The sequence below is a fragment of the Malus sylvestris genome, chromosome 14, assembly GCF_916048215.2.
Source record: "Malus sylvestris chromosome 14, drMalSylv7.2, whole genome shotgun sequence".
Taxonomy (NCBI): Eukaryota; Viridiplantae; Streptophyta; class Magnoliopsida; order Rosales; family Rosaceae; genus Malus; species Malus sylvestris.
This window is the reverse complement of record NC_062273.1, coordinates 19,960,725-20,032,813: the sequence shown is the minus strand read 5'-3', so window position 1 is coordinate 20,032,813 and position 72,089 is coordinate 19,960,725. Positions and strand designations below refer to the sequence as shown.

General features: G+C 36.3%; 2 protein-coding genes and 1 long non-coding RNA gene across 3 annotated transcripts; 2 read left to right on the top strand and 1 right to left on the bottom strand.

Moving 5' to 3' along the window:
• The first annotated feature begins 31,308 nt into the window (after positions 1-31,308).
• On the top strand, positions 31,309-34,084 carry LOC126600648 (uncharacterized). The gene is made up of 2 exons (XR_007615495.1): positions 31,309-31,497; positions 33,625-34,084. It is a non-coding gene; the product is annotated as an uncharacterized LOC126600648 (long non-coding RNA).
• A 5,331-nt stretch (positions 34,085-39,415) lies between these two features.
• Positions 39,416-41,719, bottom strand: LOC126600657 (mediator of RNA polymerase II transcription subunit 10b-like). The gene is made up of 6 exons (XM_050267262.1): positions 41,580-41,719; positions 40,676-40,936; positions 40,490-40,570; positions 40,299-40,401; positions 40,121-40,210; positions 39,416-39,700 (listed from the first exon to the last, which is right to left on the bottom strand). The coding sequence occupies exons 2-6, from the start codon at positions 40,900-40,902 to the stop codon at positions 39,629-39,631; spliced, it is 573 nt and encodes a 190-aa protein (XP_050123219.1). The 5' UTR covers positions 40,903-40,936; positions 41,580-41,719; the 3' UTR covers positions 39,416-39,628.
• Positions 41,720-65,441: 23,722 nt separating this feature from the next.
• LOC126600655 (cytochrome P450 78A9-like) lies at positions 65,442-67,890 on the top strand. The gene is made up of 2 exons (XM_050267261.1): positions 65,442-66,496; positions 66,984-67,890. The coding sequence occupies exons 1-2, from the start codon at positions 65,504-65,506 to the stop codon at positions 67,608-67,610; spliced, it is 1,620 nt and encodes a 539-aa protein (XP_050123218.1). The 5' UTR covers positions 65,442-65,503; the 3' UTR covers positions 67,611-67,890.
• The last annotated feature ends 4,199 nt before the right edge of the window (positions 67,891-72,089 follow it).

The following is a 72,089-nucleotide window of genomic DNA, read 5'->3' as shown; positions in this document are numbered from 1 at the left end:
GATAATCCATTGGTGACTCATCAGATGCTTGAGCCATCCTCACCAATAAGGAAACTGACATTTCCATCCCTGGCCGATAAAATTACTCGTGAAATTTCTCGACCAACTCCTCCCAGCTTTAGATAGAATTAGGTGGGAGGTTGATATACCAGGCAAATGCTGAGCCTGTTAACAAAAAATTGAACAGCTGCAGCTTGTGAAAATCATTGTTAACATCTCCGCATTACACGGTGAAACGAGCCACATGTTCTAACAAGGATAAGGACAATTCTTTAGCGAAAAGGCTAAAATCTGGAACTTTGAAACCTTTAGGATATTTGAACCTTTCCACATAAGCTGGATACGAATGGATAAATTTAGGGAACTATGGCCCCTTTTTCATGGCCGAATCGATCATCCGCTGGACCTTGGTCATATCGACGGGTGTTTCTTCCACTCTCTGGTCGGATCCATCTAACCTACTACTCGATCCTTCCCTTTTCTCTAAGTCAATTATCTTAAGCTGAATAGACACCACTTCGGCCTGTAAGGAATTACTTTTAAGCGGAAGCTACCGAGTCTGATCAACAGGTTTCTCTTCGAATACTTTACTAACTATTAGTTCGAGCAATCGGGTTTGGGTCTCTTCAGTGCTTTGTATTGCTTCAAGCAAACGGTTCATTTTATGGCCCACTGTCTGTTCCACTTGTCAGGATTGCTCATCAAGTCGTCTTCAAAGAAACGACTTAGTCGGATGATCAGAGCCTCCACCACCATCTTCATCGCAGTCCTTTACTATTCCTTCAATGAAAATGCCTGCAGTTTGGTTGAGTACTTCTGTATTTCGAGGTTGGCCACCGAGGCACATTTCCTTTTCTCAGTGCGTTGCACTTGTAGCCTCAGGGGTCACGGCGGCGATAGGATTTCACGCATGTGATACCTCTTAGCCATGACTTTGAACCGGCAGATCGGTCGCTGATTTTCCCATAGTTGGTTTCTTTTTTACTGATCGTGTCTCGATGGTCATGAACTTCATAGTCTTAGCATTGGGTCCCACTGGACGTGCCAAAATGTTCACCCTAAAAACTACCAAGCCTACGTGGCACACAGACCGAGTAATTAGTAAGCTAACTACGTTATTCGGTTGTATGCGGGGCGTGTCAACTCGTCGGTCGAGGAGTAAAATGTTTTGATGTTGCGTTGAGCATGAAGGATTTATTTTGAAAAACATGTTCATTTGAGCAACATCATATGGCATGCAATTAACAATTAAAGGCGGAATCATGCTTGCATGTACTCAAAAACAAAACATTACCATGAAATTCAAAGCCTAGTAGATTGGTGAACCAATAATCAACTCAAAACAAAGTGAGTTGAAATTAATACCTTTGTAGATTCCTCTTTGCATAAGCAAAGGCTAATCACCCACAGAGATAGGGACCTTCATTCCTTGCTTCTTAGATCCATGGATTTGGATGGAAGAATAGGTTTCTCCAAGTTCCCAAAATAGGGAACCTCTAAGTCTCTTCACCAAGGTTTGATTGTAGAAGAAAATGAGTGACCTTGGAGTAGTAGGATTGCTAGATGTACCCTCCAAGGTGTTAGCTTCTTTAGAGAGAAAATGGAGAGACAATTCTCACCAATTTTCCCCCAAAATAAACCCTCAATCACTTAATGAATATTTTGTTATAAAGTCATTTATATAGTCACTTCTTTAAGTGACCTAAATAACCAAAACCCTAATTCATCACACTATGGCTTGCCATTTAGGGGATTTTGGGCTTTAATGAATCTTCATTCATTAAATTGTCATACAACTTAAGTTAATGGGCTTGACGTTCGAAGCCCATTGGGCCTTAAGGTCCAAAACTATCCCGAAGTCTTTAACGAACTTATTCGTTTGATTAATTAACATATTAATTAATCCTTGCCATAAATAAATGATTAAACCATTTAATCATTCTTACTCATTTCCGTTTAATCTTCAATCTCCACCTTTTATGGTGTGCGATCCATTAGGTTCCTTTTAGCGAGGTAGTGGGTGATTAAAACCATTTTACATCGATTGTGAATTGAAACTATTTTCAATTCTCCCTTTAGTGATTACACACGTTTAGGGCTTCCACAAACCATGAGTGACACCTAGCAGCATATCATGGTTACCCAAGCTAATCAGAAGAGGATAGAGAAGCTATTCAGTTTGGGATTACAAATGCAATACGGTCCTTCTCTAATCTAATACTCTTGTCCACATTGTTTGGTATGATAGTTTATTTATTCATGTCTACTATCCAATGTGATTCGTGTGCTTATATGATTTCCTTGAATGTGATTTGGAACGCATTCCCTAATCTCATTCATACTCTGGCCAGAGATTTCAAATCATATCATAGAGTATTCTCCCTCAACTGTTTGAAGGTTAGAGATCCCTTGTTGCGCATTCACTTGTCTCCATAGCTAAGTGGCTTAACCCCAACGATGCCGTGGACACCCTGAGGGGGTGACTTTGACATAATCAAAGATCAATGACTTAACCACAAGACAACTGTGATGCCTCAGGTCAAAGGACTATTTTGCATTATCCCAACCATGAGTTCTCATGTGACATGGAATATAAGAACTCTTCGTTGATCACGTTCAGTGAACTCATTCTCTATTGAGCACCTACGTACTTGTCTTGATGTCACACACACCAATGACTCGAGACTAATCACTCTCCCTGAGAGAAGACATAGTACGTACTGATCTTAACGGACTGTCAACGTCCAATTGGCAATCCTATGATCAGGAACATTTAGGATGTGTCTACGAAAGAATGGTCTCATGAATCTAACTTCATTAGATTACATTCTCCCAATCACATATTCCTTGGACTTTATCGTTTAAGCATATAACATTTATATGAGACGGCTCAAACAATAATTTATGCCCTTTATATGTAAAACTAGATTAGTTTAACATGTGAAATGTCCGTAAAGTATCATCACATGATTGGCTTTAGGGCACATTTCCAACAATCTCCCACTTGCACTAGAGCCAATCAGCTTGGTCATCTTGATGATACCTCTTATGTAGTCATTTCATAAATGGCTGAATAGTAGGCCTAGACAGTGGACATCTATATGTGTTATCCATAGAAGCAACCTTGAGAATAACGACGTCACCATTATACATGATTCTCAATCATGTGGTTCAGTCTCTCATTTGAGTTCGGATCTTGATGAGACCTTGATTTCCAGGCTTGAGCTATCGCCCCATTAGTGTCATACACTTTCTGGTTGGAACCGAATTGAGAGTTCATAAATGAACTTTCCCATCCAAACAACATTGTTGTAAACTTCTATATGGCAATATATCTTGCATTCATAATGGAACACACTAAAGTCATACTTTAATGTTTCCATCCAAATATCTCTTTAGTCATAATAAAGAGATATCTGTTTATCTCTTCATTCATAATGAAGAAACATCCAATGATGGATTAGATTCATAATCTAATACATTTACGCTTCCATTACGTCACTTTGATTCTTCCTCGATCTTTGAGGAATTTATCCTTTAGTATTTCTCAAATACTTAAGGACTCACTTGACAGTTGCCATGGTTCTGATCCTGGGCTTGCATTGATATCATCTTGTACCGTTCTAGGTACAACTCATATCAATGTTTTTCATACAATATGAAATACATAAATCACCTTTCTGCGTATGCATAAAGGATTCAATTTACGCATTATTTCTTTGGGAGTCAAAGGGTACGTTCCCTTTGAGAAGGGCAACTTGCTAGTCTCACTAGAATCGTCCTTCTTATTGAAGTTTATCATCATATGAGAAACTTCCTAGCATCCATTGTCTATTATTAGGGATTGATATAATCCAATTATATCATGAAATATATCATTATAGATTTCCATCCCATGTATATAGACTATATCTCCCATATACATTCTATCGTTTATAGAATGCTTAAAGTCATAACTTTAACGAAGAAGCTTTCTTTTCATTTCCAAAATTAATATATCATATATACTTAAATTTTAGGAACATGATTAACTCCCACTAATCTTTTGTAAAACTAGTAAACAAAAGATTCATTTACATCTTTATGAGAAATCAAACGATTTGATCCTTTTCTCATAAAATGCAAATAGCTCCCACTAACTTGCTAAGATCCATGATGGATGGATCTCTACAACTTACATGTCTTGTGATTTATAGTTTTAGACATATATTATCAAGACTATCTTAATAATGGTTTCGGAAACCCATATTATGTCAAAACATTGAATCACCATTTAGTTGTAGCTAGCAATCTTCGAATTAATTGAAACCAAGACTATCTCAAAGATGGTTTCTTCAAAGTCAACCATTCTCTTTGATTGTAGTCACCTTAAGCTACCAATTAGCTTGAAGGTTTCATTATTTCGAGTCAAATGGTACTTTACCATTTTCTTGAGTATATATCGTATATGCACTCAATGTAGTCATAAGGATTTTCATTCTTATTGACTACCTTGAAGCTTGTGGTATAGGAACTAGGTTGTTATATTTGTTGATTACTTTCTTGTCTCTCAAAGAACCCATTCTTTGAGTTCTATCTCTCGTTCATTTGCATCTTAGGCAAATCACATTGTAGGATTACAATGAACTACCTAACAAAACAACCTTTGTTAGTTGGTTTATAGAAGCGATATCCAAAAGTTATTTTAAGGATATCCTACAAGATTGTTATCAAACAAATATTGCTAGTTAGCACACAACCCCAAATCTTTAACATGCTTAAGATTTGTCTTTCTTTTCCAACTACATCTTATGGAGTTATGAAAATTTTGGAAGATCTTCTAATTGACAATCATATTGTTTTAGAAGTATATATCCTATATATGGGTAATAGATAACATCTAACGAACTAAATCTTATTTGAGTTCGTTCTTCTACTAATGGAGAAATACATTATCTTATGATGCTATTTTCCTTGATATCTTTCAAGGAAACTCATCTAAAGTGTTACCTTTCCTTGGATCAAATCTAAGGAGGTAAATACTTTAGATATCTTACTCATCTATTTACATTTCTTGAATTCTTTGAAACCTTTTGCAAAGTATTCGGACTTGTGTTTATTCAAAATAAACTATAGTCCAACCGAGAGTGATCTTCGGTGAATGTCATATAACATGAGTAGTATTATGTTGTGGACAAGTGCCACTAACATCTAAGTGAATTAACCTCAACAACTTTGTGATTCTTTCTTCTTTCCAAAAGAATAAAGATTCGAACATTTCGTCTCTATACAATTTTAACAAGAAGGTATTGGATCCGGATCTAACGATCCAAAGCATCCTTGTTTCACCAACTCGTAACTTATGTTTTTAGAGGTATCACAATTTAGTTGGGATTAGTCACTACCTTGCAACCTTTTGGGTTTTAAGCATCATTATATTCTAAACAGTTAACACTACCATATCATCTCTACTATAGAGACAATCAATTAGATTACTATAATCCAATTTCTTTGGTAGTTCATATGAGGAAGTAAGTACTATCTGCTTTCGCAGAGATCTATATCTTATTCACGTTCCGTATGTGAAGCACCTTTTCTTCTCTCATATATCTTCTACTTCTTATTAGTCACACTTTTACAACGATTTGTAAAACATAGTTACTAATACGGAATCATACATTCAAGTAGAAGAACCAACTGTTTTGAACTATTCAAGAACAATTTACAACACCTTCGAAAGGTGTGTTCTTGACACTTGCAAGACATTTCTTGCAAATACCCCTTCCAATGTCCATCATTTCATAAAGAAAGTTTGTTCCCTTGGAGTTATTTATCTTCTTTATTTGACTTTCACCTTTGACTACATTAGTCATGGTCCCTAAACTCCCACTATCTCTCTTGAAACCTTTTTCAATTGTGTTATACACATCAAACAATTTGGAGAGTATGTGGTTATTGTTCACTACATAGTTTACCATAAACTTAGTGAACCATTAGGATAGGGAAACAAAGGTGAAGTCCTTGCCTAGTTTCCGTCTCGTTAAGTGGTTTAACACTTCAACACTCAATGATTCAAAATCATCATAAGTCCATGTTAATGGACTATTTTTGTCAACCAACCATTATGTTCTAAACATAATTACAAACTTTCAAGAGTTGTACAAGGCAACTCTCATTTCTTCATACAACAATTTGTAAGTGAAGAATCATGGCACATAAAGTGTCCATGCCCTTGTGCTTACTTCTCAAGTTCTTTGTTCAATTAACAAAGAAATAAGCACTAAGTGTTTGTATTGACTAAGGGTTGTTCAAAGCAACTCTTATTTCTTCATACAACAATTTGTAATTGAAGAATTATGACATTAAAAGTGTTGTCCTCTCTATGATAGACCTTTTCTAACATATTCTTCTAATGATACATTATCAATAGGAAGATTGTGAGGATGAGACTACTTAGGTACATTTACAAGCCATTAAAGACAATCTATGGTTTTGTAGTACCAAGTCCGTAAACTAAACGTTCGGCTTTTATTTGTCAAGTGTTGGATAGCGTTTGCAAATATATTGGTAAACAAATACATAACGTATATAAATTGATTGATTTTAAGCCATTTGATTCGGGTCTTTAAATCAAATAGCATCACCCACTATTTTTGGCAAATTCCATATCCCTCATTGGAATTCGAGAGTTTTGGATGAAACTCTTAGTAGGTTATGGGAGACTCACTACTACCAAGCCCACCTCAGAATTATATCATGTTGGCTAGCGTTAATAATAATGAGAGAGTACGCTTACTCATTTGCAACAACCTCTTGCAAGGACCCATCTAGTTTGGCCTCTAGAAAATGATGCCTCAGAATTATATCATGTTGGCGTCATTGTACTTAGTTAAGTCATTCCCACCATGCCTAGTTCGTGTAGGTGTTCAAGCATAGCCTCAAAATTATATCATGTTGGCTAAACTCGTTGCCTACCTCACTTCATCATGTATGTATATAGAACTCCTCCTGAGTGTAAGCACGCACTTTGTACTCCCCCATTATAGGGTGAAGCCGGTGTACGAGTCACAAACAATCGGAGCCTACCACGGTGGAAGGCCACGAAAGAGTGTTCTAAGCACTCTCCGCTTATCAACTTAATATTGGTTTGGTTGAGGGTTTTAGGTCTCATCACAAATCAATATACATTTTAATCTCTATTAAAACAATTTTGGTCCTATTACAACTATTGGTCCATATGATTGTTTTAGTTGTACATAATACTCCCACTATGCTTTTAAAACGGTTTTTAAAGCAAGAGTATATGTTACTACTAACATAAGGTTTGCATTCATTTGATGGACTATATAGTTGCCTTAGGGCCTTAGGATGACTATGAACCTTTGTTTAGATTCAACACGAGCCTTGTGTTGAATCTCGGTCTAGGGATGGAGATTGATTTTAGTTACGCGTTTAATCACATTAAGGCGTGTTGTCTTAGGGGCGTTGGACCCAATTACTTCATTTTCATGCATATCATATAAAGCAAGAAAGAAATACTTCAAAGTAAAGGATGAGCTTATGCTCATTACAACATTTGCATAAAACAAATTACCTTAAAGTAAAGAAGGACTTATGCCCTTTTACAACATTTGATCAAATCAAATTACAACCAAAATCTAATCTACACATTCCCATGGTTCAAACAAATTTGAAACGCCTTTCACATAGCTCAATTATATTAGGCTTAGGTTCATAATCATCCTTTAATTAATTAACGCTTTAACTAATTAATTGAATGCAACATTTTCATTTGGTTTTTGTATCCATAAAATTGATTTAAGTGGAGCTAAACAAAATGAAAATCCAATTCTCATTTAAAGAGACAAAACAATTTTGTTATCATCCTATTTGGGCCATCATGCAATAACCACAACTTTTTGGGCCATATTGCGAAAACATAAACTTTTGGGGTCACTTTGTAAAAACACAAAAGTCACTACTTCATGTAAATACAACTAGAACCCAAAATTTAAATAAATTCAAAACTTCATTAAAGGAGCAAAACAATTTGTCCTTTAGCGTTTTTAGGCCTTAACGTCAAAACGTAAACTTTCGGGTCAAAGTACAAATACACAAAAGTATCAAAACTTTATGTAATTGCATAAAAGCCCCAAAAATACCCTATTTTATTAGGGTGGCCGGTTTTTAGGGATAAAAAGGAGTGGTGGATGTTTTGATTTATTAGTTTTGTCAAAAACAATCAAGTAGTGCTTTCACCTTTCATAAAAATAATATATGTTTTGATGATTGATATTTCTTTCATCATTTATACAAATATTTAACACTTTAAATACTTTCATAAAAATAATATATGTTTTGATGATTGATGTTTCCATCATCATTTATACAAATATTTAACACTTTAAATACATGATAAATCATTTGAAAAACATATATCATAAACTTTATGAAACAAATCAAAACTTTGAATCAAAACACCAAACCTTTTTGTTCTTGGCAAGAACATCAAGAACAATGAAGAACATCCATGAAAAACCCAAATTTTTCCATGAACTTTTTTTCACCCAAAAACATTCCAAAACCATTCTTACTTAAGGGAAATAACATCTAACCAAACTAGGGTACTTAGGGATTCCAAAGAACACATTAAAACACTTTTAACAAGTCAAACAAGAACCCAAAATTCCACCCTTTGGATTTGGCCGAATTTTCCCAAAAGCATGGCACCAAATTTTAGCTCCAATATTCATGCTCATATGAACAACATCTACAACATTTGAGATAGCAAATTTTCCAACAAAATTTACTTTCAAAGAAGCAAGAATAAAGCTTGTAACAATTACAACTTTTAAATCACAAACTTATGAACTACAAAACCCAAAAGGATTCACCAACTACTAGACCTAGGCTCTGATACCACTTGAAGGATTTATTTTGAAAAACATGTTCATTTGAGCAACATCATATGGCATGCAATTAACAATTAAAGGCGGAATCATGCTTGCATGTACTAAAAAACAAAACATTACCATGAAATTCAAAGCCTAGTAGATTGGTGAACCAATAATCAACTCAAAACAAAGTGAGTTGAAATTAATACCTTTGTAGATTCCTCTTTGCATAAGCAAAGGCTAATCACCCACAGAGATAGGGGCCTTCATTCCTTGCTTCTTAGATCCATGGATTTGGATGGAAGAATAGGTTTCTCCAAGTTCCCAAAATAGGGAACCTCTAAGTCTCTTCACCAAGGTTTGATTGTAGAAGAAAATGAGTGACCTTGGAGTAGTAGGATTGCTAGATGTACCCTCCAAGGTGTTAGCTTCTTTAGAGAGAAAATGGAGAGACAATTCTCACCAATTTTCCCCCAAAATAAACCCTCAATCACTTAATGAATATTTTGTTATAAAGTCATTTATATAGTCACTTCTTTAAGTGACCTAAATAACCAAAACCCTAATTCATCACACTATGGCTTGCCATTTAGGGGATTTTGGGCTTTAATGAATCTTCATTCATTAAATTGTCATACAACTTAAGTTAATGGGCTTGACGTTCGAAGCCCATTGGGCCTTAAGGTTCAAAACTATCCCGAAGTCTTTAACGAACTTATTCGTTTGATTAATTAACATATTAATTAATCCTTGCCATAAATAAATGATTAAACCATTTAATCATTCTTACTCATTTCCGTTTAATCTTCAATCTCCACCTTTTATGGTGTGCGATCCATTAGGTTCCTTTTAGCGAGGTAGTGGGTGATTAAAACCATTTTACATCGATTGTGAATTGAAACTATTTTCAATTCTCCCTTTAGTGATTACACACGTTTAGGGCTTCCACAAACCATGAGTGACACCTAGCAGCATATCATGGTTACCCAAGCTAATCAGAAGAGGATAGAGAACCTATTCAGTTTGGGATTACAAATGCAATACGGTCCTTCTCTAATCTAATACTCTTGTCCACATTGTTTGGTATGATAGTTTATTTATTCATGTCTACTATCCAATGTGATTCGTGTGCTTATATGATTTCCTTGAATGTGATTTGGAACGCATTCCCTAATCTCATTCATACTCTGGCCAGAGATTTCAAATCATATCATAGAGTATTCTCCCTCAACTGTTTGAAGGTTAGAGATCCCTTGTTGCGCATTCACTTGTCTCCATAGCTAAGTGGCTTAACCCCAACGATGCCGTGGACACCCCGAGGGGGTGACTTTGACATAATCAAAGATCAATGACTTAACCACAAGACAACTGTGATGCCTCAGGTCAAAGGACTATTTTGCATTATCCCAACCATGAGTTCTCATGTGACATGGAATATAAGACCTCTTCGTTGATCACGTTCAGTGAACTCATTCTCTATTGAGCACCTACGTACTTGTCTTGATGTCACACACACCAATGACTCGAGACTAATCACTCTCCCTGAGAGAAGACATAGTACGTACTGATCTTAACGGACTGTCAACGTCCAATTGGCAATCCTATGATCAGGAACATTTAGGATGTGTCTACGAAAGAATGGTCTCATGAATCTAACTTCATTAGATTACATTCTCCCAATCACATATTCCTTGGACTTTATCGTTTAAGCATATAACATTTATATGAGACGGCTCAAACAATAATTTATGCCCTTTATATGTAAAACTAGATTAGTTTAACATGTGAAATGTCCGTAAAGTATCATCACATGATTGGCTTTAGGGCACATTTCCAACAGAGCACGCGGTCTGACTTCTTGATCTCGTGACTGCAGCCGAGGAAGGAACATGTCTCAGCCTTCAGGTTTTAGAGCTTGAAGACAAAGCTACTAGTTCTGCAAAGTTCACAAATCGTCGACGCCGGATTCGGTCACGGTGATTATATTCGTGAGAGTATAAGCACGCCGAATCGACACCAAAGTATAGGGACATAAATACTCAAAACAAATGTATGTCTTGATTGTGAAAGTGGTTCGGCCATCATAATGCCGAACTCTAAAACCTACTTGCGAATAACCAATCATAAATGACTCGGTGTTCAATGTACCGAGTATAGTAACTTGCAACACCTCGTTTCGCTGAGAAGGCTAACGAGATGACCTCTGCCGATAAGGATTCGAAAATCCTCCTCGACCGAGACTTGGATAGATAACCAATCAGCCTTGTCGCAGTGTTGTTTATCCAAACTGAAGATGTTCCACGGTCGGTTGATTCTACGACAACAGTGCTATTTATCCAAACTGAAGATGTTTGCCGGTTGCCTTCACAGTGCTATTTATCCAAACTGAAGATGTGTTGGCGAAAAAGGAAAATAAAAAATCTCAAGATGTTTGAGAGGTTTCGCGTAGAGCGAGGGTTTGTGTAGGGCAGTTTATGTATTGAATTGGATGAGCTTGTTTCGATCTCTTCCCTCCCTATTTATAGCAGCCAACCTGTATTGAATCCCAATCACTCCCGGATTAAAACTCATTCTCATAATCCAACTTTATCTCGGCCAATCCTATTCCTACCAGGACTTTGAACGTAACTCGTTATCAGACCATATTCAATCCCACCATCCTGATCTCGTTGAAACTCCTTCTCTTAACAGGATTCGTCCACATTCCCAATTTCCAATAGGATATGGCCAACTTCGACTGCGTGGCCCATGGGTTGAATATCTCCCAATGACACCTGCACATGAGATAGACGGTTAGAGAAGCAGTGTGGGGGAGGAGGAAAAAGATAAAAGAGTAAATGAGAGAGAAAGAAGAAGGCATAGACCTAATTCATGAATTAGTGTTTGCCTTATAGAATGGTTCGCAGGGCAACCACTAAGACACCGTCGAGTAAAGGCTCTACCACTAAATTTTTAACACGTCATCGTCGTCCATGCTCAACAAACTGGAATTGTAAGTCGACAAATCTTTACTGAAAACCTTTGCGTGCCATTTTTTTTTTCTCTTAGTGCCAAAATCTTGCTCGACGGATAATTTTTTGCCCTATGATATTGTTCGTCTCGTAAAGATTTTCAGTAACCCCAAATTGTTGACCAAATTTACCCTATGAACTGGAGATTTCGTCGGGTAAAGGTTGTTTAACCAAAGAAATCATGTTCATTGTACAAGTTTTCATAGGGCAAGCCCTATTTTTTGGTAGTGATTAATTGTTCAAATCTTCATTTATACTAAGCTAATATTTTGCTGGAAAATTTCATTTTCTTTAGATGACGAAGATTAAACGCATATTATCGATACTTTGTAGTTGATAATAAAAATTGTGAGAACATGATTTTCTAGACTTGGCATTTGTGTCGTGTTTTTCATGTTCGTATCATTTTTGTGTCATACCCAATATCTTAATGGGTCATGTCGTGTAACACCTATTAAAATAAATGGGTAAAATGACCCGACCCGATAATATTAACATATAATATGACCCAACCCGTTACCCGTTAAGGAAAATATATTTTAAACCAATAAATAATCAAATGAAAAACAAATGTTGTCTTCAGGGGGTGAATTCAAAGTTGGATGTACTTAGGGGAAAACAAGTGCCATGGTTCTATCCTTTGAAATCAAAGTCGGATGTACTCTCTACATTTGTTGTCTTCAGGGGGTGAATTCACTAGTAATTCTTTTGCATCATATCTCAGTAAACATGGCATTCTCCATCATTTCAGTTGTCCTCATACTCCTGAACAAAACGGTTGTGCAGAGAGAAAGCATAGGCATCTTGTTGAGACAACTCAAACTTTGCTAATTGCCTCCCATGTCCCTCATATCTTTTGGGTAAAAGCATTCTCCTGCCATATACCTTATCAATCAACTTCCCATCTCCGGAATTTCACAATCACCTTGGGAATTTCCATTTCATCGTCATCCTGACTACTCTAAACTTAAATTGTTTGGCTGCCAATGTTTTCCTTGGCTCAAACCTTATATTCATAGCAAATTGGATCCCAAAAGTAAAAGTTGTGTCTTTTTAGGATATAGTCTTCAACACAAAGGCTATAGGTGTCTTGATCCTACTACCAATCGAATTTACATTTTCCGCCATGTTGTATTTGATGAAAGTACTTATCCATTTCAATCCTTCCTTCTTCAGAAACCACCATGTTCAGATAGTCATTCATCTTCATCACCACCATGTTCATCCTCTCTGGATCTCCAATTTAGTAAACATATTTCCACTACTTCCAATATTTCATCTTCATTACCTTCTTGTGCTTCTATGCCTGTTCCCATTACTCAACCTTCCTCCTCCACTGAAACCATTTCAGTAGATAATTCTTCCAGTTCTGTTCATAATTAAGAACATTCCTCTTTGTTATCAACTCAACCAAGTCATCCTCCTATTCCAGTTAATTCCCATCATATGATTACAAGATCTACGGCTGCGATATTCAAATCAAGAGCATATGTAGCAACAAATCACCCACTTCCAGTTAATATTAACTATGTTCCTACTACATATTTGCAAGCTTCCAAGCATGTTCACTGGAGAAAGGCCATGCAAGATGAATATAATGCTTTGCTGTTCACTGGTACTTGGTTCCTAGTTCCCTCTTATCCTTCTCAAAACATAGTAGGCTGCAAGTGGGTTTTCAGGATTAAGAAAAAGCCCGATGGCATTGTTGATCGATACAAAGCCTGACTTGTAGCAAAGGGCTTCCATCAACAGAAAGGTGTTGATTTTCAAGAAACTTTTAGTCTGGTTACCAAACCGGTTACAATTTGGATACTTCTTACCCTAGTTGTTCAATATAATTGGTTTCTTAACTAATTGGACATTAGTAATGCCTTCCTTCATGGAGATTTAAAAGAAGATGTCTACTTGCAACAACCCCTAGTTTTGTTGATCCTCTATATCCTAATTATGTCTGTAAGTTGAGAAAATCTTTGTATAGCCTCAAACAGGCTCCTCAAGCTTGGTTTGATAAGTTGTATCAAGCTCTTCAATCTCTTGGGTTCAAACAATCCTCCTCCGATGCTTCTTTGTTTGTTCTCAATGGTCCCAGTTGGTAATTGTTCTTGTCTATGTTGACGATATTATTATCACTGGACCCAATTCTCAACTTTGTCAACAATTTATTTAGCAACTCAATGCCAAATTTCCAGTGAAAGACCTTGGTCCTCTACACTATTTCTTAGGATTAGAGGTACACAGATCTTCACAGGGCATATTTCTCCACCAAACCAAGTACGTACTAGATCTTCTCAAGAAAACAAACATAGAGGGTGCAAAACCTTGTTGCACTCCCCTTAGATCCATGAAATTAGATCACAGTGGGCCTCTCTTGTCCAATCCTACCGAATATTGTTCAATTGTTGGTGGTTTACAATATCTAACTTGGACTAAGCCGGATCTTGCTTTTACTGTGAATCAGATCTGCCAATTCATGCATGTTCCCAGGGAACAACATCTTCACACAGCTAAAAGAGTTCTTAGGTTTCTTTAGGGCTCTATTTCTCATGGTTTGTGGTTCACAAAAGGTCATGTTCATCTTTTAGCATATTCTGATGCTGATTGGGCTGGCTGCATATTTGATCGGCGTTCTACCAGTGGCTATTACGTGTTCCTAGGCTCTAATCTAATTAGCTGGAGTGGCAAGAAACAAAGCACAGTTGCTCGGTCATCTACACAAGTTGAATATCGCTTCTTAGCTCACACAGTTGTAGAAATGACTTGGGTTTGCAAGATTCTCAAAGATCTTCACTTCCCTCTATCTACATTGCCTACACTTTGGTGTGACAACATCTCACCTATATCCTTAGCATCCAATCCAGTTTTTCATGCTAGAACAAAGCATCTTGAGATTGACTATCACTACATTCAAGAATTGGTTCTGGCAAATCTTCTCAAAGTGCAGTTTATTTGTAGTGAAGACCAATTAGCTGACCTTCACACCAAGGCCCTATCTAAAAACAGATTTAACTATCTATGTTCCAAGCTTCCAATTGGAATCATGTCTGATTCCTGTTCTTGCTTGAGGGGGTGTATTAGGGAGAATGACAAGTCATCCATTCCAGTTATTGTTACAACTAAATGTAATTAGTTGTGGTTACTATTGTAATTAGTTAGGGGAGTTAGGGGTATCTATGTAAATAGTCAAAAAGTCAAAAGGCTATATATACCAACACACTATGCAATTCATCATTTAGTTAATGCAATAAGAAAACTTACAGAGGAAGTTTTCTGTTTCTTTATCAGGGACTGGAATGAGCTTGTTTTCACACTTTAGGTGGCATATGGGTTGAGATTTGACTTGGGTTTTGAAATTTCAAGCTTTGCCTTCCATCGATCCCTTAAATCTTCAATCTGTAAGTCAATTTCCATAACCCAACATATCGTTTTAAAGTATTCAACAACCAAACCTGAATTGCAGCCGATAAACTTGAACAATTTTATGAGTAACCCAAATCTAGAATTTGCTTAGATTCTATTTGTGTTCTCCAATTGATTTGCAATATGTTTATTAATCTTAATACGTGTTTTGGGGCATTTTAGAAAGTATAATATGGGGGATAGTTTTGATTGTGGTTCTTAAATTTAGGATTTTTTATTTTTGTTATGTTTTGAAAAAGTAAAAAAAATTAAAAAAAAATAAAAAAGCAGTCGTGGACTCGTAGAAACCCACCCGTTTAAAATGGGTCGGGTTAGGTCCGGTTCATTTCTACAAAACTCCCAATCCGTCCTGCCCCGATAAATTTATAAACCAGTCTGGTCTGATCCCTCCAATTTTGTGCCCGGCTCTGCCCGTGGCCACCCTTAGCTACAATGTTCTTATTTTTATCAAATTTTTCCAGAAGGCATAACCGTCTCAAATCTGACACGCAAAATCGATAACAGCAAACCAGCCCAGCCAGTCACAACAACATTACCAAATTGACAAGCTAAATTGTGCCTCCTCCAAGTGAGTTAACTTTTTGCCATACACTATCGCGAAGATAGAGATGTCAGACTTTTGTAGAGTTTTACGAAACTTAGTTTCGAGCCACGTGGAAGACGTTATCATCGTTTTACCACTCATCGCGCTTGCTAGATTTCTCTGCGGTATTCCTCAAGTTCTTCCTCCAACCCATATCAAACACGTACAACGCGCCACCACAACCTATGAGTTTAGGATACACACAATAACGATCAAGTCAACGGTTAACCTAAAGGCTCCAACCAACTCAAGTTTGCCTTGATAAGATAAAAACAAAAGTCATTTGCAAACCACTACGTGACAACTCCACACTTGTCCTCCTCAACTGCTAGCTTGCAATGGAAAAACACAAGGGGCATACTAAACGGAGAAAGAAGAAAATTTTCATGAATCCAAATGACGCCTATCCTATATGGCCGTTATGAACCAGATTCCCACACATGAGGAAGTCCGAATGGAAAATTACTCCGACTTACTCGAAAACTATTCAGAGCAAAATGGAAGTCAGTTACCTTTGTAGTTCGATCATGGATTAAAATTCCACCATCATCCTGTTTTGGAGCCTCACTAAGATTGACTGTGCTTGTTCCCACAAGATACAGAAACCTACTCCAGCAAAGAATCATAGAGTTTCCTATAATCTTATAGTCCTTACTATTTAAGGATTGGCGTTCGCCGTAAGTAGTCACACTCCTAAGAGAATGCAATATCTATTCCTAGATATGTTCTGGGATTCCAAAGGCATCATCAAAGATAAGTGAGGAAAACAACTCAAAGGCCCATCCAACAGGTGAATAACCTTGGTCCAAACCAAGGTGGTGCTCCAAGAGATAAGTACTTTTATTTATTTGATTATATACATGATTAAATGCATATCCATGATAGATGACCCAAAGCAGGAAATTATCTTTTCAAATCTTCGCCATTGTTTGTTCTTTCTTACACTATTCATTGCAGTACATGAAATAACCTAAATTCCAGAATAATTATTCACAGTTATAATGTCAAAGGAGTCTCATTTAGCCCAGTCCGTAGAATTTGGTTAGCAGCTAGGTGTTAATAGTATCAAGAAACTAAGAAGAAGAAGAAGAAGAAACTATGCAATAGTATCGAAGAAGAAGAAACAAAAAGAAAGAGAGAAAGCAAACTAATTCTGAACTGTTTTTCATTAACTACGCCATATGCTCACATACCGGTACATATAGTGAATTTCTAACTAACCAACTTGACTTATCCAATACACCTGACTTATCCAATACAACCATACCTATTGTATCTATCATTATCTCTTCATTCCACCCAATAGCCTTCTGACATATGTTATTACTCCCCCTTAATCTCAGCCGGGATTTCCTATCCTGAGGTTATGACAATGCTTGATGAATAAAGGACTATGCAATCCCTTTGTAAGTATATCAGCAACTTGAGACTCTGTTGGTACATAATGCACTGTTATATCTCGATTTTGAACTCTTTCTCGGACAAAATGATAATCAGTGTCAAGGTGTTTGATGCGGGAGTGAAACACAGGATTGGATGAAAGTGCCAAAGTTGACAAATTATCACAATGTAGAGCTGGAGGACAACTCAGAACCTGATGCAAGTCTCTTAGTACTGATATGATCCAACACACATCAGCAGTACAGTTAGCTAAAGCCTTATACTCAGCTTCAGTTGAACTTCTCAAAACTGATGCTTGTTTCTTTGACTGCCATGAAATGGGATTGTCACCAACATACACTACATATCCTGATATCGACCTCCGTGTGTTGACATCTGTAGCTCAATCAGCATCAGAGAATGCTGAGATATTAATGTCTTTGGATGGTATATAAGTAATGCCACAGTCTAATGTACCTTGCAGATACCTTAGGATTCGTTTTACCAGGAAAAAATGTGCATCAGTTGGTTGAGTCATGTATTGACACAGTACATTCACAACATGTGATATATCTGGCCTGGTGAATGTCAAGTATTGCAGTGCTCCAACTACACTCTTGTATAATGTTAGATCTTCCATAGGTGTACCTTCTGAGACAAGCAACTGTGTATGTGGCTTTGAAGGTGTTGGAGCAGGTTTACATGAAGTTATCCTTACCTTACTGAGCAGCTCCTTTGCATATTTTGATTGGTTGATGAACAAACTGCCATCTGGTTTGTATTGCATATGTAGTCCCAGAAAGTATGTCAGTCTTCCCATATCTTTTAAATCAAATAATTCTGCAAGATGAGTAATGATAGAATTTGAACCAGTTAGAATAATATCATCTACATAAAGTAGTAAGATGATAATATCTAGACCATCATGTTTAATGAACAGACTTGTATCAGATTGAGACATAGTAAACCCAAGAGATGGCAAGACTCTAGTGAACTTGGCATTCCAGGCTCTTGGAGCTTGTTTAAGCCCATACAAGGATTTAACTAACTTGCATACATGATTGGGATATTTTAGATCCGAAAACCCATGTGGTTGCTTCATATAAATTTCTTCTTGAAGCTCTCCATATAGAAAAGCATTCTTTATATCTAGTTGCCTTAGTTCCCATTTGTAACAGGTAGCCAAAGCCAATATCAGTCTCACTGTGGTATGACGAACCACTGGACTAAACGTTTCTGAGTAATCAACACCTTGCTCTTGAGTGAACCCCTGAGCGACCAACCGTGCCTTATATCGTGCTATACTCCTATCAGGATTTCTTTTGATCTTATAAACCCACTTGCTGCCAATGATTGATCGATTGGATGGTTTGGGAACAAGATTCCAAGTCCCTTGAGTTTTCAGTGCATCGAATTCTTCCTGCATTGCTTGCGGCCATTTAGGATTAGATGCAGCAGCTCGAAACGTTTTTGGTTCATCACCATCATTAACATCAGCAATAAAGGAATATCCACCAGATATGGTATCACAAGTATCATCAAGTTGTAGGGACTTAATTTCTGGAATTGAAGCAAGATAAGCAGCATAGTTTTTCCTTTCAATAGCTCTTGTCTTTATCCTTGTTTGCATAGGGTGTGAGTTGTGTGATACTAATTCTTGAATGGGAACAGAACTCGAAGACACATTAGAAAGAAATGAGAGAACTACCTATAATTGTGCCGGATTGAGGACAGGCAACAAAGGTTGAAGTTGACCTTGACCTTGAGAATGAGCCTGTGAATTTGTAGTTTCAGATCCCCGTGAAGAGGCTTGCATGATATCAGTTGTTGTGGGAACACCATCATTCTCAGAAAAATTATAAACTGGGACTTGTGAGACCTGTCTACAATGAGAAGTAGAATCTGAATCATTATGTGATCCTTGCAATGACAGGTGACTGATATTTACAGATTGTGTTTCAATTGACCTCTGTGAATGTGTTCTGAGAGAATCACTATTAAGCAGAATTGGACAATTAGAAACTGTTGACATTTGTCTCACCACTTCTATGACTTTAGGTTTCTCAACCTTGGCTGGAAAAATTGACTCATCATGTAAAACATGCTTGGACAGGATTAACCGTCTTAACTCCAAATTATAGCAGATAACACTTTTATACCTAGGAGCATACCCTAGAAAGATACTCACAGAAGTTCTAGGTTGAAGTTTGAAATCATTATAATGTCTTAAATATGGATACACAACTGATCCAAATATCTTCAAATCATGTAACTGTGGTGATTTATTAAACAGAGTGTAATAAAAATATCTTCAAATCATGTAACTGTGGTGATTTATTAAACAGATTGTAATAAGGAGATGCCATCTGCAAGGTTTTACTTGATTCTATTAATCAAATACACTACATGAGCACTACCAAAAATCTTGAGGTAATCCAGCAACATTCATCAATGTTATAGCAGTTTCAATTATATGTCTATGTTTCCTCTCAACTAAACCATTTTGTTGAGGTGTGTAAGGACAAGAAATTCTGTGAATCATTCCCTTGGAGGCAACAAAATCCTTGAAAGCTTTGTTGACAAACTCACCCCCTCCATCAGATTGCATACTTTTGATCTTTATACCAAATTGAACTTCAACAAAATTGTAGAACTGAACAAACAATGAGAAAACTTCATATTTATTGAATAATGGAAAAATCCATACATGTCTAGTACAATCATCCACAAAGGTAACATAAAATCTATAGCATTCAATTAACTTAACAGATGATGGCCCCCAAACATCCATATGAATTCTTTCAAAAGGAAAAAGACATCTCACAGATTCAGAAGCAAAAGGTTTCTTAGCTATCTTTCCATGAATACAACCAGTACACATCTATGCACATCATCTATAGCATGAGATATTTGAGACTTAGCTAACATGACAGACAATACTTCATTTGTTGGATGTCCCAATCTCTGATGCCACACTGAAGACTTCACCAATTGTCCAATAAATGCTGCTGAAGATGAAAACGTTGAGGCAAGGATCTGAAACAATTCTCCAGGCTTAATCCTTCCTTGGAACAAGATTTGCTTTGTTGCCTTGTCCTGCACAAAGAACAATGTGTCATCACAAATAAACCAACATTTATTGTCTTTGCACAGTTAAGTCACAGATAAAAGATTAACTACTATTGAATGAACATGTAACACTTAATTCAGTTTTAGATAGCTGAAAGGTGTTTTTATCATAGTACTTCCAATATTACGAATTGATAATCCCTGACCATTCCTAATCTTTATTGTTTCTGCACCTTTAAAAGGAGTTATATTGTTCAAACTTGCAATGTCAGAGGTCATATGATGGGATGCTCCAGTATCCAGAATCCATGTCGAATTCTGTGCAGAAATCTCAAGTGCAGCATTCTGAACAGCCATAGCATGGCCTTGATATGATGCTTGATTCGGATCAGAGACAGTTGGACAAAACCCTGGAGTTTGATAGGAATAATGTACCATGAAAGGAGCTAATAGACCAGAAGTGCCTTGTTGTTGAGAAAATACTGAAGTAGATGGAATTGGAGACACAGATGAAGAAGTAGTGAATGTTGGTGTCTGAGAAATAGGTGGCCTTGAAGGTTGATATGCATAGTTTCCCCTGTGGTAACACTCCATTGCAGTGTGGCCACGCATTCCACAAATCTGGCACTCAGTTGAATAACCAGTAATAGGTGATTGAGACCCCCTGAAGAAACAGTTTAGAGCAGTGTGACCTCTTCGTTGACATATTTGACATTCAGGATGCAAAATTGTTCGGGACTCAGTATTTCCAGACCATGTATTGTTATGTCTGTACCCATTCGACCTTTTTCCTTTGTAATTTGACCTATATCCTCCATTATTCCTCTGTTGACTACCATTGTATAGCCTTAGTTGTTGTTGTTGTTGTTATTGTTATTGCTGCCCACCATGATATTGAGTTGCACCAGACCATTGCCCAGAACCTGAATCAGGATGACTACTACCAACAAAACCAGTTCCATACTCAAAGGTGTGACCAGGAAAATAAGAAGCACCTCCAGGTAACTGAGAAGTAAACCCTGGTGGCACAGAACTATACGGAACCTGAGTGATTCTTCCTCCAGTAGTTAACTCAACATTAGACGAATTAGAACTCGAAGCACCACTATGAAGTTGTGAAGTACCAGACAAGCTAGATGATGCACTATTCATATACAAAGCTGACATGCTATTAGACAATGAATTAAGCACTGTTTCATTTTCCCTTTCAGCACCAAGCAATAAAGCTCTGAATTCTTTCATTGAGATAGTAGTATCTCGAGCCAAAATTACAGTTCTAATAGTTGCATACTCCTTTGGCAATCCAACTAAAGCAGCAATAATGACATCACTATCTGAAACAAACTCTCATACTGCAGTTAATTGATCCCTAATAGATTTAAGCCGAAGCAAATACTTATCCACCGAGTCTCCACCTTTTTGAATGGTATGTAACTCGTCTTCAAATGATTAACACCAGTTTTGGACACAGAAGCAAATCTCTCCTCAAGACTCAACCAAGTATCTCTAGCAGTTCTACAACCAATAACATGTTCCATCGCATCATCAGACAATGTAGCAATTAACAGACTCAACAAAGCCAAATCCAATGATTCCCATTCTTGATAATCTTCTGACATATCTTTACTCACTCCAGTTTCAGGAATGACAGTAAATTTGGGTGGACAATTCACAGACCCATCGAAATGACCAAACAATTTGTAGCCTTTCAAAACTGACTGAAACTGAAAAGCCCACTTAGTATAATTGTGCTCACTGAGTTTTATGGTTAACATACTCAACAAACCTTCAATCTTCACAATAGACGAAACCATGATATCAATTTTCAACAAGAAACTAAATGATCAAATCTTTCACAAGAATCACACACTGTAATCTTCAGAATTCAACTAACTACAACAGAAATTAATATTATCGAATTTTTTAAACTCTCAATCTTGAGTAAGCAAATTCAATAGACATCAGTCTTCTTGAGAACAATCAAATTTAGACACTAAAACTTCATCGATGAACAACAAATTTTCTTTCAGAGACATTCTATCAAATAGTTTATCTGCGAGTGTTCAAGATAAGAAACTATACACCTGAGATCGCTTGGAAATTTCCACCATTGAATCTTGCATACTATAACCAAAGAACTCTTCTCGATCACTACAGAACTTTTAGAACGCACCTCGAAGAACCACAGATACAACAGAAGATTTACCACGGATCGAAGACAGTGGAAGATTCACCATGGATCGCACCTTGGTTCTGATACCATGTTAACAGTATCAAGAAACTAAGAAGAAGAAGAAGAAGAAACTATGCAATAGTATCGAAGAAGAAGAAACAAAAGGAAAGAGAGAAAGCAAACTAATTTTGAACTGTTTTTTCATAAACTGCACCCTGTGCTCACATACCGGTACATATAGAGAATTTCTAACTAACCAACTTGACTTATCCAATACACCTGACTTATCCAATACAACCATACCTATTGTATCTATCCTTATCTCTTCATTCCACCCAATAGCCTTCTGACATCTGTTATTACTAAGAAGGTCAAAACCGTATGAACCCTGGTAACAATAGGCAGGCTTTGAGCAAGGGGACATGGCTCTTGACCCGAAAACCCAATGCACCATTTGGCCTTCAGACAGTTTACACAACCTAAGGATTGTAGGTTATAACATTCTAACATGGGCTCGACATCATTCTCAGAAATGATTGAAAGGGCAATTCGGAAATCATCTAAGAGGTAAATATGAGATTTCGACCCTAAGTACAATTACTTCCATCTCGGACCAGCGTACTAGGTCAAGTACATTCTATATCACATATGTTTAAGAAGTTCGAATGAGGCATCCAGACTAGAGCTACCTAAGTCAGATCAGACTAGCCTTTATCAAAACAAATAATTCAGACAGAGTCAGAGTATAGCAAAGAGAGGCAACCATGGTCAGACAGAAGCCTATCAAAAATAGTACTTGTTTAGTAAAGAAACCCTAATTCAAGTCAAATTGGGATAGCTTGGGGATTAGGTAACGTAATCATGATCCTAGGAGGATTGGGTATCTTATCCTAGATTCCCTCCTGGATAGTCTCTCGATTTAATTGGGATCCCTTTTCCTACAAGGACTCTCAAGATATGTATAAATACCTAGCATGGGCATTTATCTCACTAAGTCTTTTATGATCCAAAACCCTCATAATTTTTCATCTTCTACAATATACACATATCCTCTCTATGTTTAACAAAGGCTTATCTTACATATATGATGCCGTCTATACGTAGACACGTCCATGGAGAACTCATCTCCTTAACGTCCCTCCATAGGCTATGTCAAGGATGGTTCATGATGTACTACTCATCACACCATTCTTTCATATAACTACTCTTGTGGTTGGATTCTCCTTCCTAGAGATATGTATGCAGTTCTATTGTGGTTCAACCACACCCCCAATTAACCCCATTCTCACATTGCCGAAGATCATGGGCAATTCCGACTGGATTTCGCATCCATTCGTAGATGTGCATAAATTTGGTTCTAACAAAAATGTATGAGTTAAATATCCATAATATATAAGATTGTAGATTGATACTCGAGACCAACTAATTCATACGTGTGTGTATGTTCAACTTCCAAATTTCCAAAAGATATTCATGGCCTAGACTGACAAACAATATAAACTCATGTTTATGTATGAATAATGGGACCAGAACAATTGAAGTAGGAAACTCAAGCTACTAATTAACAACTTGCTTATCAGTAATTTAAGAATTAATTTAGGGTCGAAATCCACCAGAGTCAGAGAAGTCCAATCTATCACATCTTTTTTCCCTTTTTCCTCTTTTACATGACATTGTCTTCCTTGGAGCACAATCAAGATTACATTATGTTTGGAGACAACTCAAAGTTTAAAGAGAGTAATTTCAACAGTGTTAGCAACTGGGTTGCTTCTCAGATACAACTTTGTCATACATCTCACTTACATCTGTCACCCCTGATAGATTATTCCTTTCTTTTCAATTTGTGTGATATGATCAGATCTTTCAGAGCTACTGTAAAAACATCAACGCAAACTGAATACACATATACAAAGACATAATAACATAATCAAGAAACAAAGAAAAAAAAATCTGATCTTTAAGATCATCCAGATCTGAAGAAATCCAATATAATCTGACAAATAAATGTTTAATTAATGGATGATTAAGATAAAGTACAAACAAGACAAAGCTCCGGAGATTACAACGCTCTAAAGCTGAATTAATCCACCAAACCCGCTACCGCCAACAACAAAAGAAACAAATTTAAAAGAAGAACAATGATCAAATGCTTGTTTTTTTGCAGCATTATGTATTCACGTATAAGAAATATTAATCAGAAGGAAAAATGAAAAATAAAAATGTTTTATAGTAACTGAACAAGATTATTTAAGAGAGAGACAGTAATAGCAGCGTGTAAAGTGTACGGGAGGACTACGGTGCTATAATGCACAAGTAAAATTAGGGTTGTCGAAGGCAAATTTAAAGTACTCAATTAGCCCCTGTGTTCACCAATAAAAAAAATTACCCAATTAAAAGTTGCTGTGGTGAGATTAGAAAGAGAGAGAAAGCAGAAGTGGACAGAGAAGATTCTTGAAGCCATCATGAAAAAAACCAGTCCAATGATATGAAAACCTGTTGAAAGAGTTAGGGACTGACAAAGAAAACGCAAACCTGCATATGTGCTGCCCAATTTCATGAAATTTAGAGATAAAAATGAAAGAGTAATCATGATCTTTCCCCACTTTCGTCAGAGTTAAAAGCAAAAAAAAATAAAAAAAGCATAAAATATCAGTCAAAACCTTTCATCATTACACCAATCTGCTTCTGCCTGGTCAACAACCCATGTACAATTTCTTCAACGAAAAATAAAAAGCCGTCAGAAAAAAATAAAAAGAAAATAATGTTCATAAAAATATACAAATATGAAGGCTGGGAAAAATCAACAGAAATCTGGAAAGATGTTATCTTTGGATGCTCGGTGTAAATATATGCGATGGGTAGTGAAGATCTGTGTGATTGGAAGCAGTAATTGGGGGGAATGAAGCCTGGTCCGAGGTCGTTAAACGCAGAATCGATGATCTTTCTCAACTGGTACTGTAAAATTTTTAAGGTTGGTGGTTAAAATTGTCGCCAATTGAGATGGAGATCATAGATCTAGCTAGGGGCCTCGAGCCAAACAACATTCCCCTCAATAACCAAATTTGCTTCCTCTTCTTCGATCTTTCTTCCTCCATTTCACAAAAGTACCCTAACTATGAACTAGAGAGAGAGAGAGAGAGAGAAAGAGAGAGAGAGAGAGCAGGAGGAGGAGGAGGAGAAAGATGGGGAGGGAGGAGTGGTGTGTGATCGTGGTGAATGAGAGAAATGAAATGGGTGGTACGAGATATGAGAAGGGAAGGATAGAGATAAAAAGGCTGAGTCTAGAGAGAGAGAGAGAGAGAGAAGGGGGGGAGGGGGGGGGGGGGGGGGAAGGGTAAAAATGACAAAGTAAGTTAAAGTCAGCAGAGACCCTACCAACTGGGTCTTGGGTTACAGAAATGACCACGACCTAAACAAAAACCCTTCACTCTTTGTCCTCTCTCTTTCTCTTCTCGCTCACACACACACACACACTCTCTCTCTCTCTCTCTCATTTGTCCCATCGTTTACCATGCACACACCCTCACTCATAAAAACACAAACACTTACACGTTAATATCCAATCTCCCCCCCATTTTCTCTTATTACTGCTAAATCATCATGACCTAATCATATCATCACTTAAAAACCTAATTCCATCAATCTCTACGCAAAGATTTCGACTTTAACAGAAACCCATTTCAGCCATGTTTAAACTAAGCACAATTAGCTTTTCTCTACATATTATATATGTATATGTGTGTGTGCGCGAGCGTTATATTAACGTGGATGAATAGTAGTTATCAAAACCCTAAAAATGAAGTTATTCTATACTACGGTCTAGTGGTATTCCTCTTCACTTGTAAGTGAGACTAAACTCACCCCCTTCCCTTTAGCGTAAATAATATCGTTTGTTAAAAAAAAACCCCTAAAAATGAAGACCAATTGTGAGCCGTACGATGGTGATGACGAACATGACAAGATGAAGCACAAAAACGAGCAACCAAAAGGATGAGTCAGTGGCAAGGTCTAAAATATCGATGATATCGGAAATATCGGTAGTCCAAAAACACGGAAATTTTGATGGAAATATCGGGATATTATCGATATCGATAAAAATTGAATAAAAACCAAGGAAATTGTAAGAAAAACTTGGAAACTTTTATTGAAACTTTGCAGGATATTTATTTAGTCAATTATCTATTAGTTTATCACAAAAAATTGGAAGAAAATGCATTGCATGATGGATTTAACTGATTTAAGTTGATTATATAGCGAGCTGGCAAACATTGTAAGTGTAGAAAATATGTAGTAATTAATGAAAGAAGTTTAAACACACCATAATCATTTATATATAATGACTTAGTACAATATTTTACACTTTATACATTGCATGGTAAGATACATAAGTGACTTAGTACCACATAGAGTTTCTATTAAGGTCTAAAATATTGATGATATCGGAAATATCGGTAGTCCAAAAACACGGAAATTTCGATGGAAATATCGGGATAATATCGATATTTTAGACCTCGATCAGTGGTTTAGGTTGGCTAATTCAGCGACCCTTACATAGGAAAATTTGGGATCCACTTTTCCTTTGCTTGCATACATCGTTGTTACTTTTTTAATTAATTTGATTATTGCATAATTTGGTAAAACATTTGATAATGAGATCATTAGAGTCAACCGCTCAAATTTTACATTTTATTTATTAAGCATTGGTTTGTTTTTAGTTTTTTTCTTGAAGCCTTCTAAATTATAATTGAACTGCTTTACCTTTATCCATGTTCTTTTCTTAATTTTCAACTAGCATTTGCCTACACACTTTGTGTGTATGAACACATTTTTTTAGAAAATGAGAAGGAGAGAGGGAGAGAGAGAGAACATGTGGGGAAAGTGGGAGGTTTTTTTTTTTGGTTTTTTTTTTAATTTTAAAATTTTAAATATTAGAGATATTTTAACATCACTTGTAGGTAAGGTTTCAATAAAAATAATAATAAAATTTGAACTTGTGAAATTACATTATTGCCCATCGTTTTTTTTTTTTTTTGTGTGATAGAAGACTAAGTTGTATTTTCACCCTCTTTTAGTTGACAAAGAAGGTTTCATTAATTAGTAGAGATAATAGATTAATAGAGATAATAATTTAAACTTTAAAGAAAATAAGAATTTTATTATTATTAAAACTGAGATCAAGAATCCCTAAATTCATAGAAATTGTTTTCTAAAACTTCAATTTTTTATGTCTAGTCCTTCTCCTTTTTTTTCTCTTCTGAAAATAAATGTCATTATTTTAATAATTAATTTAATATTATATATTTTTTTATAAAGTTTTAATATGCATTTCTTTAGGATTACAAATAACATGCCATTAGTTTTTTACACACCAAAATTATGATAATACAACATATCGATAGCTTTGGTACGTATTTAACCAAAAATTACTTAATATACCAAAATACTAATTCGTACACAAATTTAGATTATATAACGGTACATTACATTTAATATATATATATATATATATATATATGTGTGTGTGTGTGTGTGTGTGTGTGTGTGTGTGTGTGTGTGTGTGTGTGTGTGTGTGTAGGCATATATGTCATGTATGTAATATCATTTATAATTTTGGAGAAGCTTGGTACGTTTAGAACAGCACTGTTTGGTTTTTTTTGCACCGATAAATTAACCTTTTTCTTTTGTTTTATAAAAAAATTATTGTGTTTTTTTCTTTTGAAATTAACAAGATTTTCTTTTGCAAGCTGTTAAGTCTTTATCTTTTGGATTTAATTAGTGAATTAATTAACATTTTATAAAGTAGTTTGATCAATTCTATATTGAAAATGACCAAAATGCTTTTTAAAAAAATATTTTTGAGCTCCAAAAGCATTTAAAGTGTTTAATACAAGAAGTGCATTTCAATTTTAAGTGTTTTTTTTTTTTCAGAATTTACTTGCATTCTTACTAAAGCATTAGTTCAAAAAAAATGTTTTTATCAAAATCGTTTTGAACAATTTTAAATGTACTTCTAAATAAGCTGTTGAACCCGCTCAGTACTACGGCCTGATGATATTCTTCTTCACTTGGAACCGAGAGGTCTTAGGTTCGAATGTTATAGATGGCGAATTCGACAAAAAATTGGGCTGCCTATTGTATGGTTTAGCCGAATTTTTCTTCCACTTAATGAAAAAATAGATGTATTAAAAAAAATCGTTGAATATTTCAAAAATCAAATATTTGGATCAAAATGTACCTTTAATTATATTCATGAAAAGGGAATCCCTCGTTCAGTGGGTTTTCACCCCTTTTCACTACGGTAGCGGGGAATTCAAGATGACGACAGAGAGTGACTGACAAATAAAAAGGAGAGAGAGAGAGAGAGAGAGAGAGAGGAGCCAGCATTTGCATTCTGTTACTAATTATAAAGATCTTCTATTAACTTACCGTCATTATTTGGTTATATGTTTTCGTTTGGTCAACTGAATTTAGTTGATGAAGTTTTAGCTTACCTTGATCATGCATGAATTGTCGTCTCTCAACCATTGATCGTTGTAGAGTTAATTACCATTAATAATTATAAACACTCAAACTAGTAATGCTAGTATTTTCTTTGGTAATATTGAAACGTGATTTCTCGTGTCTACAATTATAATTATTGAAGAAACGACAATTACTAATTAAAAGCATTGATCTAACCCAATTTTATTGATAACGTGACTCACACTAGTACAAAAACATGTTTGCGCGACGGAAACTTGCGCGACGTAGCAAATTTCGTCGCGCAAAGTATGTTTGCGCGACGCTATACAGAACACGTCGCGTAAACTAACTTTGCGCAACGACACTTTGCGCGACGAAGCCTGGAGTCGTGCAAAGCTGTTTTGCGCGACGAAGGTAACCCTACGTCGCACAAAACAGCTTTGCACGACGCCAAGCTTCGTCGCGCAAAGTTTTGGCGCCAAACCAATATGCTTTATGATTTTTTCCTAACTTTGCGCGACGTAGGTGCACCGACGTCGCGCAAAGATGTTTTGCGCGACGTATGTCTTCGTTGCGCAAAGTGTTTTTTTTTTTTTTTTTAATTTGCCTTTTTGTTTTCTTTTGGGGTTCTTGCATTGCCTTTTTCTTTTGTGGTATCCACTTGTGTAAATGTTTTAAACTGACAATCGAATTAGTTCATTGTATTCATATAGGATCAAGGAGTGTAGCTGTAAAAAATCATCAAAATCGGAGTTAAAACTACCGTTAAATCGTGATTTTTCGTTTATAACCGTCGAAAAGTTTTGTCCCGTTACTTGATCTCTGAATGTTTGTTTTTTGCGAGTTTTGGCGTATGCAATCTCGAAGCATATAAAAACAAGTTTTACGGTTGGATTGTTGAAACTAGTTTCGTACAATGCGTTTCCCATCAAAACGATACATTCACTAACACTTAGAGTTTATTTATACTTTCATTAAGTGTAACAGAAGATTTGTGGTATCCACTTGTGTAAATATTTTAAATTGACGATCGAATCAATTCCTTGTATTCATATAGGATCCAGGAGTGTAGCTGTAAAAAATCATCAAAATCGGAGTTAAAATAACCGTTAAATCATGATTTTTTTCGTTTATAACCGTCGAAAAGGTTTGTCCCGTTACTTGATATCTGAAGGTTTTTTTTTTTGCTATTTTTGGCGTATACGATCTCGATGCATATAAAAACAAGTTTGACGGTTGGATCGTTGAAACTAGTTTTGTATAATGCGTATCTCATTAAAACGTTAGATTCCCTAACACTTAGATTTTAGTTTTACTTTCATCAAGTATAACAGAAGATTTTGTGGTATCCACTTGTGTAAATATTTTAAATTGACGATCGAATCAGTTCGCTGTATTCATATAGGATCTAGGAGTGTAGCTATAAAAAATCATCAAAATCGGAGTTAAAATAACCGTTAAATCATGATTTTTTCGTTTATAACCGTCGAAATTTTTTGTCCCGTTACTTGATCTCTGAAGGTTTGTTTTTACGATTTTTGGCGTATGCGATCTCAACACATATACAAACAAGTTTGACGGTTGGATCGTTGAAACTAGTTTCGTACAATACGTATCCCATTAAAACAATAGACCCACTAACACTTGAGTTCATTTATACTTTCATTAAGTATAACATAAGATTTTGTGGTATCCACTTGTGTAAATGTTTTAAATTGACGATCGAATTAGTTCATTGTATTCATATAGAGTCAAGGAGTGTAGCCGTAAAAAATCATCAAAATCGGAGTTAAAACTACCGTTAAATCGTGATTTTTTGTTTATATCCGTCGAAAATGTTTGTCCCGTTACTTGATCTCTGAATAATTTTTTTTTGCGATTTTTGGCGTATGCGATATTTGAGCATATACAAACAAGTTTGACGGTTGGATCGTTGAAATTAGTTTCGTACAATGCGTATCCCATCGATTTCAATGGTATATATATTTATTAAGTAAATTTAATTTTATTTATTTTGTACATATAACACTTAAAAAATTTAATGGTATGTATATTTATTAAGTAGCTTTAAATTTATTATTGTAGATCGGGTCGGGTTTTTGTTAGAAAAATATATTATTGTGGGTTTTATTTTTAAAAAATTGAATTTGAAAGAAGTAAAAATTACATTTTCAGTATATTTAATAATAATTTTTTTTTTATAAATGCCTTGCGTGACGTCACAATATGATCGTTGCGCAAAATCATATTGCGCGACGTCAAAATGTATACCTGCGTCGCGCCATGTAAAAAATAGGCGCTTTTTTTAAATTTTCGCAGCAAACCGTGCAATTGAAAAACTGTCTCTTCCCTCTCTCTCACTCGGTCTCTCTCTTCTTCCTGTAGCTTCCTCCTCATCCTTGCTCCCCATCGCTCATTTCAGCCGGTCCTCATCCTCCTCATCCTTCCCTCTCACTCATCGCTTCTTTCCATCGCTCATCTCAGCCACTCCCGACTGCAAACCGTGCCATAGATTCATCTCAGAATCAGGTATCTATCTTTTCTTAATTCTTAATTTTTCTTCTTTCTAAGGTCAGAATCAGGCTTTAATGCCTTAAGTTTAAGATTTTGGTATTGTAATTAGATTCAATTTGGAAAGTTAAATTAGAAATTGGGGGTTTTAGTGTTAAATCGAATTTTAGGGTTAGGATTCAATACTGGCGAAGTCCTTCAATGGTATTGGTGGATTCTTCACCCTCTGCAACCAGCCATAGATCTCACACTCTGTAACCAGCTAAGTTTTTGTAAGTTGATTGCAATTTTTTCTTCGTTCCCTTGTATTGGTAAGGTTCTTTTGTGTTGTCTTCGACATGTTGTTTTCATCTGCATCACTTAGTTATATGTGTCGGTGTTCTGTTCAACTTAATTTCTTGGGGTTGTGGTTGTGGATATATTGGAGAAAATTGTGTGTGAAATAAATTACTTGTTTCTGATATTAGGATGCATGGAAGGAAACAATTCCAATATTCTAATTTACACATTGAGATCTTATAATTTATTGTTTGAAGGTTGATGTAAAAAGTGTTTATTTTTTCAATGACTATTTATTTTTCGAATTGGAGGGTTCAGGTGAATTTAGTTTAGGATGATGAACAATAGCATAGCAGGATTAGGACTTTCGTTTTGATGGAGAAAACAGAGAAAGTGGGAAGGTGGTTTTGGTTGAGAGTTTCGATCATGGTTGGTTACATTGTGAACTTTGAGAGAAGATGTATGCTTTTGAGCATTGGAGGAAGTTACTATCAGTTTACAACTGTGATTAGTGTTAAACACTATTTTCTAGCAAATTTCATCTCCTAATGTCTGATTGGTTCTATCAATTTCAGTCCCTTGGATGAGAAAAAGTTATTTGTGAGAAGATGTATTGATCAACGTAGTCTTGTTCTGATCGTAGCAATTTTTTTCTTCTTTCTTATGTTAATTTGTTACTGAGTTTGATATTTGAAATTCATCTGATTTGCATTACATACATGGTCTAGCTGCTCGAGGAGTTCATTATATACATTGGGCAGGACAGAGCCTACATCAGTGAGACCCTTTTCACCTTCATCTTCTTATCTTTTGTATTGGTAAGGTTCTTCTGTGTTGTCATCGACATATTGTTTTCATCTGCATCACTTATCGGTAAGTGGTGGTAATTTCCTTTTTGTCTACACCATTTCATATTTTTAAATATTTTTTTTTTATTTGTTACTTTAATTGAATTGAGATCTGGACTCATGCTGGTATAAACTATATTGTTGTTATTGTGGTTTAATCTTATCCAAAATTGTCCGATTTGGTTACATAAAAATCTTCTGAGCATGCAAAAGCACCCCTTTCTGATCTATAACCCATATAGCCTTTTTTTTAAATATTGTTCTGGGCTTCCTAATACAGAAAGCACCCCTGATTGATTATTATCTTGGGTGACATTGTTTAATTGATTCTTGAGTCTTGACATACATACGCAAATTCCCTTGTTGTTAATATTTGACATGAGCACACTGGGTTTGGTTGTTGAGTTCATATTTTCTCAGATGTTTCATTCCCATCAATGAATTATAGTTTATCATGTGTACTCTGGGTTTTGTTGGTTGAAATGTGCTTTAAAATCATAGTTATGACTTTGGTATCAAGCCTTGACCCACTTGCTGCTAGCTAAAATATTTGATTAACCAGAATGAAGTTACCATCTTATCATCTTATTTTCAAGTGCCTCTATTGTTGTAGTTGTACACTCAAAATTATGGTGATATTGGATTGCTAATTGGATCTGACGATAGTACTAAAGTATGAAATGGCTAATTGGAGATGATGATCATTCAAAGTCTAAAGGATCACAAAATTGACCACCATCGTCTTGTCTGATGTTTGCTACATACACCCATCAACAAGAAAGCACATAAGATAATGAGTACAAAATAGCTCATTACTGTATCCAGATTGGCAGATTCTAGGCAGAAATAGGATGGTCCATCTTGTTTGGGGTTTGTGGAGTGTTCTGAATAGATTTTAAACACTTGGGATTCTTTACAAATGAGTTTCTTTATTTGTGGATGGTCCATCTTAACTCTTACTAGAGTAGTATTTTAGCCGAGTATATATTTTGCATAGTTTATTAACCCTCCAAATCAGGAAAGTAAAGGCAAGTAAAGGCCAAAAGGCGAGGATGCAAGTTTTCAGATCCTGAATGAGGTCCTGGATCAGAAGTTCGGTCGTTGTCATGGCAATGTTGTTCGGTGTATGGGGAAGGCGTGGGTTCATGAGACGGGTGCCTCTTCTTCCAGATCGACCACATGAGAGGTCAATGCCTTGAAGGAGGACGTGACAACCTTAAAAGGTCAGCTTGCGGCCTAGGGTGAGAAGATGAGGGCTATTGTACGGGCCTTACAGATGTCCGGCCTCCAAATCTCGATGCCAACACCTGATCTTGCTCCACCTTTGACCTTCCAGCCACTTCACCCTGCTGATACTAGTAGCTTGAAGACTACTTGTAGTTTTTTCTTTTTTGTTCGGACATCTTGTATGTACATTTTCATATATTTTATAATCAAATACTTTTTTCTTGGTTTATTAATTATTATTTAGAATTTAATTACAATATTTATTAAAAATTAAATAAAATTTTTTTTTGCCAAAAAAAGGGTTTGCGCGACGCAGGTCCTACGTTGCGCAAAACTACTTTGCGCGACGTAGGTTACTTATTCGTCGCGCAAAGTAGTTTTGCGCGACGCAGGTCCTGCGTCGCGCAAAGCGGGTTTGAGCGACGTAGGTTACTTCTTCGTCGCGCAAACCCTTCTGTCACTGCCTTGCCGCGACGGTTAACGCGCGACGCAGGTTCGTTGCGCTAATTTTTGCGTGACGTTTTTTGGACTTTGCGCGACGAAGGACCTACGTCGCGCAAAGTGTTTTTCCTACTAGTGTCATTACACTTTTCTTTTGTTAAAGTAAATTTAAAATGAGTAGAGATTGTAGAATCAAATTCTTATGTAAATTAGGGAAAACTATAGTGGTTGGAGAGAAAAACAGAAAAAATATCTGCTACAGATCCTTTCCTTTGGCATTGGGGTCGGCTTAATCTCTCTTGGTCTCGTCCCTATCTTCCCTCCATATTTTTCTATGTCGTAATTGTCTTTAACTCGTAGTTATACTTGCTCTTTCGCTCAGGCGAGAAGAGTCTTCGTGATTGTCGATGATATCTCAAAATGTTGAGTAAAGCCTTTGTCGCGCCTATATGACTCAAACCCAAATTATTGAGCGGCAACTGTAATTAGAGCTGATGAGGATGGTTTTTGTATTTCTTGTGATTTTGGGGCATGGCAAAGGACTATGACAAGGAAGCTTGATGTTTGTTGAAGGTGAATCATAGTAGTGCTTCTTTGTTGACGATTACAAGATCATCAAATGATAGTGCAATATTTTTTCGTGAAGCCTTTATGGAAGGTAGGTTCTTGCAGATTTAGTTTTTGTGAGTGTTATCTTTCATGTTGGTTGGACGTGGCTAATCAATTGTATCAAGACGTAATGAGAAAAAAACAGTAAAGTTGTAGTGTTTCTTTTACATGCGTGTAGACTCTTGGTTTCATTTTGTATGTATACTCTATACACGTTTATTGTTCTTAATAAAGTTTCATTTTATCTAAACAACAACTTTATGTATTTTGTTTTTCAACTCACTACGTTTTGAGTTCAACCTGTCCCTCTTCCTCTCCTTGAGTGTAGATTAATATCGCTTGCATTAAAAAAATAACATTTATGTAGAAAACGATTTTTGTTTTCCTCTTACCATAATGTCAATATACCATTTATGATATTTCTTCCCTTATGAATTTAGAAGACATGAGTTGTCAAATCCATGCCAACTACAAATTGATGTTTATTTGTCATGTAGCTTATTTGACAAAATATAAGGCCATAGCCTTTTCAAGTTATAGATCAACTATCATTTAGCTACAAGATCAAATTCAAGCTTTGTCAAAGAATCCACAGCAACCACAGAAATATTATTTTGAATTTGCAGGTTGAATGAGATAAAGACGTTTGAGCAAAATCATAGAGAGAGTTTGAGCAAAATCAAAAATCAAGTTTACACATATTTACTAGTTTATAGTTCAATTGTTTAAAAACATTCTCTTGCACTATAATTTCGAATTTAAATTTGAACTTTTCTCTAAATTCGCTTGTAATAAAATAATTGGACAATACTCACCATCAGAATATTTTTTTAGTGCTTTTCTCACCCTCCAAAAGTCACCTCTATTAATTATCGTTAAATTAGTTTGATTTAATTGATTTATGATAAGAATCTTAATCTAACGACATTTATTGAAGGGAACTTTAACGAAAAGCACCAGGTACTGTTCACTTTAACGAAAAACCACATTTTTACACTAAAAAGTCAATCCTGGTACTATTCACTTTACCCTTTATTTTGTCCTTATCATTAAAACTCAAAATTTTCAAGTCCTTTTCATTAGTTTTCCTTTTATTGAAAGGCCGGGCATTATCCTCATTTTAAGGTTGGAAGAATGCAAATATTAGGCAATCCAAAAGAATAAAAGTAAAGAAACACACAATAAATAGGAGGCATGCCTACATTTTGGTTGGACCACATAAATAAAGTGTCCATTGACCTGAAGTCACCTTTTTTACTCTAATCTCATGAGATTTGCATCTCTCTTTTCCCGAGCTCCCTAATTTCATGGTGATTGACCTTAAAAGCATCTTTAGACGGACACCAAACTTCATCCAGATTTTTGTTCTTTCCCAATTCCCACCACACATATTAACGGCATCGTCTCCCCTCTCTCCATTTCCTCTTCAAACATTCATCTCCACAGCTCAGAACCCGCTGTGGCCAATTTGTAGAGAAAAATAATAGTACTCGGCCTATATCTTTTCTATCATTCATATGTACAATTTTGAGATGAAAAACTGAAGATTTAATATATAATTTCTCTCCAAACTCATGACACTCTCAAGACGTCTCTTCATTTTATTCATAATGTTGGTTGTTATTCGAGCTAGGTTTATGTCTTCATTTTTTTCTAATTGTAAATAAAATTTTGTTGCTTGATATATTACATCAGACATAAATACAAATACGTGAGGTCAATAACACAAAAGCAAACCTCGCATAACGCTTCGTTAGTGGCCGGCGCATTTTCCGAGCTACCCCAATCAAAAATATGGATCTCAATTAAACATTTACAATTTGTTTTCTTCCAAATCAATTAATTAATAAGCTGATTTTGAAAGCACTTTGTAGTAAGCAGCCACTAATCGTTATGAAAAGCTTAAAGTACCCCCCCTTGATTAATATAGGTGTGTACTATCCACACACCCCAAATTACTTCTCACACACTTCTTGTTAATTTCTATTCATTGATATTCTTCAATTCATCTGATCCAAGGATCGAAAATTAGAAAAGTGTGTAAGAAATAAAATAAAGTGTATGGATATCACACCCCTTAATATAATCTCGTTTGGCCTCGTTCTCATACAAAATAAACACAAAGAAAATGAATGTGCAAGAGTAGTTATAAAGTGAAAAGGGTGACGGCCCTTTTTGCTATGGCTTATTTTCTCCCACTCCAAACCAAGTAGCCGGCCTTGATTGAGCAGACAAGATTCTTTACAAACTACACAACGTAGAAAATAAAGCCAAAAGATTTGGTGGGGGTCTCTCCCTCTTTTATTTTTAATGGTTTAGGATTAGGGACACATGCTTTTGACATACATTTAAACAAATATTTTTTGAAGCTTACTCCGTAATGTCTTTTAACGATTTAAACCGTTTATCTTTTATGTCTTACCTCAAAAATCATGTCTACTAAAAATCAATCTAATCCGAAACTAGTTGACCATTGGATTAAATGAAGGCTTATTATACTAGCACCCTAAATATTGTTGAATACATCCCATATTTACTTTTTTTAATTAAAAGTTATCTTTATACACCCCACGTACTTTCCCTTAATACCCTCATACCCCCCCAACTCTCAACATACACCCCACATGTTTTTATCTACACTCCACTTCATATATATTTTTTTTTTAATTTTTTACTCAATTAAACCTAATTAAAGAAGAATGTGGGGTTGATAAAACGCATCCATGAATCAATGGATTGAAGAATTTCATTGTATGTACAAAACAATCAATCATATGTGCATCTGCGAGAGCTTTTGGTATCACAGCCAAAGAAGCGAGTAGCTTGACTTGGACGCTCCTCTCATTCCCTTCCTGTTTGGATGTAATTTGAGGCATCATAATTAACAAGAATATGCAAGTTCTGAGTCCCTTCTATGAAAAACATCATAACAAAGCAGATTTGTTGATTTCATATGGAGATGAAGTTGTAGTGGTATGGTGAATGAAAATCAGGAGGCCATTGATCATTATCCCTGGGCTTTAAAGTTGTGATCAACATGTTTATAGTTTCATTGATTTAGGTTTTGTACTACAATAGAGGATGAGATTGATTTTGAGAGTTGAAGAAAAATAATTGTAGGATATACATGTTAAAGTTGTGATTTTTAGATTTTTTTATTTAACTTTATGAGGTTAAAATTGTCATTGCATATTAGATATATAAGTGATTTAATTTTGAATTTTAATGTGGGGTGTATTCAACATTATGTGAAATGTTAATAAAATTGTCTTAATTGTTTTGATTTGTCTAATTTTTATAAGAATGATCCATGAATTATGTACTAAATATTAAAATATAAACGGTACGAATCGTTGAAATACATTATAAAATGATCCTTACAAAACGAGTCTTAAAATGTGTGCCAAAGCATGCATCCAAAATCTAAACCTTTTAATATATATATATATATATATATATATATATATATATATATATATATATATATATATATATATATATATATATATATATATATATGTGTGTGTGTGTGTGTGTGTGTGTGTGTATATGTATATATGTATTATCAAACTTTGCAAACTTCAAACTCAGACATACAATATCACGACTGATTCAGCTTCGAGTTTGGTTTTTATATAAATGGTCCAATGAAACAACTGAGAGACAGGGTGCAGGTGCTGCTGCTGGGAGACAGATTTCTGGCAAAACTATCAGCACCAATATGCATGTCAGTTTTGGATTTTTTTAATTTTAATTTTCAATTTTGTTTGGTTTGTTGGAATGTTTTCACTATCAGATTATTTTGTTGGGTCGTTTTGGTTTCGAAAATTGAGGAATGCAGTGTGGCTGATTAATTTGAAGGCCCAAATCACAAAAACCCTTCTCAATTTGGGCTAAATGTATATTTGACAGTAGAAATGTTAAGCAAGTCCAATTTGTTTCTTATACGAGCGATGTTAGAGATGTGAGAGGATTCAAACCCGAAAACTCGGATGAAAAGATGAACGCTGTTGACGAATTGAGCTACGAACTTCTTGCTAAACATGTCCACTGTAAATACCAAATCAGTAACAAAATGATTTTTTAGTTACAGACCTAAACAGAACCAAGAGGTCGCATTTGGTGCGATGGCAAGTGCCTTCGCCCATGAGCGGTAGGTCTCGGATTCGAGACTTGGGAGCAGCCTCTCCATAAATGGGGGAAAGGCTAGCCGACATTCACCTCTCCCAGACCCTGCGTAAAGCAGGAGCCTTATGCACTGGGTACGACCTTTTTTTTTAGACCTAAACCGAACCAAACAGGACTGTAATGTTCTCACTAGTCTGGTTGCCTGTTGAAAGCCTGAACCTAACCAGTCTACACTCACCCCTAAAAGACCTACATACTACATGCACAACTATTTGAATTGTACTTCTCAAAAACCAACACATTTTTTTTTGTCTAATTTGGAATTGAGTATGGTTGTTAACCTCATGCACCCAAATGAAATAAACTTGACAAAATAAATAATCAAGACGACGCCAATAACATGATTTTTACAAAAAAATTTACTATATTACAAAGTAAATTGACAAAGTCTCTAGGCATATAGGTGTAAAGGTGAACAAAGTCATTAAGCTCCCACATGTTTAAGGAACTACACATGTAATATAGAATCACTCATCATTTTGAATTCACTACTTGGTAGATTACAAGCACGGCAAGATGTGGACAGTAACAACATGATACATAAACGAATCATACACTTAAAGCTCTGGCTTGACCTTCACATCTCCATTTGGTAGTGTGCTCTGAGCTTGTGCAAGCCGTTTTGTTTCCTGTATCATACAAAACGAGTTTAAACCATATGAGAATGGTAATTAAACATACCTAAATACACAACAAAACACAAGGAGATGGTAACATGAGTGCTTCCAAAGAAGGCTCCGCTTTTCTCTAAGAATGAGAATGAAATATCGACAATAAACACAAACAAGCTGGCTTCTGCTGAGTGCATAGTCAACACATCTGTAGCAGATTTTATCAAAAATAAGTAAACCATCGGAGAAAGGTTGTTTGATCTGGATAAACGACCACAAAGAAGAAAGGCCGAAAGGGATGAAAGGGTCCATGGAAGACTTTCTTCACTTAATTTTGACAAAAAAAATATGTTTAACAAATGACATTTACGAAGGAGGCCAATAAGCTCAATAAACTCATTGTTCAAGATATTGGTGGGGGAATTCATGGTATCTTACAGCAGCAGATGCAGCACGTATGTCTCTGTAAGATTCAACTTCATCCGGAAAAGCCTGTTCAAGTTCCTCCAGGAGATGTTTGCGTAAACTCTGAAAAAATGCGCACAGTAGGTTCATCATGACAGACTTCAAACATCAAAACGGAACTAAATAATTATTTTCACACTGGAAAAGCTACCTTGAAGGTATCAGTTTTTCCTTTTGTGATCTGATTCTTGGCAATGCAGCCGTTAATGACATCCCTTGTGAATTCATCAGGATTCTTCCCATCATCGATCAAACTAGGCAAAATTGATAAGTCAAGCGTCAGAACTCTCCACAGAAAAGGAATAGTCAGTTGCTAAAAGCAAATTACAGGAGAGTCCTCACTTAAAAACTTCCATAGGAACCTGGATATTGCATTTTTCTGATAGCTTAGCCATGTTGTCAAGCTCCATAACAAGAGCATTTCTGATAGGTCAAACCCAATGTGAGAAAGTCTCCAAGCAGCAATAAAATATATTGAGAATGTAAGGTTTGAATAAACATCGAATAAGCTCAGACGGAGAAAATTACAGGCGTTGGAGGAGGGGGAGCTGAGACGCGGAATTGAACGAAGACACGGTGAGGTAGAGTTGGTGAATGAGGCCTAAGGTTTTCTGAATAGAGTTAATGACCTGATTCAGGTTTTGCTTTGGATCATCAACCACTGCCGGTCCAGCTGTATCATTGGTTTGAGGGACCAACGTTCCGTTTCCACCACTCCCACCGATTCCTGCTGTTGCATTCTGTGATGTATCCATCTCAGACCAACTCTAAAGCTCTTCAAAGGCGCACCTGGTATACAGAAATTAAACGAATTAATAATTTCTTTTTCTTCGAGAAATTGATCTTTAGAAATTCCCACAAGATAAACGGGATAATATAACAAACCAACGATGACTTTAGTATAAACTTGAAATCAACTTTTATCCACTATTTTTTTTTTTTTTCAAGATTACAAAGTTAAGAACAACAGAATGCAGGAAATGAGAGACTCGAGATTTATCTACAAGTGCAATTTCAACCTGTCTGCTTAAACCCCATATGTTTCCTAACCCAATCTCGAATCCACTGATAAAAATTCCAGTTCCAATGGGTAAAATTTCAGCTTCTTTTATCACAATTTAGAGTCAAATTTCAGTTTCAGTTAATAAAGCAATCAAATTTCCGAAATATGGATTGAAACCTTCAATTTCCAATTCCAAAGGCTCCAACTTTCCAAATAAATCTGCAAAAAGATTGATTTCCGTTTCCGAAATTCATCCAAACCCAGGATAATAATTCCACAAAGTACAACATTCCCAATTTCCCGGTACCCCGACACATCTGTCGAACCCTAATTGAAATTCGTGCCCTAATCAACCAAACAAGGGACCTCCCCAATTTTATTTTATTTTCCAATTTAAAGATGGTAACTTTGAATAAATCAAGAGGTTACCTTGGTGTGAATTGCTCGTTGAGGTGGAGGCGGTGAAGCTGCTCAGCTACAAACGGAAAGACGAGGTTTCTGACTCACTGAAGCGACGTCGCTTTTCAGATATTTGTTTGGGTTGAGTCAACTGCCATGTAATTCGGCATCTGGATTAGATTGGACTTTTGAGTTTCTAGACCAGGCCCATTTTCACATTGCATTGTTGGTGAGGGCTGACCTCAATCAAGCCCAATGAAAAGCACAAGAGCACACTTCCCTTCTTACAAGGCAAAGCTTTGTTTAATGTTTCAAAGTCATGTTCAATTTCTCCATTCTATTATACGGAAGAATAGTGCTACAGCCTCGTTCAGTATAGAAGATTAGATTGTAATGAATAACTTTCAAGATTTAATTTTTTTTCTTAAGAAAGAGGAGAATAGTTTTTCATGTAGAGTTGACAGGATTAGAAGATAATTAGATATGCAAGGAACTTCTCCCTCTTATTCCTCTCATTTTGGTGAGGATTGGAATGGATAACTTTTATTTTTTAGGTAGTCCATCTACTACCTCCAAGTTGGTCACCAAGCTTTCATTTCTCCTTTCAACGTACCTTGGAAATAGTTGCTTATCCATTCTAATCCAATCTTTGATGCTAAACGATGACACACAAGGCTAATGACCTCCCTAGTAACTCACAAGTCACAACATTGCATGTAGTACTTATTTAAATTAAAGAGGTTGACAATAATATGATCAATTTTGTGTCTACGTAATAATACTCTCAAATAAATTGGAAATTTTGTAAAAATGTCGTTTTTTTATGGAGGTCATTCTTTATCAAAAATGTCGTTTTTACTTGTGAAAACTGATTTATAGTTTTAACTGGACCAAAAACATTTTTGACAAGAAGCAATAAAGTAGTTTCCATTGAACATCACAAACAATTACAAATGTTGCCAACCGGGTACACAACTACACTGACCAAGTAATTCATCTAACGTGAATTTGCACAATTAAACAAACTACCAATACAAATTCAACACAAAATACAAAATGCCACTAATACAATGTCGCAAAATGATAGAAGCAACAGACTTATACCAGTAACTACACCAGTAATCGCAAATGAACAAGACCACATAAAATCGTAACGGTAGAGTGAGACCACATAAAGTCACCATTGAAACCTGGGAGCACATAACTCGTTGCTCGAAGACCACATACAATATACGCGCGACCACAACAACAAAATACACACTACTCCGAGAATGTAACCACTGGTCAGCTCATCAGAGAGAAAAAGACACTTTATCCAAGACTACACGCACCATCTCCTCACAAGTGAGCTATTTCGTGTTCACGAGTCGAGACAGCGCCAAATCCGGTCACATAAGGCAGCGGAGTCACCTAATTGGATCAAAAACCTTTCTTTGCCTAATTCTCATTGTTCGAGACCCCTTCGAGAAAACTGCAGACTCTTCTCCACCCTCTCGAGTAATATGGCAACTAACAAATATATCACTCGAGATAAAAGAACTTACTCAAGAACTCGAGATTGGCTCGACCTATGGGAAAGGCAAGGGCCTGAATGCAATCAAAACTAAGCGGTTAGTTAAGTCCATTAACAAGTAAAAGGAAAAGAAAAGTTCTCAGTATTTTTGATAAAAAAACAAAAAAAAGGGACTGAGGGGGCATCTTTCGATCACGTGTTTTGCGATGTACTGGGAAGGTTAACTCTATAGAGCACTTTTACCCTAATGTTCTCGCGATGCCCTTTTATTCGGATTTAGATTCTCTTTGGATTCTCTTTGGATCCCCTCACTAGGGATCTCGGGGATCAATGCATGGTAACCGTTCATCAAAGATCATGCGGCCATAATTGAATGTTTTTTATATTTTAAAAGTAAAGCAGCCTCGTTTTACTTGAAAAATATAAAACTTAAAAAAAAAATTGTGACCGCACGATCTTTGATGAACAGTTACCATGCATTAATCCCTGAGATCCCCAATGAGGGGATCCGGAGAGGATCTAAATCCCTTTTATTCTATGTTTGGATGAGCGACTTTCTGTTGGAGATTTATCAACAATCAATAATAAATTTATACATATAGAAAATTTTGAATATGCTAATAAACAAATAAATAGCAACGCTGCATATTGAATAAACAAGACTGATATTAAACAAACGAAATGAAGATCGAGGCTTGCATGCGGCAATGTCCTTGAAACATAATTTTGTCCCTACTTTGTGCTTGTAGTTCAATGGACGTCTGCTTCACCAAGATTCAACAATCTATGTCGAGAATCCAACACCGAAAAACTAGACATCTAGCGAATATCTTTGTGGTTCTCTCAGTATGATTTGTATTGAAGGATAGATGATTTTTGGTGGTTTGAATGATATGCAAATGCGTGTATTTATAGTAAATTAGTAAGCATATGCCTGTTCGCATCATGCATGTTTTTGGGAGGCAACTGTTCAACATAAAGGGTTGTGGCTTCATCTTTTCCTCAAACTTTTTCATACATTCTCAAACGCTCTCAAACTTCATTCAAAAGAATGAGTCTGTTGAAAAATAAAAAAATTAATTAAATCCAAAATTAATTTAATAAATTAAAAAATTAATTGCTTAAGTTAATTATTAGATGTGAGCGTCATGGCCCATCTTTCAATAATTAAATATTTATTAACTATGCATTGATTATATTTTAATTATCACACCCAAAACCCAAACCCCCATCTTTTGATAATTAAATACATACTAATTATGCATTAATTATATATTAATTATCACACCAAAAGCATAAAATCCCTTTTTTATAATTAAATACATATTAATTATGCATTAATTATATATTAACTATCACACCCCAAAGCTCTAATCCAAGGTTTAAGTTCAATTTTGCTTCCAATGGTTCATCTTACCAATCATTCTGTATGATGGACTTGATGTTATAAGGTGTGAAACTTCACAACTTGACGTGGAACAAATGAGATGCAAGGAAATTTCCACTCTAAAACTCTAACGACATCCCACATTTGAGTTGAAATTTCCTTCTAACACTAACACTTTCAAAGTCTCAAGAATATTAGATTCAATTGTTTAAATGCATTAAAAGACTAAACAAAACAAATATAGGGAATTGTTCCGGTCACAATGACAAATTTCTCTCCTTGGAGGGAGTTTGTGTCGTAAATTTATTATCCTTGAGAAGAAAAAATGGAGTTTTAACGAAAAGCCCACAATACTGTTCACTTTAACAAAAAACCACATTTTTACACTAAAAAGTCAAATCTGGTACTATTCACTTTACCCTTTATTTTGTCCTTATCATTAAAACTCAAAGTTTTCAAGCCCTTTTCATTAGTTTTCCTAACTATGAATTCCATCTTCTTAATTGCAAATAAGAGCTAACTTAGGCTACAATTCCCATGATAAACTTCTAAAGTTGTCCGGTTTTGAAATGGCCAGCTTCTGCCTAGTTTGGATTTAAGGATATGGGAACCATGTCCAAGTACCAAAATCTAACACTTTAAATAGACAGAGAAAGAGCACGTAAAGTAAAGCAAATGAAGCATCAACCATCCCATTAGCGTTGCTTTTGCCATGTGACCCATCATAATTGTAGAAGTTTACTAATAATACCACTTTTTCCTTATATTTTATGGCCTTCTTTTTTGAACTAGAACAGAATGATCACTTCCTTGAACTTATATTTTACAGTATCTAGTTAATGGTTATGGAAATGTTCTGCTGACCAATTTACCTCATGCAACTGTTGTTTTTCACCAACCAATTGCTCATTGAAGAATAAAGAATATGCAGATATGGAAGCTTTACACCAGGTTGGCATCGGCATATAATTTTTCAGAATTTTTGCAAGTGCTTCGTTTTGATGTGAAATTTCAGCATATGCAAAATATCTTATAAAAATAAACTGATAAGGATAAATCCATGATCGATGCTGCTTTAGTCAATGTCATGATTTCCATATGGACGTATTTAAACAAAGATTATATGGTTAATTTTGAGTACAAATTAATGAGCGGATGAGCTTTTATATATAGTGACATCATATCAACTATATAATTATTTTTCTATTGTGTTTCAGTCACCATAGGCTCATAGCTATAACTTGAACTTAAAGAGATGGAGATCAGTCGACTATTTACGTTATAAGGCTTGTTAACCAGAGGGAAAGGCACACGAAGAAAATGAGGGATTGAAGAAGGGTGGTGGGAATGAAGGGGTAAAAAATATTACCTAAATTAGAAACTGTTTTAGGTTTTTCATTTTGGCTATCATCCATATATGTACATTAATTTCTTCCACATAACAATTTATTTTTTAAGCAAAATATATGTGTGAATATTTTTCTGTATATGGAATTATTATAAAACGAATGGCAATAATACTCTATATCAGAATGAGAATAAAATGAGTCATTGCACTGAACTCATCATCTTTTTCTTGCTTCAGGTATTCTCCCAGGAAAAGGAATAAAGCCTCATTGAATCGAATCTATGATAAATTAATTTACGTGATCATATACAAAATTAATCATCTATCAATTCATATCAGACTTGTTTTTTCAAAAAGTTAATTTAATTAGTAATTTTATACGATTATAGTTGTTGATCAAAGTCCTATTCGAGTCAACGAAAAACCTAGCCACTGTCGTCGGCCACTGCTTTGGCTTTAGGGTCGGCAGCAGTCTTTTTGAAAATCATCTTTGGTCTCCTCCCTCTTCCTTGTTGTTTACTTTGTATGGTGTAGAATTATCGCCGTGAAACGTTGTAGTCATTGTCTTTTGACCCATGCACCCTCGATGTAGGGTTGCAGCTGGAAGCCATGGAAGATGTCAGATTGCGTCGGGATTGGGTTTAAGAAAGACACAATGGTTAGTTGGTGCAGTGATATTGGTCTCGAATGTCCGGAGGATATGTGTACCTGCAACATGATTTTATCCTTTTATTTTGTTTCTATCTAATACTTCCAGGAATTGTCTTTGAGTTTGGTTTTGACTTCTCTCTTTAAAAGTGTTTGCTAGCTTGATTACTATAGAAGAGTTGTTTGATTTTAATTTTCGTTTTGGTGTGTGCTGCCTCTTTTGGATCTATGTGTAAAGAATGGAGTTGTTTGATTTGTTGGATCTACTTCACTTGGCGTTTTGGAATAGTGGCGGTGATTAAGTGATGTGGTCGACCCATGAGCATCTTACTCCCTGTCCCAATATATGATTTGAGATTTTATTTTCACATGATCTCCGTGTAACACGATGTTTAATGGTTTTATTGATCTGTGTAATCTTGCGGTTCTCGATGAGCTTGAACGAAAACTCAAAGTCTACTTATTACTTTACGATTAGTAATGTTTTATTGTAATATTTTTAAATCTAGTTTGCAAGGACCATTTGGAGACGAGTTATTCATGATATGTATTTGCAATGCTATTTTTCAATCAATGATCGTAATTTTCTTATAAAAAAAAAAAAAAATCCTATTTGAGTCCTATCATACAAGTGGCACGCATCAAATGTCAAGTGCAAAACTTGATCTGCCAAATAGAATACTTCTCTAAAATTAATTTAATATAAGGGTAAAATATCCACGCGACATCTTTATTTTATTGAATCCTACTTAGTAATTGATTACCATAGGTAATAAGTAGTAGGGCATAAATTTTAGTGGTTGCACCAGAGTTAACTACCTTTTGATTTGTGGTCAAACTTTGAGAATCAAAATCAACAATTTGTGGAAATTAATTAATTGGATAGATTTGAAGCCAGCTTCTCAAAGAACACTGAATAGATTTAAGGTTCAGAGCGATTCAAATTGGAATGAGTTGAGTGAATGTGGACCTTCCAATAGCCCAGTAGATATGAAAAAAAAATTCATGTCCAATGATGAACTTTTGTTTCATCTTACTTTGTTTGAGTGGGAAGACCCATCCACTAATATTGACTCAACTTGAAACTAGTAAAGTTGAGGCAGCTGAAGAGTAGATTTGGTCCTATTCACATTATAATGTGATAAAAAGAACTTTATTTACACATACAGATAAAAGTTTCTTGTTTTTTTTCCCCTAAAAATGCTAAGGAGACTCTTACAATTATGATTCTTTATGGATTATCTGTCACCTCATGTGTTTGACAAAATATTTTATAATGTTGGCACGAGAATTAACGTTAAATTACGAGTAACAAAGAGTTTTACTTTAAAAGTCCCCTTAGCATTTCGTATTTTCTTAATTATAAATACACTTGTAATATTTTCTTATTAGGCTTATATCAGTTTGTATATATAAAGGCAGCTACCCCGCGTAAGACCATCTCCAACCTTTGGGCTAAAAGCCAAATTTTTTAGGCCGGAAAATTTAGCTTTTAGCCCAAAAACATATTTTCTGCTCCAACCCTTCTACCCTAAAATTTTAGCCCGGAATTATTAAAGAATGAAATTAGCCTAAATTTTTTTCTTAAATCAATTTTTTTTTAAAAAAAATAAATATGTAGATTATTGTAAATTAATTTTATGAACATTTTAATCTAAAAAAATTTAAATTCCGATAAAAATTTCGCATTTAGCCCGGGGGGAAAGCTGGGGGGGGGTATTTGGCCCAGAAATAGCATTTGGCATTTAGCCTAAAATTTTAGCATGGGTTGGAGAGTGTTTGGGGGGTAATTTGGCTTTTAGCCCAGGATTGGAGATGGTCTAACTTTTTTCTTTAATTTATATAAAAAAATGGATACTCTAGCATTATTATATGTTAAATCTTATTTTATTTGTCAAAGTAGCTTCCACTAAGAAAAATTTCTCACCTCGTCTCGGTTTGCAAATGGCATGAACATTTTGTTATTTAGAAAGTATCTAATGCCAAAGGGTGTTGTTAACTCCAATAAATCATTGTGCATTAGAATTTTTTTATAATTAAAAATAAAAAATACATGTATGAGGAGTGTACAATGACTCTTTTAGAGTGTGAATATCATATTCCATGTCAAAACACACTTCTTAACTTATAATGTAGAAACAACCTTCTGTTTATATCAGGGACGAATCCAAAGTAGCTCGGTTGCTCTATTATACTGCTTCATAGCCCAACCAAGATTTGGGATCTCTTTTTGGTTTGTATACTGCTTTATGACTAGTATAACCTCCAAAAATAATATTAGACAAGAAAGCATTAGGAAAAAAATAAGAAAAGACTCCTAAGAAGCAACTCTCTAGATTTTTCAAATTATTTTAATTTCTGTATTTAAGATAAGATTCCTGAATAACAAATGAAGGAGACTATTCGGAAGTTTCAATTGATAAAAAAAAAATAGCTTAAATGTGTAGCGCACCCCGTTTAATAATCTTGAATCCCTTCCAGTTTGAGATGGCCAAATCATACAAGTTGTTATAGGTGAAGGTTTTGATGACGAACAAGTACGGAGAAATATATTTGTGATGGACGACAATAACATATTCCCCTTTTCCGTTTTGACTGCTGCGGGTGGAAAATCAAGTATTTCTTAGTGAACATAAGATGCGAGACCCAACATAAACAGAGAGTCCCACATCCAGCAATACACATGATGCAGTCAACTATTTTTTTTGCCTTAACTAAAAATGCCAAACGAATCTAGTGTGAATATTTGGCCTTATATATTAAACAAAATTATGAACGGTTCTAATGCAGACACATGAGATGAGGCCATCAATTACTGATGTCTTCAATCTGAAATTGAACACATGCATCAGAACATCTCTATCGATCGATCGATTGAGCAACAAGGATTCTCGTCGTTGATAACCATTTAAAGCCAAATCTCTTGAACAGTATGGTCAATTCAATGTCTTCTCACTTTTTAACGTGGGTGGTCATTTGAGATTTCTTTTGATATGGTTTGTCGTCCAAGCAAACATGTGGAGTATTACAACCTTGATTGTTGATAAATGATACCCAATTGCTAAAATTTGTAGAGTTAATATTAGAACCGTGGGTGTGGGCATTGAGATCTCTTTTCATAAGGATTTATTTTGATAACCTTGTACTTATCATTAAATGCTCACACCATGTAGAATTATTGGATTTAAAGTCTTCAGCTTCCAAGATTAGGATTCTTAAAGTATGAAAATATAATTGACATTGACTTGCAATACTTGCAGAACAAAAAAAATCCTAAGAGCATTTTATTCTTCCAATTTGATTTAGGTCTAAACTGAAATATTAACTTCAAAGTTTAGTTTGGTTCACTTTAGGCCTTAAAACTATTAGCATTGCCAAAACAATAAATGCTTGTTCAATAAGGTTTTGCAAAATACTTTTTCATTTTTAGATACAAAAAAGGGTAGTGAACAAAGCGTTTGATTGACTATTTTGTGAAAATAAACCCAGAAAACAATATTTAGCTTAAGTTCTATAAAACAGTTTCCAAAATAATAAGAAATAGAAGATACATTATAAAACAAGTTAGAGTTTTATTTAAAAATAAATTCATGTATGCCACCATTATCGTCACATCACCACCACCAACACAACATTCTACACCTTCTCATCATCACCATTGCCACCGCCACCATATTTGACACCACCACCTCCCACCACCATAGCTGCCACCACCATATCCTCCACTGCCATCACCCTCACCACCATGGCCACTACCATTCTTCACTATCTCACTATCGCCACAACCGATACTACATCAATTATCTCACCATGACCACCACCACCACCACAACCACCACTACCATCACCACCACCATCACATTCTCCACCCCATTACCCTCACCATGGTCACGACCACTGCCAACATCATCCCGTCCGCCTCTCAACCACCAATTTGACAAGCATCCCTCACAAGCATTGTTGACATAACTATCATCTGTCACTATCACAGTCGACGGCTGCAACCGCCATTGCCCCTTACTCCACTATTGCCACCACATATATCCCACAACTACTAATTAACACCTCTATTGTAACCACTACTACCCCCACTTGAACCACTATTGATACCAACACACTCTGGTCTCAAGCACCATCTCTACCACCATGGCTACCATTACTACCAAACACGGATATATATATATATATATATATATATATTAACATTTTAGCAGCTGAAACCCTATTTGTCATTTTATTTTACAAAATAGATTGTCAAAAATCGTTTTGTAAAACGTTAGGACAGACCCTAAATGATTAACTGGGTTCAGTTATTTCCCGTCATAAATAGTTACACAAATAATTTATATTCTCTTATATATTTGAGAGAGGGCTTTAAATTAAACAATTTATGACGGGAAATATAAATTTAAATTCTTTAGGGATTTTAAATTTCTTTTGATAAGGTTTGTCATCCAAGAAAACATATAGAATATTAGAGTATCTCCAAAGAAAAAGTCAAATATTAAATCTTCTTCTCTTCCAATGATCCAAGGGTATTTCAGTGGAGGACTCATCTTGAATCGGAAAGGCTAGGAGAGGAGACTTCCTTGGACTATGATGTGACCTTTACTCGTGTGCTATGTGTGTGTATGTGCAAATTAGAATTCCCTACCCACCCAGAGTTACCATGAGAGATGCCCATGCTAGGATATTTTTGGAACAGAGAATACTAAGGAGATCATATTTTTCTAAATCATATTTTATAAATCACGTGATATTGCGATAGATGATTGGATACATTTTTTTAATGATTTAACTATCAACTGTCATATTATCTAATTCACAAAATATAATTTTATTAGTTTGGTGACATCCCCTTTCAGTGGAGAATATGCATGTGGAGATTGAAGGAGGAGCTTTGGTGCGCGGGAAAATCAGGGTCGTCGATTTTAGGCCACTGCATGTGACATGCAGTAAGCAAAGCCACCAAAATAATTCATAGGGCCATAGGGTCTCACCACTGCATTATGCATGGCATGGGGACCGGCCTCATGCTGCTGCTGCCACATTGTATAAAGGTCGTGGCAGTCATGGAAGTTATAGGAGTACAACAAAACAGGAAACGATAGGCAAGGTAGCATCAGCATCAAAGTCATGGTCCGACAACGTGTAAGAATCAGGCAGCTATGTCCAATTTTCTGAGATTTTTTTGAGATTTTTTTTTTGGGTATTCAGCATTGTTACTGATTGTTCATGGGTCACTGAATATTTAGCTTTTAAGTACAGTTAAATGGTAAACAAAGGTTTATGGTATTGATACTTGTAAATGAAATTCAAGAAGTATTTTAAGATTATTGTAAGCTTTGGATGTGGCGACGAGACAGTTGTGATTGTGGTGGTGGTGGGATGGTGGGGAGGGAGCGAATATTGATCCAAAACTTAAGATTGTCTTCCAAGAAATTTTATTTAAACTACGTATTCATTTAAAATTTAACAATCAACATTTTAATTTAATCGAAGTCAACATCTCACTCCAACTAATGAAATAGTCTCATTGATTTGACATTTTTTAACCATCTGTAATATGCATTGATTTGCAAGGAAAAACTCATTGTCATATGTAAATTAGAAACTTTTTATTAATTTTTCTATTAAAAATAAGAGAAATTAGATTCTCATTCCTCTTTCTTCTATTGCATTAATTAAAACCTTCTTTATTTTTAATTTTTTATAAAGGTCTCTAACTTTTAATGAACGTCATTATTTCAGTTATAAATTATTCACATATCAACATAAATTTTATTTCTAAAATATATTCATTTAGTGTTAGAAACGTTACATTTGGTATATTTATATTTATGGTTAAACTTTGTATCATATATTTCTACTTTTAGTTTGTACCATTTTAATTTGCAACCCTTTTTTTAATTTGTGCTAATTTTCTTTTTAGTTTTAATTTGTACCCATATATTAATTTCATTTTGTGCTCATACTTTTTAAATTTTTATTTATACTCATAATTTATTTATAATTTACCCATTTTTCTTTATAAATGTACCACTTTGTTATATGTAAAATGTATCATTTGTTTTTTTGTTAAAATGTATCAATTTTTTTTTGTTAAACCAATTTTTTTTTATGTAAAATGTACCCATTTTTTAGTGTAAAATCTATTTATTTTTTATTTATAAGGTATACATATTTTATAATACAATGTACCCTTTTTCAAATTTTGGAACACTATGGGTACATTATTATTTCAAAGTTATTTTGTTACCTGTTTTTATCTATTTATTCTATCAAAATTTTTTAGTATTTTTGTGACAGTCCATCCTGAAATGTTTTATCAATGGTGTGAAATGACTTATATGCCCTTTAATCGTTGAGTTGTGTGTGTGTAAATTGGCTAAGGTTTTGGACCAATTAGTTCTATTCCTAATTAATTGGACCCAATTAGAACTAAAAGGCTTAAGGTTTTGTTTGATTGGCTGCAAACTGGACCACACACACTCTCACCCTCTCGTTGACCCTCTATCTCATTCCCTCTCGGATTTTCTTCCATTTTTTCCGTACAACCCGTATGGTCATCATTCAACCAACTCCATCTCTCACATATCGAGTTCGTGGAGACCATTTTCAAGTTCCTTGCAAGCTCATGAGTAGAGCTATACCATTTGTTTGGAGGAAGAACCTCAGAAACCCGAGAAACCAGAAGCTCCGACATGAGGTACAGTCGTCAAGTGTGATCGCGGAGGTTTCATCGAGTTTTAAGGTTCTAGTGAACCTTAGAACTTCTTCACGAAGCTCATGAAAGAATTTTGGAAGGTTTTGAACGTCAGGAAGCTCGGGTTTGGCGAGTTGCAGAGGTGGCCGAATTATCGAAGTTTTCCCAGTGAGATTTAGTGGGTTTTATGACCTAAAAGTGGTAAGGATTTGTTCCTCTCATCTTAAGCTTCATTTTGGTGAAAGTTTCATGGATTTTGGTTGAGAAATGGATGAGATATTGAAGTTCTAAGTTTTTCCAGTTTCCGACGATCGCAGCGGCGGCCGGCGCTGGACTCCGACAAACCAAGGAAGAAGCAGGCTAATATTCCGTCAAAGTTGACGGAATATTCTAACGGCGTCAGGTATCTTTAATAGCATATGCTTTTATTTAATGGAATATTCCCTAACGCCGTTAGGGAATCCATTAGTATGCCAGGCACGTGCTTGCGAGTGGGCGGCGCGTTTGGCCGTGCCTTGGCCAGCGCGTGAGGGCGCAGGGACCTCGGAAAATTTTTCTAAAAATATGGGGATGTTTGTGGGGTTAAGTAGGTCACGGTGGTATTTTTCAAATACCCCAATTGAGCAATGTATGAGAAGTTATTAGCTAGTTTTGTTTATGTGCTTAAAAATAACGTTTAAATAGTTGTTTCGCATATAGGTGAGACCTATCCTGAGGACGAGCACAGTCAAGCAAGGCTAGGGGGTTACGATCCTTTCACATATCAGTGAGTGGGCTTTTGGTTTTTAGTATATATATATATATATATATATATACACTTGGTATTTTTCCTAGAAAACTTAATTAAATTGTTTGATACTTTGAAATGCCATGTCACATGCTCTTTATGTTTAATTGTGCATTATTATGGTTACATATATATTGTTGCTTGATGTTGTGGATGCTCAGGTAAGCTTCAGGTGAGTATATTGATGGTAGTGATGGTAGTGAGTACATTAGTGCTGAGATATATTTCGAGCTTATTATCCTGCACCCCGATGTAAGTACTTCACCTGAGGACAGGGTCTAGCGTTCACGTGATCGTTCACCTCCCGCACCACATGTTCACCTTAGATCCAAGGCAGGTGCCAGCCTGTCGTACATACCACTTTAGATGGTTCCGACTCGTAAGTGACTTGCGATACTTCGTACAGCTTTCACGTGATTGTAGCACTTAAGCGTATTTATTTACACCCAGCCTATCGTACAGACCATTTTAGGTGGTTCCGACTTGTGTGCAGAGAACTAGTTGATGAGTTATAGATCCAGACGGACATGTCATGTTAGGTGACTCCGGCTGGCTTACCGTTTCATATTGGTTTATTTCACCTGGCTTACTTATTTCTTGCTGAGATTTGACATGGTATATTTGTGGAATTGTTATTTCAAAAGTGGTTTTGAGCTATAAGCATGTATGTTATTTTCTGGGAATTATACAGGTTTTACGACGAGGGGTTACTACTTTTGATAAATGAAATGGTTTTGAAAAGCTTTGTTTTTACCCACTCACACTTTCTGTTTTGCACCCCTCCAGGTTTTAGGTAGGAGTACTCGTTGGTGGCTCACGAGGAATTGACGGTGGTTCTGACAGATCATCACAAATGTAGGACCATCTTTGGTATTGTATAATTAGTATTCGTCATGCAGGACTGCACTTAGGCTACCTACTCTTTGGTTATGTGTAGTCACACTTATTCTCGTCTTTCACCTTATCTTATCTAGTGTTTTAGTCTGTTTGGCTTTTATTTATTCGCATTTTTTTTATATCTTATTATTCTGCACTGCGCACATGGCTACGTCACCCTCACGTGACGGCCAGCATGCCTCGATTTAGGTTGGGCTGTGTTAATTTTCTTTTTTATTGTAATGGTTTTTAATTTATATGCCATATAATAGGGGATTTTAAATACCATAACATGTCAAGTAATTAATACCAAACATATGAAAATACATATTAATAACAATAATTAGGTGTACAAAGTTAAGGGACTTTTGATATAAAAAAAAAATTGAAAACCATTAAGGTTTTAGTTAAAAAAATGTTAGTGGCTAGGGACCAGATGAAAAGTCTCCCTTAAAACTATGTATACACATGTAATACTCTACGGGTGCGTTTGTTGCACCGGATTATCTCGGACTGGACTAACTTCAGGGATTAAGTTGGACTGGCTTAGACTAGACTCAGCTGGACTAATTTAATGAAGTGTTTGGTGCAGTGTAGGACTAAAAAGGTGGACTAACTATATATTTTTTTAAATTTATTATTATCAAAATTAATATATGAATAAAAAAGGGCATATCCCTCTTCTTTTTCTCGAATTGCAGGTAGACTCTTGCAACTTCGACCCCATTCAAAACCCAGAAAAAATCAGAATTTAATCCAACCCAACAAAAGAGATTAAAGCATCAGAATTTAATCCAACTCAACAAAAAAAGAAATGGAATTTTAATAAATAAAAAAAAAGGCAAAGTATGATCTGCTTAAGAAGCAAAACTGGCAAAATTAAAAAAAAAAATAACACCAAAGATTGGTAGCGATCAATTGTAGCCGCTTGGCAAACATCGCGAAACTTCGTGAATTCGAATTTGCAGCCAAAAGGATGCAGTCGAGAGGTCGGAGATGACACTCGGAGACGACGCTCGGAGATGGCACTCGGAGACGACATTCAGAGGCAACAAGGAGTCATCATTGGAGATGGCGCAATCGAGAGGAAGCAAGGGAATGGTCTTAGCAATCCCATGGTTCTTGGGGGGTCTCGCTAAGATTGTTTAGTGAGCCCATTAGTTTAGGTGAGTGAGACTTTATCCCATTAAAGTTAGTCTTGGTGAGAAACAAACATTGGACTACCTTACCCTTTAATCCAGTCTAATCTAGTGAGAGCTAAAGAAGCCAAACAAACACACCCTACATGTATAGGAGGCTTACAAATTTTTGGGGACCCTCATAAATGCGGGGCTCTGTGTCAGTGCACTTTTTGAACGCCTCCAATGCCACCCTTGATAATTATGTGAGCTGACGAATATAATTTAGGGAGTTTTAACAAAACACTCCCGATACTGTTCGCTTTGAACGAAAAACCACATTTTTACCTTTAACTGGCACTATTCATTATACCTATAAAAATGACTTTTCGTTAAAAGAGTGTTGTAAACATTCCTAGTTTAAGTATGATTGTGTAAATCCTAGATAAGATTTGATTCTAGTTATCCTTTTCTATTACAACTTGTATTACTTGGAGAAGAAGGAATATCTTCTCTCCCTTTACTACTATAAATAAAGGCACAATGTAGGAGGGATAACAACACACACATTCCCCTACAATTCTACAAACACACATCTCTCTCCTCTCTCTCTGCCGCCGGCCCTAGTCCATCTGTCAGATAAAATAGACCACAACACGTTATCAGCACGCTCCTACCGCTGCGCTTAGGAATCTGACGTTGGAGATTTTTTCTGCATCAAACCAGTTCATCCATATCATCACGCAATCAGGTTCTTTCCAAACAACGGTTTTTAACTCGATATTTTGCAAGCCCTGATAGCATGAACATTCACCATGATGCATGACCCAACTTTACGTTTTACGTATTTTAGATTCTACATAAATTGTGTATGCTTCATAATCAAAATTGCTACAATTATGTGAATTTGATATTTGTCATGAATTGAATCCTACATATGTACATGCATTGAAACTATTATTTGCATATGCATCAACGTAAATATGTGATTCATTAAAATTATACATGCATATAATATAATTGAATACAAAAAAAAAAAACAAAAAAAAAACAAAAAAAACAAAAAACAAAAAAACAAAAAAAAAAAAAAAAAAAAAAAAAAAAAAAAACGAGAAAAAAAAATTTTAGGGCTGCATACAGCAGCCCATTCCTTTCTCACCCCGTGGGCCTGCAGCCTACACCTGGGGGTACTCGGCCTATATTTTTAGGCCCCGAGATTTTATTATTTAATTTTTTTTTTAAATAATATGGGTTTTTTTATATTTTCACCCACACTTTAACTTGGCCCCGAAGACCAAAAATAAATTAATTCACTTATCATTATACAATATTTCTGCATATATTCTTTGCATATTTGTTTGCATATATATTTGTGTTTGCCTGCAGGAATATATGAACCTGAAGTTCTTAATTACTTTGAAACCCGAAGTTTCTTCTAAACATGCCTTGTTTGAAAACCTGAAGTTTTCACTTAAATATATCACCCATGAAAACCCGAAGTTTTTCATGCAAAATTAACCAATACATGTCTATTAGAACCTGTATGTTCTACTCCTATGTGAATGGATTGATCTTTCTCCATTACACTAACCACATCTTGTTCATCCATTTTGTGATAGGAACATGTCGAATTTGAACAAACTCGACTTCACCGCTTTAGAGGTTTCTGGAAGGAACTACCTCAAGTGGGTTCAAGATGTGAAGCTCCACCTCACTGCAAAGAACTTGCGTCCTGCTATTGAAGAAGCAACAGATAAACCTGTTGGCGAGGCTGAAAAAGCCACTGCTATGATCTTCATCCGAAGACATATCCATGACGCTCTACAAACTGAGTACCTTGCTGAGGAGGATCCACGTGCATTATGGGTCGCTTTGGCTGATCGTTTCGATCACCAAAAGGACATATTCTTGCCTGAAGCAAGACACGACTGGCAGCACTTGCGCTTCCAAGACTTTAAGTCCGTGAATGAATATAATTCTGAAGTTTGTCGAATCCGATCACTTCTCAAGTTTTGCAATGAAACTTTGACTGAAGAGGATCTCCTGGAGAAGACCTACTCGATCTTCTCTGCTTCTAATATTGTCCTGCAGCAACAATATAGAGCTCAGAAGTTCACTAAGTTCTCGGATTTGATCTTTGTTTTACTTCTTGCTGAAAAGCAGAACCAGCTGTTGATGAAGAATCATCAAGCTCGACCTACTGGGGCTACTGCTGTGCCTGAAGCACATTATAGCACTAATCAGCACCCAAAACGCAAAAAGAGGCGTGGTAAGGGCGGCCAGAAGCCATCCCACCAAGGTCAACAAAGCCAAGGCCCATCCAAGGGAGGAAACAAAGCCCAGAAGCACCCAAACCTCGCTCCCAAGGCCCCGAACTTCAAGAATAAGGGCAAAGCACCTGCCACAATGAATGACGATATGTGCTATCGTTGTGGTTCCAAGGACCATTGGTCCCGTATTTGCCGTGCTCCCAAGAAGGTTGTGGATGCATATCATTCTCGTCGTACGAAGTTTGAATCAAACTTCCTGCAAGTGGACGAACCGGAGACTACAAAGATGAAGGTTTCTGATTTTCAGGAGGATACCACTCCTATGGAAGATTAGAATCTTAGACATAGACTTATTTTTCAGTTAAAATAAGACAATTGGGGCCGAATTCCACCTAGTGGCCGAACCCCACCTTGTTTTTTGGTTGATTTTGAACAATTTTCCTTTATGTTTTGGATTATTAGTTGACGATTTATTTTGGATATTAAGTTTTTAATCCTTGAATAAATGAAATTATTTTGAATTGATACTTGTTTTTATAAACTTTTATGCATGTGACCAATTCAAATTAATTTTTCATTCTAGGTATGACTAGTGGGAAAGTTAGTTGTCTGGCAGATAGTGCAACCACGCATACTGTTTTGCGTGAACGCATCTATTTCACTAACTTCGTACCTAAAAATGCACCTCTGACAACCCTCTCAGGCCCATCCAACCTGATCGAAGGATACGGTAAGGCACGTATAATGTTGTCCAATGGTACAATCTTGACCATTGCTGAGGCACTCTATTCTCCACGTTCCGGAAAAACGTTACTAAGTTTCAAGGACATTAGAGATAACAATTACCACGCTGAAACCCACGTAGAAAACGGAGTTGAATTTCTGTGCGTAACTTCCTACGAATATGGCCAGAAGCGTATTCTAGAGAAGATGGAGCGTAACCCGAGTGGTCTGTATACTACGACCATATGCCCCATAGAATGCCACTATGTGGCCGGCCCTACCACAGGGACCGCGCACGAAATTACACTTTGGCATGATCGTTTGGGACATCCTGGACGAATAGCGATGCGCCGTATCCTCAAAACTTCACACGGGCATCCACTAACCCGAAGCTTAGGTTCGATCCATGAAATTGCATGTCAAACATGTTCTATGGGAAATCTTATTACTAAGCCTTCTTATGACAAGATTCGTTCGAATCCTCCCATTTTTCTACAACGGATTCAGGGGGACATTTGTGGACCGATTCAACCTCCCTGCGGACCATTTAGATATTTTATGGTTTTGGTTGACGCTTTTACACGTTGGTCACACGTGTGCTTGTTGTCCACAAGGAACGCTGCATTCTCCAAACTGTTGGCTCAGGTTATCAAGCTCAGGGCTCACCACCCTGATTATCCGATCAAATCTATTCGATTGGATAATGCTGGAGAATTCACATCTAAAACTTTTGATGACTATTGCATGTCGGTTGGGGTTGAAGTTGAACATCCTGTACCTCATGTTCACACCCAGAACGGCCTGGCAGAGGCTTTCATTAAGCGTTTACAAATGATTGCTCGATCGTTGGTCATACGTACCAAGCTCCCGATCGCTGCTTGGGGCCATGCAATATTGCACGCAGCAAAGTTGGTCCGCCTGAGGCCTGTTGCGACACAACCATTTAGTGCCCTTCAGTTGGTCACCGGATGCGAACCCGACATATCGCATCTGCGCGTTTTTGGTTGTGCGGTCTATGTGCCGATCTCGCCGCCCTTACGTACAAAAATGGGGCCTCAGCGAAGGATGGGAATCTATGTCGGATATGATTCTCCTTCGATTATTCGTTACTTAGAACCTTTGACAGGCGATCTGTTTACCGCTCGTTTCGCGGATTGTCACTTCTATGAGACAGTCTTCCCGTCGTTAGGGGGAGATAAGAACGTCAACGTTCCTAATGAACGACGCGAATTATCGTGGACGACTCCCACTTTGTCTCATTTAGATCCCTGCACCGCTCAGTCTGAAGCTGAAGTGCAGCGCATATTAGATCTCCAGAGCATAGCTCAGAGCATGCCAGATGCTTTCACCGATCTAGCGCGCGTGACAAGATCACATATTCCAGCTGCGAATACGCCTGCAAAGATGGATGTACCAAATGTACGACGGACTACCCTCCTGGAAGCCCGGGACGCCAATTCTGGTGATCCACGTACATTAGCGGCTAGCCAATCATCTGCCCCTACACAAAAGCGTGGCAGACCCCTTGGTTCAAAGGATTCACACCCCCGGAAGAGGAAAACCACGGCACAAGGTCCTGAAGAGCCTACCGTGAATCCGACTATCGCTTACTCATTTTACCCAACTCATGAGGAAATTCTAGATTATGGAAGCGTCCTTGAAGAGACGAATCCTCCTCCCGAGAATCGTGAGATTTCGGTCTATTATGCTAGCTTAGATGATGTGTGGCGTAGAAATGAGATGATTGTCGACGATGCATTAGCATTTGCAGTAGCTACTGAGATCATGTTGAGCGATGACATTGAACCGCGTTCCGTTGATGAATGTCGACGTAGAGCTGATTGGTCAAACTGGAAACAAGCAATCCAAGTCGAACTTGATTCACTTGCGAAACGTAAGGTGTTTGGACCTGTAGTTCCTACTCCTCCACATGTGAAACCCGTTGGCTACAAGTGGGTTTTCGTTCGGAAGCGTAATGAGAAAAACGAAATTGTGCGTTACAAAGCTCGTCTTGTAGCACAAGGTTTCTCACAACGCCCCGGGATTGACTATGACGAAACTTACTCACCCGTTATGGATGTGATTACTTTTCGATACCTTATCAGTTTGGTAGTTTCCGAAAAACTGGATATGCAGTTGATGGACGTAGTAACCGCGTATCTCTATGGGGATCTTGATACGGAAATTTATATGAAAGTTCCCGAAGGACTTACATTGACTGGTTCAAATATTTCCAAACCCCGGAACACGCTCTCAATTCGGCTGAGGCGTTCACTATACGGTTTGAAACAATCCGAAAGAATGTGGTATAACCGTTTAAGTGAGTATTTGACTAGTCAGGGATATGTGAATAACGAACTATGCCCTTGTGTGTTCATTAAGAAGTCACATTCCGGATTTGCGATTGTTGCAGTATATGTCGATGACATGAATCTCATCGGAACTCCTGAAGAGCTCGCGAGAACTGCTTCGCACCTGAAGTCGGAATTTGAGATGAAAGATCTAGGTAAGACTCGATACTGTCTCGGTCTCGAGATAGAGCATTGTTCGGATGGAATCCTAGTACATCAATCGAACTACACCCAAAAGGTGTTGCGCCGTTTTAATGAGGATAAAGCGAAGCCTTCGAGTACTCCTATGGTCGTTCGTACGCTAGATGCAAAGCGAGATCCCTTCCGTCCGAAGGAGGATGATGAAGAGATTTTGGAGCCTGAAGTTCCTTATCTAAGTGCGATAGGCGCTTTATTGTACTTAGCTCAATGCACTAGACCCGACATCTCCTTCGCTGTTAATCTTTTGGCAAGATACAGCAATGCACCAACACGCAGACATTGGACTGGCGTGAAAGACATCTTCCGTTACCTTAAGGGTACTACGGATTTGGGCTTATTCTATCCCTACGAATCCTCGAGTGATGCCGCACCCTATGCTCATCGGGTTGATTCTCGCCTTGTTGGTTATGCCGACTCTGGATACTTATCTGATCCGCACAAGGCGCGTTCTCAAACGGGTTATGTCTTTACCGTTGGAGGCACCGCAATATCTTGGAGGTCAACTAAACAGACCTTAGTTGCCACTTCGTCTAACCATGCTGAAATTCTCGCCTTACATGAAGCAACTCGGGAATGCTTTTGGTTGAGAGCAGTAGTGGGCCATCTTCGAAGCTCCTGTGATCTTCATCCCGCCGTTAATGCCCCGACGACGATTTTTTAAGACAACACAGCTTGCATCGAACAGCTCAAGAAGGGTTACATCAAAGGAGACAACACCAAGCATATTGCGCCGAAGTTCTTCTTTACACATCAACAACAAGAGCATCAGAAGATTGAAGTCACGCAAATCCGATCACAAGACAATCTGGCCGACCTCTTCACCAAATCACTACCGAAGGCGACGTTTCAGAAGCTTGTTCATGGAATTGGTATGCGTAAACTTTCTGAGTTGTAACTTTGCTATTTCTCTTTGGAATTATGTCAAACTCAGGGGGAGTATCTTCTGGATACTTGCTTGATCTTAATGTACTCTTTTTCCCTACGATTAGGAGCATTTTTCCCACTGGGTTTTTGCTACCTAACTAGGTTTTAACGAGGCACCCACCTTGGGCTGGTCATATCCCTGATGACGTCCTGTAGACGTTTCTTTTGACTTTGCATTTCTCACGCATTTTTCCTTAGACTATGGATTTTGTCCCTACTTGGGTTTTTGCCATAGCCTTAGGGTTTTTTAGTGAGACTTACTACTTATGCAAGTTCCTACCTTATTGAGAATAAGCGTTGTTCCTTAGAATCAATGCCGACGAGTCGACTTCCTCAACTTCTGCATGATGCTGAATCTACCTTGAGTATTTACCCACTCAAGGGGGAGTGTTGTAAACATTCCTAGTTTAAGTATGATTGTGTAAATCCTAGATAAGATTTGATTCTAGTTATCCTTTCCTATTACAACTTGTATTACTTGGAGAAGAAGGAATATCTTCTCTCCCTTTACTACTATAAATAAAGGCACAATGTAGGAGGGATAACAACACACACATTCCCCTACAATTCTACAAACACACATCTCTCTCCTCTCTCTCTCTGCCGCCGGCCCTAGTCCATCTGTCAGATAAAATAGACCACAACAAAGAGAAGTTTTTTTAGACTTTTCGTTAGTTTTCCTTATAATTTAAACTAATAATATAGAATCATCATGCGACCATCATGTATATACACGTTTACTCGACTATAAATTAACTAACAAAACAAACTAAATTTATAAATGAAGTGGTGTGAAGGAATTATTTTTTGTTACAAACATAACTAAATTAACAAAGCTCTGAGAAAGTCTTTAAAAAAAAAAAAAAATCTCTGACTACTTGTTTGGTTCTACCTTTATTAAAAAGATAATACAAATTCAATATAAAAAAAATGTAATAAGCATAACATTTCTTATTTTTTTTCAGTTACAATTTAAACCAACAACACGAACCAATAATTATTTAGAACTCAACCGTGAAAGTAAAATATGTCTGTTTACATATGAAAATGACAGAATATAGTCCATGTAGTATACTTTTCATTGGATGCGGGTACACTTTAACTAACCTATGTAAATATTTTTAACTGAAGCCATAAAGTAGTTATGTTTGGTTATGGACAGGACTTCGAGAAATTATTTCTTTCTCGTCCGTACTCAAGGGGATACGAACGGACGTGCATAGGTTACTGGAGACGGTTACAAAAATGAAAATCATCATGCGACAATCATCCTTTGCTCGGTTACGAGTATATATTTAAAATACATATTAATAAAAAATTTATTATCAACTAAAAATTTATGAAATTACTATTCTAGCCTTCTAATTAAAATTGAACATCGAGAAGAAATGTGAATAGTAATGTAATTTCATCCAATCAAAATTTTGCTTTTTTTTCTTTTCAAAATCACACGTATATGTAATTCTAACATACATCTATTTTTAAAAAAAAAAAAAAAGTAAAGCTTTGTCCCTATGCTAGTTTTACCTAAGAAAACAAAAACCGATTACTACTTATTAACTTACTACATAATGTATGTATTAGTTTACCAAAAAATTTATGTATTATGAATACAATTTAAACTAACAAAACAAATCATCATTCGAAAATCATTTATACTAATCTTCAATTATGAATGTAATTTAAACTAGCCAAACGAATTGACAACTACGTTTACCTCAACTGGTAATGTAATTTATATGAACAATGCTTAGATACTCAAGAATGAGTAGGAATTCCTACTTAAAATTCTTTGTGTTCGAATTACAGAGTTTTGTGTTTATGATCAGAACCGTTCATATTATGAATCACTTGTAAAGGTCATCTCTGCAAAAAATGAATTAAAACTAAGGTCTTTTAGTCAATCTATTGTAGCAAATATATAGACGGTTCGCAATGTTTTTACCAATTTGTTCATATATTTGTATACAATTCAATGACTAAACGACCTTAATTTTAATTGATTTTTTGTAGAGGCAATCTTTATAGAATGATTTATAATATGAACTACTTTGATCATAAACACAAAATTCTATAAATCAACAATGAATAATTTTGAGTTGAAACTCTTACTTATCCTTTAAGTAGCCAAGTATTATTAGATTTACATTACACTCATAACAAAAGTTACCAAGAGTAAAAAATAATAATCTATTCACTTTAATAAAAGTTTGACAAGATTTCCGTCCTAACTTGCCGTAGCTCACCTTTCCCTAACCTGAATAAAAGAAAAAAAAGAAAAATCCTAGTAACACAAATTACATACTTTAGATGTAAGATTAAAAGATTTAAACTTATAACTCACTCGAACAACTTATTTCATTATTTAACAAACAAAAAAAAAACAATTTACTTCATTAGTTTGATATTTTTCCAAATTAATGAGCGTTCTGAGTCATTGACCAACACATGCCAATATTAACCATTTTAATTTTTTTTTCTTTTTTTAAAGACTAACTAATGGGTTAAATTTCAAATCAGCTTCGAGTCACACTATTATTGTATGTCCCTTGTCGGTTACGCAGATGATTTCTGCGCCAAGCTTTCCAATGTTCCATGACTTCCATATTCCTTCCCGTTTTCAGTTATATGGAATTTGATGTTCCAAATTAACGGTTACCTTTTTTTAATATAAATGAGTAATGTTATTCATACCATGTTTTTATATAACACTTCTATAGCATCTTAGATGACATCTGATGTGGACAGTCATATCATTTGAAAAATTTGTAAAACCCAAGGAAATGAAGGAGAAAGACTTCTCGTATACCATAATCATCATTTAATTAACTAATTTTTCTTAATTATTAGTTTATTAAATAATGAACTAATTTTAAAAATCTGATTAATTCAAATGATGTAGCTATCCACATCAAATGCCACTTAAGGTGGTATTAAAATGTGGTACAAAAACATAATATGAATAACATTACTCTTTTTAGTATCGTATTACAAGCCCTGCTATTTCATGTGACCACAAAACTCTATATAAACCCAAAAATCCCCACTTCATAGTTCAGCACAAAAAAGGAAACCAACACTTCCTCTTCCACTCTTGCCTCCATGGAAACAAAAATTGATGATAGCTTATGGGTTTTGGCAATCTTCTCCAAATGCCAAGCCTTAACCTCCACAACCGCCGTCGTTGCATTCCTCTGCACGGCCGCAGCTTGGCTAAGCGCGGCCATCTTCTACTGGGCATCTTCTCCCGGAGGCGCAGCATGGGGAAAACTTCGATGGAGGAAAAGAAACTCTTGTAATAAAAATGAAATCACCAACTCCAACCCGATTCCCGGGCCACGTGGATTTCCAATAATAGGAAGCATGAACCTCATGACAAACCTAGCTCACCACAAACTCACAAAAGCGGCGGAGGTTTATGGAGCAAAGAGGCTCATGGCTTTTAGCATAGGCGAGACGCGCGCCATCGTCACATGCGACCCCGACGTAGCTAAGGAAATCCTCAACAGCTCCGTCTTTGCCAACCGTCCTATAAAAGAGTCGGCTTACTGTCTCATGTTCAACCGAGCAATCGGGTTCGCTCCTTATGGAAGCTACTGGCGTACCCTCCGCCGCATCGCTGCCAACCATCTCTTCTGCCCGAAGCAAATCTCCACTTCCGAGTATCTCCGTTCCAGGATTGCTGATCAAATGGTGTCCCTTATCTCGACAAGTTGTAACAACAGCTTCCTTGTCCGCGACGTGCTTAGGAAGGCTTCGTTGAACAGCATGATGTGCTCGGTTTTTGGACGTAAATACGAGCTGAGTTCGTCAAATGAAGAGACTGAGGAACTGAATCGACTTGTTGATGAAGGTTATGATCTGTTGGGAAATTTGAACTGGTCTGATCACCTGCCTTGGCTTGCCGGTCTGGACCTCCAGAGCATCCGGTTTAGATGCAACAAACTCGTTCCTCAAGTGAACCGGCTCGTCAGCCGAATTATTCAAGAGCATAGAGCCCAAACCGGTCCTAATAACAATGATTTTGTCGACGTTCTTCTATCTCTTGATGGAGCTGATAAGCTGTGTGACAATGATATGATTTCAGTTCTTTGGGTAAGCGAAAAATTCTCGTCTACATAAAAATTTATTCTTCCATATTTGTTGTCTAACTTTATGTTTGATAGTAGATATATAGTGGATTGTTCCGGTAGTTATGACATATTTTCTTTTAATGTGTTTCACATACAAACTCTTAATATTTTTTAGTGTAAATTAAAATAGAATATTGTTTTCAAGTAAAAAAGATGTATTATATATATAATATAGGGAATTGTTATTCGCACTTTACAAATCTCATTTTTCACTCTAAACTTTCTATAATTAAAAATAAAAATACATTTGTGAGGAGTGTAGAATGAGATTTTTGGAGTGTTAATAACAGTTCCTATAATATAACTGCCTAATGTTTCTCAAGCTAATAGAGTAGTACCACGATTATGAATTATTGAGGTCTTTTTTTTTTCATTTTCTTTTTTACTTCAACTTTCAATAGAAATTATTGAGGTCTTTTAAATTTGTTAATGTTACATTCATACTATAGGAGATGATATTCCGAGGAACAGATACTGTAGCGGTTCTGATAGAGTGGATCCTTGCAAGGATGGTGATGCATCATGATATACAATCAAAGGTTCATGAGGAGCTCGACCGCGTTGTGGGAAAATCAAGGGCGTTGCTGGAATCCGACATTCAATCCTTGCCTTATCTGCAAGCAATGGTCAAAGAAGTGCTCAGAATGCATCCTCCGGGCCCACTCCTATCATGGGCTCGTTTAGCCATCACAGATACTGTAGTGGATGGCTATTACGTGCCAGCAGGGACCACAGCAATGGTGAATATGTGGGCCATAACAAGGGAACCAAAAGTGTGGTCGGATCCACTGGAGTTTCGGCCAGAGAGATTTGTATCTACTAAGAAGAAAGCTGACTTGCAGTTCTCTGTGTTCGGGTCTGACTTGAGGTTGGCACCGTTTGGGTCGGGCAGGAGGAGCTGCCCGGGGAAGACATTAGGGTTGAGTACAGTCAACTACTGGGTCGGGTTGTTGTTACATGAGTTTGAGTGGTTTAAGTCAGATCTTGATGCCAAGGTAGACCTGTCCGAAGTGATGAGGCTTTCATGCCAAATGGCTAACCCTCTCACCATCCAAGTGCATAATAGGCGCTACTAATCAAATTAAAGCATATGCCCGTTACTTCTCGCCCGAAAAAAACCCTATGTCCAAGTTTTCATTTGTTTGTCCTTGGCCTATCACCAAAGACAAGAATTTAGTAAGATATATATGCTACAAAGCTATTTGTAAGATGTAGACCCTCTAAGTAATGTCTCGTTAAGTGTATCGGACTGTACTCACAAACTTCGGTAATACATTATTCGTAAGCGTGTTGGACTATGTGATCCTTACAATGAAGCATATGGTGTTATAATGGACTAAAACTTATTAATTGTAATGTATTTATTCCCATAGTAGCAATCAAACTATCTTTTATTATTATAAAACTTTATCAAACTATAGATTTTTGCCTTGATCGATGTTGGTAATTTTAAGACCCTAACAGTTATCCAGTTCAAATGACAGTTTGAATTGAGAACTTACATGACCTTCATTTTTGTGAGCAAGATTGTCATTTCTTATGTTTCCTCTCGAAATAACTTCTCATTCATGAGAGAAAAAAAAAAGTACAGTACTACATACCAATCATCAAATGCACTAACTTAAATCAAAACTAGGTAGTGTGAAAACACATATGAGAATTGTGGGAGCAAATTTCACCTCGGATTGAATTGACGAAAACTTACATACACAAATAAACAAGACGAACATAGTTAGACCAACACCGATGTGGTTTTTAACATTCAAAATTAGGAAGTCAATCATTGATGAGTATGGGTCAACGCTCATCAATAGTAAGGTTAACTTAGAGAATATAATTGGGATTAATAGTAAGATAAACACGAAGATATATAGTGGTTCATCCATAAACAGGGCTACATCCAATGTAGTTTGTATATATATTTGTATTACCAGAGAATAGGCCCCTTCATAAATAAAAGGGTCCAACCCCTTTCTTCTACATGACAGCCCCTTCATATAGGCCTAAGATCATCCACCAGAATGTCACGTATGTGGCTAGGGGAAGGCCGCATTTACAAGATGATGTGGCCTCATGTAAACCACTTAATAAATATCTAGAGACTAACAAAGATAACAAATATCTAATCTTGGTCAAATAGTCAAAGGGTCTTCACTTAATGGTGGTATATCAGAATAGTACTCTGCAAAGGTGGTCGTCTGTAGAGCACTTTGGAGAGGTGGTCTTCCGTAGAGTACTTTGGAAAAGTGGTCATTCATAGAGCACTCTAGAAAGGTGGTATTCCATAGAGTACTTTGGAAAGGTGGTCATTCATAGAGCACTCTAGAAAGGTGGTTGTCAGTAGATTTTTGCCTTGATCGATGTTGGTAATTTTAAGACCCTCACAGTTATCCATTTCAAATGACAGTTTGAATTGAGAACTTACATGACCTTCATTTTTGTGAGCAAGATTGTCATTTCTTATGTTTCCTCTCGAAATAACTTCTCATTCATGAGAGAGAAAAAAGGTACAGTACTACAGACCAATCATCAAATGCACTAACTTAAATCAAAACTAAGTAGTGTGAAAACACATATGAGAATTGTGGGAGCAAATTTCACCTCGGATTGAATTGACGAAAACTTACATACACAAATAAACGAGACGAACATAGTTAGACCAACACCGATGTGGTTTTTAACATTCAAAATTAGGAAGTCAATCATTGATGAGTATGGGTTAACGCTCATTAATAGTAAGGTTAACTTAGAGAATATAACTGGGATTAATAGTAAGATAAACACAAAGATATATAGTGGTTCATCCATAAACAGGGCTACATCCACTATAGTTTGTATATATATTTGTATTACCAGAGAATAGGCCCCTTCATAAATAAAAGGGTCCAACCCCTTTCTTCTACATGATAGCCCCTTCATATAGGCCTAAGATCATCCACCAAAATGTCACGTATGTGGCTAGGGGAAGGCCGCATTTACAAGATGATGTGGCCTCATGTAAACCACTTAATAAATATCTAGAGACTAACAAAAAAAAACAAATATCTAATCTTGGTCAAATAGTCTAAGGGTCTTCACTTAATGGTGGTATATCAGAAGAGTACTCTGCAAAGGTGGTCGTCCGTAGAGCACTTTGGAGAGGTGGTCTTCCGTAGAGTACTTTGGAAAGGTGGTCATTCATAGAGCACTCTAGAAAGGTGGTTGTCAGTAGAACACTTTGGAGAGATGTTTGTTCATAGAGCACTCTGGAGATGTTCTTGTCAATATAGCAATCCAAATAGGTGGTCTCTATAAAGCACTATGGAGAGGTGGCCTCTATATAGCACACTAAAAAGGTGGTCATCCATAGAGCACTTTAGAGAAGTGATCTCTATAGAGCACTCTGGAAAGGTAGCCTTTGTAGAGCACTTTAGGCCTTTATAGAGCACTTTGGAGAGGTGGTCTCTGTAAAGAACTTTGGAGATGTGGTCTTTGTAGAACATTTTGGAGAGATGGTCTATATAGAACACTCTGGAGTGGTGGTCTATCACGTGCTAAAGGTCCCCTCCATCCAATGGTGATATAGTCCCTAGTCAAATAGTTTGCCCTCACAATGATGACATGACAATAGTGGTATCGGGTCATTCTAAAGACCCGCGTTAACAATGGTGTTAGCTAAAGGCCCTATGATGCCTAAGTCAGAAAGACTGTAGGAAGTAATAAAAGTGTAGTGAGGGTTATTGATTATTAGACTAAAGTACTGGCCTTGGCTATTTATAAAGAAATGAATAATGAACTATAACATCCAGGTTTGTTAAACCTATTAGCAGAGTGTTACATAGTCTTCACACCAATGGAGGAATATTCCTCTAAGAATTTTCGAATATGCTTTGGAGAGTTTTGTCGTGCTAAGAGACTAATAAGCAAGCTCATTACATATCAGGATGATCTGTGTAGGTCACATGGCAATCGACTTGGACTGTCTGTAATGAATCAGGTCCAGTGGCCTATTAATTGTGGGCTTCTAGGACCTTCGTAAATAATGTAGCATATTAACCTGATTAGGGTTTGACTAACGGTCTGTGTATTCCATCAAGGGCATAATAGTTATATTTAATAAATTATAAATGTGGCATGTTCTTATTGGTCTAGATATTTTATGTTCCCTTAAATAGCCCCAGCTCTTTGGGTGGGCATAAGAAACCCAATAAGATGTAGTTTGTAGTCACCCAATTAATAATGGTCTTCAAAATGAAATAAGAAGTTGATCTTCAAGGTGGAATGAGAAAGCAATCTTTAAAGTTAAATGCAAAAGTAATCTTCTTCCTTGATCTCCAAGTTGGCTGGAGAGATTTATTTCCTTTAGATTCCAACAATGAATCAGATTATGTTTCTTCATTCAATTGTTGAAACACTTATAAATAACAATGTTTGAACTCTTCATTCTCATCACAAATATTTGCATGAACATCCATCAAGAGCAAAGAGCTAGCAAATTCTGAATTTTTTGGTGAGCGTCAAAAAGTCTAACTTCGCGTTAATGTTGAAAAAAATAGGCGAAATAATTTTCAATATTGTTGTTGTTGGTTGTGATGGCTTGCTAAGCTGCAGAGCTGGTGGTTCCAACCGGGTCAGTTTGACTCAGCTAGGTGTTGTTTGGCTGCTAGCATCAACAACTTGGCTTAGGTCGGTTAGCAGCTCAGGTCGATGCTCTCTCTCTCTCTTTTTTTCTTCTTTTCTTGCAACTTGCTAATCTTCAGTCTTCTTTTCCATGATAGGTGAACCATATGTTTTTAAAAGAAAACCATCAAGGTGACTAGCTATCATTTGTGGGCCATTTTGTTCCTTCTTTGTTGAATACGGATACTATCGAGAAGTATCGTGATTGGAGGCAAGAGAACCTTTTTTGCATTTCCTCAAGAGTCAAAGCTAGGCTGGTTGGTGACTACTCTGGCTTGAACTTTGCGTGAATGAGAATAATCCCAAGAAAAAGTCAATCATATTTGATATGTTCTATATTATATTTACAATTTAAGTTTTCCATAACTCAATTTTCCATTAAAGTGATTTGCACCATGGGTTTTGTTCCCACTCAGTTGCCACCAAATGAATATAGGGAGTTGATGTGCTTTGCCAACCTAAGTGAGTTCTTCAGGTTGGAGCTGACTTTCAGGGAGTACTTTTATTTTTATAAAATAAGACATTTTGGGTCCTATGCCCAATTCAGGATAAAGATCAAGTTGTTCAGCAAGCCAAGTTAAGGTGACTATGAATGAAAGTGTGGAACAGTGGAGATTAATGGTGGTTAGGAAACTAAAGATTGTGATCTGCAAGTCCCTGTAGTTGCCTACTTTGGTAAGCATTCCTTCTTAGAGATTTTTCTAAAATGAATATAGTCTGCTTCTGAGTGGTCTTATACTAATTGAAATGTGTTATTTTTGTAGGAGAATCGATTGTGAAGAAATTTGTTGTCAAGCCAAACATGACAAAAGGTTAGGCGTGCGCTTGCCATCCATGCTAAATATAGAGAGTCGTGTTGGTTGTTGAATCTTTTGAGGCGTCAAGTGCGTGATCTG

Coding starts and splice junctions, on each gene's coding strand:
- LOC126600655 (XM_050267261.1), top strand. CDS start 65,504: ATGGAAACAAAAATTGATGATAGCTTATGGGTTTTGGCAATCTTCTCC. Junction 66,497..66,983: donor ATATGATTTCAGTTCTTTGG/GTAAGCGAAAAA, acceptor TTCATACTATAG/GAGATGATATTCCGAGGAAC.
- LOC126600657 (XM_050267262.1), bottom strand. CDS start 40,902: ATGGATACATCACAGAATGCAACAGCAGGAATCGGTGGGAGTGGTGGA. Junction 40,211..40,298: donor GAAAAACTGATACCTTCAAG/GTAGCTTTTCCA, acceptor GCATTTTTTCAG/AGTTTACGCAAACATCTCCT. Junction 39,701..40,120: donor TACGTGCTGCATCTGCTGCT/GTAAGATACCAT, acceptor TGTATGATACAG/GAAACAAAACGGCTTGCACA.